The sequence below is a fragment of the Equus asinus genome, chromosome 24 (genome assembly GCF_041296235.1).
Source record: "Equus asinus isolate D_3611 breed Donkey chromosome 24, EquAss-T2T_v2, whole genome shotgun sequence".
NCBI classification, from domain to species: domain Eukaryota; kingdom Metazoa; phylum Chordata; class Mammalia; order Perissodactyla; family Equidae; genus Equus; species Equus asinus.
The window spans coordinates 24,202,553-24,274,641 of record NC_091813.1 but is presented as its reverse complement, the minus strand read 5'-3'; the positions used below and the strand labels follow the sequence as shown (position 1 = coordinate 24,274,641).

The 72,089-nt window shown below is 42.3% G+C and overlaps 1 protein-coding gene across 3 annotated transcripts; it reads left to right on the top strand.

Annotated features, from left to right (window-relative positions):
- Positions 1-34,014: 34,014 nt before the first annotated feature.
- TBX18 (T-box transcription factor 18) lies at positions 34,015-62,947 on the top strand. 3 transcript variants are annotated; one of them, XM_014838075.3, is made up of 8 exons: positions 34,015-34,726; positions 35,931-36,135; positions 38,288-38,389; positions 41,468-41,639; positions 48,809-48,976; positions 52,282-52,346; positions 58,040-58,134; positions 59,955-62,947. In XM_014838075.3, the coding sequence occupies exons 1-8, from the start codon at positions 34,438-34,440 to the stop codon at positions 60,677-60,679; spliced, it is 1,821 nt and encodes a 606-aa protein (XP_014693561.1). In that variant the 5' UTR covers positions 34,015-34,437; the 3' UTR covers positions 60,680-62,947. The 3 variants fall into 3 exon arrangements, with proteins under 3 accessions (XP_014693561.1, XP_044613324.1, XP_044613325.1); XM_044757389.2 differs by lacking the exon at positions 34,015-34,726 and adding an exon at positions 34,795-35,102; XM_044757390.2 differs by lacking the exon at positions 34,015-34,726 and adding an exon at positions 34,797-35,051.
- Positions 62,948-72,089: the final 9,142 nt, after the last annotated feature.

Here is a 72,089-nt window from a genome sequence, read left to right as displayed (position 1 = left end):
ACTAAGTAGTGCATTGCCAAGACCGGCCACAGGGTCTGAAGAAAATGCAGCTGGTTGTCAGTCATGTGGGATGTCTCTAAAGACGCTGTTTGGAGCAACTGTCTCTCAGAACAGCCCTCAGGGGAAGCTGTGGCAATCAGTGGTATTATGAGATAAAGTGAAACAGCAGCAGCTGGGGCTTTATGACCGTGACTGCCCAGGCTAGGAATCGAGGTAACACCTGAGAGTTAGGGGACAGAAAATGTCAAACAAATAGGGACTGGTGCATTAACCGGTCTAGCACTGCCCACCCTTGCACCTCTCAGATCTTCTCTGACCCTTCTATGATAACCAGATCTCACACAAGAACAAGATGTCCTCACTTCCCTCCTGAGAGAACAGATGCAAGTCTCTTCCTTGAAAATAATGGCCACTTGCAATCTCCTAGAAAGACGACAATAGGGTTATCAATCTAAGCTATAATACTGAGGCTACAGCAGTTGCTCTTGGAACCATACCTGGTAGTTATCATCTCCCTCCTCTGCCTCGTCCTAGACTTCCCTCACTTTTGGTCAGCATTGTGCTGACTTAGCAGAATTAGACAGACTATCATTCCCAAGCGGTCTAAGCCTCAAATTGTCTTGCTATCTTTGATGGAGTTGTTCACTCACACTTATCACTGGCCACAGAAGCGCCAATAGACAATCCAGTGACTTCCTTGGGTAACCAACATAATTATTCTAGACCCTCAATTTTGTAGACCTAACCCAAGTTCCTCACGGTAATTAGGGTTAACTATCCCAGGCTTTGTTGGTTCACTGTTACACTTGATACAAAATGGCCAAGTGGCAATCGCAGCTTCCAGTTCAGTGGATCTTACTTTGTCTCCTATAGGAAGCACCCCACCATCTATGACCAAGGAACTTTAATTCAACAGAGCGTCAGGTTGGAGGAAGGAGAATCAGCAATTCCATAAATGGGTGACTGGGAATGATGTCAGATAGGATCAATCTTACTCCCACCTTATGTTAGTTTGGATCATCCAAGAAATGCCCCCTCCAAAATGGGATTATTTGTACAATTTATTTATTGGGGGCAAAGCCTGTGATGGATAGTGGGAAAAGGAACTGGAATAGGCAGTGAGAGTGAGTGCAATGCAGGTCTGATATCTATGAAAGGAGACAGGGAAGGCATGATGCTATCCTTGCTACATAAATGCAAATTGCTTTTGATTCTTCCTACGGCCGGGAATCAAAGGAAAGCATTCCCAAATTAACAGCTGCATTCCAAGTGTGAAAGTCATGTTGATGCTATGGCAGCTGAGAGAGAAGCCACCAATGCCCCCACCACTACTACACAGGCACGTTAAGTTTACAATAGACCACCTTCATGGACTGTGATCCATCTGGCTTTTGCAGAGGTCTGGTAGGTAAATTGAATGGAGACATAATGAGACCACACTTTGGCATCTTTTAAGTGATAGTGGTGCTAATTTCTTCAGTACCTCTTAGGATGTTGTAATGTTTGTGATATGTTTATCCTGGCCAAGGAGAGTCAGGGGTTGGTTACAGGAGCTTTCAATTGGTCCTTCTGTTCAAGAATTCTATCAGCTGCTAAGTATATAGTTGGAGTATAACTACAGGTTGGATCTGTGAGCCCACTGGACTCATGATGAAAACACTTGGGTTAAAAGTCCATATGTTATCTGACCTTCATAAATCCCCGCTCTAACCAGAGAACCAGCATGGTATTTCAGGTCTCCAAGTTTCAGCCCTTATATCTTACGGTACTCAAAATGTCTGGGTATTCCACAGAGCACAATTACCTTGAACACAGGGCCATTAAGGGAAGGACCAGTGTATATTTATCACATGTACTTGAGGCGGCATTTCAGGTTCTTTTTCAAGAGGACTGGCCTCTTGTTCAACAGCCTCTGGTTCTGTGAACTATCCTGGAACTATATCTGGAAACTGGGTAAGGTACCATAATTTTTCTGTTGCTACAAGTGACATCTGTATTCTACTTGCTGAGTATCAATTGTTTTTATTATACAAATCAAGTAACACTCCAGTCAACTTCCCCTCTGTCTTAGCGCTAAGAAATATGTAATCTATTAGCCATCATCATAGGTCTATGGGTCAAGGCTCACTGGTTGCCATTCTTGTCTTGCTGTCCATTACAATAATTATGTCCCCTTACCTCTGATAATTAGTGCTGTCACCAGCCTCTGTTATGAAATCCCATCATCCTCACTGACATCGAGGATCCAAGTTCCATGGCAGAATCTCTCATTGTCGCAGCCAAGCTCCTCAAAGATATTTGGGGTCCCCTTCACCAATGCATTTCTTATTGCTTTAGAGAAAGAATTGCTCTCTGTTGCTTTCAGGGAACACAGTGAGGTGCCCCACATAGTAAATCCATCCACTCTAAGATTTCCACCACATTGAGCCTTCTGACCATTTCTTTAATCCTCTGCCAAGAAAGTTCCAGAATCAATACCTCATTTACTATATGCCATTGCCATGCCCAAGCTTTAAGGAGCCATCTCAGTGAATTAAGGCCAGCTATAGACATACTTGGTAGAACACACAAGACTCAAAGAATCCTGAGTCATGTGTGAGATCTCCATGACAATGAATTTATATGTCCCCAAGACAATGAAGTGCACTTAGACACTGCAGCTTCCCCTAGTTCACCCCCTCAATATTTTCATGTATTCCCATGTATCTGCTTGCACATGTGCATGTCCCAGTTCTGCAATTCTTTTGGTATGTAACTGCTTCTTCTGGAATCAGCCTTGCACTTCTCTGCTCCTGGTGTATTGAGATCTGACCCAGGTTATTGTCTGGAGGCAATAAAATATGGTGCAGGGCAGACCATGATGACAGCAAGCATCATCTTCTGAGGTGCCTCCTTTAAGGTGAGGTCATACACACTCTCCAGGTAAGGGAGGCTCCTTGCCTCTGGCAAGGAGTAAGGACCTTACTTCTGATGGCTAGGGGATTCAGAGAAATTGGGGGTTCATGGTTCTCAAGCTCATTCACACAAATGTTCTTATCCTAGTTCTCAGGATCCCAGCTCTTTCCCTGTCAGAGTTCCGATTCAGACATATAAGAATGATTGAGGCAATATATTTAGTTTTCTTTGCAGATTTGTCTCCCTTATACTCAGATCAAAGGCCTGAATTTCAGCCTAGTCAGCCCCATAGCTGCAGGAGATGAAAGTTTTTCTAAAGCTGCCACAGGTCCTCTGGCTCTTACAACATGACAGAGGTTAAAAGTTGTCTTTAGCCTATAATTCTTTTTTTTGCAAGGCTTCTGATGATGTCAAAAGCAGCCACACAACAGCACAATCCTTATAATTATCATCATTCCCATAATGTTAAAGTGCAGGAGACACAACGTTCTAATGCTCTGTCATCCACCTGTACCTCAGCCCAATTAATAAGAGGTGAAAGCTTCAGTAAGTGCAAGGCCACAGCACACCAGGGGTGCTACCACAATGCCTCTCATATCAGTTTCTTTTTTTTTTTTTTAAGGATTGGCACCTGGGCTGAACAACCGTTGCCAATCTTTTTTTTTTTTTCTTTTCTGCTTTATCTCCCCAAACCTCCCCGTACACAGTTGTATATCTTAGTTGCAGGTCCTGCTAGTTGTGGGATGTAGGACACCGCCTCAGCGTGGCCTGACGAGTGGTGCCATGTCCGCACCCAGGATCTGAACCCTGGGCCACCACAGTGGAGCGCACGAACTTAACCACTCGGCCACGGAGCCGGCCCCCAGTTTCTTTATCCTGTGCTTTCTACAGCTTTTTGACTCAAAATCTGATCCATGGACCAGCAGTTGGCATCACTTGGGAGCTTGTTAGAAATGCAGAATCTGAGACCCCAACCCAAGAATATTGAAGAAGAATCTGCATTTTATTGAATTCTCTGGGCAATTCTTATGAATATTAACATGTGAGGAGTTTTGCTCTAGACTAAAAGAGATCCTGAAACGAAACTAATATGCTGCCACTTTTTTGGAGAGTACAACCTCAAGAGACACCAGAAAGGGGAGGAGGAAACAGGCAGGGGGAAAAAAAGGAAGCAAATGCCAGAAGGCGCATTGGCAATTCATCACAGCCTCTCAAGACAGCACAGGCTGGACACCTGGTCACATGGCTTCTCTCCAGAGAGTCTACATGGAACCATAACAGCTTGGAACTGTCTGTTTTGGGGAGGGAAGAGGAGGCAAAGTGAGCAATTGATTTGCTGGTTCATTTCTATTTTCAGTCTTCTGCTGGTCAAAGACTGACCCAAGAGGCGTTAACTGCCCAGCACTTCTGGATATAGTACCAGGCTCCTCCAAGCAGCTACCAGGAAAGCCAGAGCTTCTCCATGACACCATGTCTGTGTGCTGGAGCAATCAAGGACTCCAGACACACAGGAAAAGATTCTATTATGAAAAATGCTGTCTTAGTGTGCTCAGCCTGCCATAACAAAATACCATAGCCTGGGTGACTTAAAAAATAGAAATTTTTTCTCATAGTTCTGGAGGCTGGGAAGTCCAAGATCAGGGTGCTGGCCAGTTCAGTTCCTGGTGAGAGCTCTCTTCCCACTTTGCAGACAGCCACCTTCTGTGTCCTCACGTGGTAGACAGAGAAAGTGAACTCTCTGGTGTCTCCTGTTATAAGGACAGCAATCCTGTCGGATTAGGGCCCCACCCTTATGACCTCATTTAACTTTAATTATCTAATAGCCCTATCTCCAAATATAGTTGGGGGTTAAGACTTCAACACATGAATTTTAGGGGGACACAATTCAGTGCATAGCAGATGTAAATCCATGAAAAAAATCAGCATCTTAGAGGAAACAGTGTAGTCAGATGAAAACTTTCTAAAAAATCTGTTATTAATAGTCACAGAGAGGATAGCTATTATTACAATGAGATGAGAGATAGGAGATGACCGTGCATTCATAAAGTAAGACAGAATTATTTTTAAATGAAATATTTAGAGAAAATATAAAGAACTTGGCAATTAAGATATGATAGCAGAAATGAAAAAATTTATAGAAGAGATGGAGGATAACATTGAGGAAATTTCCAAGAAAGTCAAGCCTAAGGAGAAGTACATGAGGTAAAATAGGAGAGAAAAGGTAAAAACAATTAAAAGGTCAGTTCAGCAGCTTCAAAAGTCCAGCAAAAGGAATTTTAGAAAATGAGAAGAAAAGACATAAAGATAAGGGGAAGGTTCACAAAGCAACCCAAGAAAATTCTTCGTATCTGAAGGACTTGAGTTTCTAGATTGAAAGGGCCCATCCAATGTTCAACATAATAAATTAAAAAAGATCTACACCAAGGCACATCACCGTGAACACTGGGAACAAAGAAATTATAGAATTTCCAGTGGGAAAAGCAGCTTACATACAGAGGATCAAGGATCAGAAAACTGCATTTATCAACAGCAACATGGAAGAGAGAAGAAAATGAATATAATGTATATAATAAATTTCAAGGAAAATTTATTTTCACTCTGAAATATATTCAGCAAAACTATCAGTCAAATGAAGGAGTAAAGCAAATGCATTTCAAACATTCTCTGACAAATTTTACCCTGTATGTTGTTCTTTATCAGGAAGCTATGGAAGGAAGCGTTCCCCCAAATCAAGGCAGTACAGCAAGAAATAGGAAACATGGAGTCCAATCAATGCAAGATCCAGTAACAGAGACAGGAAAAGGGAATCTCCAGGATTCCTTTGATCCTAGAAGCAGAACTGCACATAGAGAGTAACCAGTACATATTGGAAGAGGTCACAAGGCTCAGGAATATAAATCTGGCGGAAAGTCCTTTTAATGTGTTAAAAGGAGGATTTGACATTTGAGTAACAGATAAGCTTACCTGTAATAGCATTTCTGTAATCATATTATAAATACTGAATACAAGTATAACTAAAATTATGATATAAGTATGTTCCAAGGAGCAGAGACAGGAAGTGGGCAAGTGAGTGGTGAGGGAGAGAAGGGAGAGGTGTGAGAGAGACCTAAGTTTTCATCTTTCATCTTGAAAGCCAATAGATAATGCCTTAATAATAAAAAAAATTAAGAATTAGCAGGATAAACATGAAATTTGGAGATATGAAGGCAAATCTGAAATAATCAGCAATAAAAATAGAAAATTATTTCCACTGGGAACTTAGAAATAGCAGAGACAGTGAACTCCTGTTTTCATAACGTCTTGTAGAACTATTGCATCTTTAAATCATGTGCTTCTATAACTTTTATAAAAATTAAAGCTAAATACAAAAACTGAAATCTGAAAAGCATGTAACGTAATAAGCTATGAACAAAGAGCTAACGAGTGAACAGTGAATAACTCTTGTGACGGGAGCGGGGCAGCAGTGACATTCATAGGAAACCAGCATTTGATATCAATATTTAAAGATAAATACAAGCCTGACAGGTAAAAAGTAAGTGGAGGGATATTTGAGTTAAAGGGAATAGCATGTGCGACAGAAACAGAGGCTGAAATGAGCCCAATCTTTCCGAGAATGTGTGAAGTTTGCGTGTGACAGCAATACAGGCACTTGTGAGGAAGTGATGAGGTATTTGCGTGGAGATGCAGGGAGGCTTGTAACACTGACATAGACCACAATTTGGACTTCATTCTGCAGACACCGGGAAGCCCCTACAGGATTGTCAGCATGTCGGGACGTGTCCTAACTGCACTGATCCAGGTGATCCGCGTATAATGAAATGGAAGAGGGACTGGAAGACACACTAAGAGGCAGGGAAGAGCCCACAAGGATCAGGTTTTTCCTCATCAACCCATTAGATGCTCCAGGCACCTTGACCCTTTGCCCATGCGAAGAACACACCATTCAAAATTCTCCTTACGCTACCCTTTCAATTTATCATGTCCAAGCTTATACCCAAACTTCCCTCATTGCTTCAAGACCAGAACCTCCAGAAGGTGCTAACCTCTTTGTTTACAACAAAAGAAGGCACAACTATCTTCCTTCCAAGGGTATTAGCTCTTACATGGCAGCAAAACCAAGCTCTGAGTCCAGTTTCTGTCCTCAAAGGAGAGATAGGGGACAGCAAATCTTTGCTTCAGAATCCAATTTCTAAGCCCTAAATATTCTAAGTTTCTAAGTTTGACCTGCAGGTTTACCAGGCTTTTCAACCTTGAAAAGCCTAAGGCTTTGGTCTTAGCACTCTGATTCCTGACCTCCTTGTTCTGATCCATCTCTATGTGCTGGATTGCTTGTTAATCCTTTCCTCCTCTGCTGGATATCTGACCTGCTGTCCTATCTGACCCAGTGTAACTGCTGGTCCTTGACGACTGTACCTGTTTTGACTGTTCCATCCCTACCAGGAATCCCTCCGACCAACTGTTATTGGCCCCCTCATCATAAAGCAAGGACTCTATTCTTCAACCAATACTTTTTAAAATATAAAGGAAGTAGTAATGAGGACAGATGACAAAATTCTAACAAGCAAAGTAAAAGTTAGAATTTACTATCATTAAAAAAATATCTTTCTGTTGTTGACTTCTAGTTCAATTCTGTACGGTCTGAGAATATACTTGGTCTAATTTCAATTTTATTACATTTCTTTAAGGTTTGATTTATGGTCCAGAATATAGACATTCTTGATAAACATTCTAAGAGTACTTGACTACGTATTTTTCTGACGTTGAGGGAGTGTTTTGTAAAAGTCAATTAGGTCAATTTAGTCTTCAGTATTGTTTGGATCTTCTATATTCTTACTGATTTTCTATCTACATCTTACACCAATTAATGAAAGAGGTGTCAATTCTTCAACTATACTTGTAAATCTGTTGATATCTTCTTTCAAGCAAAGTTTTTGCTTTATGGATTTTGAAGCTCTATTATTAAGTACACAAACGTTTATCATTATTATATCCTCTTAATGAATTGACCCCTTTATCATTAAGAAATGTTTCTCTTTATCACTGGTGATATTGTTCTTCAATCTGCTTTGATGTTAATATGGCTACTCCAGCTTTCTTTTGATTAGAGTTTGTGTGGTATATCTTTTTTCATTCTTTCAACCTGTCTATGTTTTCTGTTTAGAGGAGGATTCTTTTAGACTGCATAGAATTGAGTCTCACTTTTTATACAATCTGAGAATCCCTATATTTTAATTGGTATGATTAGATGACTTATATTTAATATAATCTTTGATATGGTTAAAGTCTGCCATGTTACCAGCTGCTTTTTATTTGTTCTATTTATTCTTTGCTGTTTCCTCTTTTTTTCTGTTCCTTTATATTAATTGAGCATTTTTTATTATTCTCTTTTATCTCCACTGTTATTATTTATACCCCCGTTTAAAATGCTTTAATGGTTTCCATAGGGTTTAAAATTTAGATACTTAGCTAATCAGAGTTCACTCTCAACTGGTATTATTAGTCTTGCACTCCTATACTTTGTGTTCTGTTTGTGATATGTTTTATTTTTATATAATACATTTACATAATACATTTTACACAGTACATTCTCACTGTTCTTGCTTATTTTTCTTTTTAATTTTGGGTGAGGAAGATTGGCCCTAAGCTAACACCTGTTGCCAATCTTCCTCTTTTTGCTTGAGGAAGATTGGCCCTGAGCTAACATCTGTGACAATCTTCCTTTATTTTGTATGTGGGACACCACTACAGCACAGCTTGATGGGTGGTATGTAGGTCTGCGCCCAGGAGCCAAACCCTTGAACGCCAGGGCGCTGAAGTGGAGCGTGCCAACTTGACCACTACGCCACTGGGCTCGCCCTCACTGTTCTGGCTTTAGACCATTATTTATCTCTTAGAGGAATTAAAATTGAGACAAAATGAATTATATTTTTCTCCCTTTAGTTTATTTCCAGCACTCTTCTTTTCTTTATGTATATTCAAATGTTGGTCTGGTGCCGCATTTCTTCTGCCTGCATAGCACTCCTCAGGATTCGTTGCAGCACAGATCTTCTGGCAATACATTTTCTTATTTTTTGCTTTTTGGAGTCATTACATCTTATTCATATCTGAAAGCTATTTTTGTGTGTATAGAATTCTGATAGGGTTTTTTTTCTTTTTTGCCATTTTAAAGGTGTGGCCCTTTTTTGTCTTCTTGTTTGCATTATTTCTGGTAAGAAATCTAGTGTTATTCTTTGATTCGTTCCTCTGTTAGTAATTTGTCTTTTGCTTCTCTGACTGCCTGAAAGATTTCCTCCTTGTCCCAGGTTTCCAGTAGTTTGAATATGTGTTTACATTTGGTTATTTTGTATGTTTGTTTTTATCCTGCTTGATATCCTCTGAGCTTCTTGGATCTGTCACTTGGAATCTTTGATTAATTTGGGAAAATTCTCACCCATTATTTCTTCAAACATTTTTCTGCCCCATTCACTCTCTTCACTTCTGGGATTCCAATTACATATGTGTTGTATATACATATGTTCCAATAACATATGTTAGACTTTTGATATCGTCCCACAGATCTTGAATCTTCTGTTCTGTTTCCCCTTCTCCTCCTTTTTCGGTTTGGGTGATTTTTATCAATCCATCTTCAAGTACACTGATTTTTCCCTTGGCTGGATTGACTCTATGGATGACTCAAGTAGGCATTAGAGTCATTCTTCATCTTTCTTTTGCTTTTTTGATTGGCACCTGAGCTAACAACTGTTGCCAATCTTCTTTTTTTTCTTTCTGCTTTTTCTCCCCAAACCGCACCGCCCCCCCCCCAGTACATAGTTGCATATTTTAGCTGTGGGTCCTTCTAGTTATGGCATGTGGGACGCCGCCTCAGCATGGCCTGATGAGTTGTGCCATGTCCACGCCCAGGATCTGAACTAGCGAAACCCTGGGCCACTGAAGCAGAGTGTGTGAACTTAACCACTAGGCCACGGGGCCGGCCCCCTCTTCATCTCTCCTAAAGTGATTTTTTCCTAATATTTCCATTTGATTCTTTCTTATACTTTCCATCTCTCTTCCGATATTATCCATCTAATCATGCATATTGTCCACCTTTTCCACTAGATTCTTTGACATAGTAATCATTTAAATTTCCTGTCTGATAGTTCCAACATCTGTGTTATGTCTGAGTCCAGTCTGTTGACTGCTTTGTCTCTTGAAATTGTGTTGTATTTGTTTTTGCTTCTTTGTATACCTTGTAATTTTTGTTGAAAGCTAGACATCTTATGCAATACCGTAGAGACCAAGATAAATAGATTTTATGCATGGAAATGGGCATACGTTTTCTTCTAGGCCTTTAGTATCGGGGGTTGAGTCAGTTTTGTCAGGAGTCTAAATGGGTATGGAGGATGTTGCTGCTAAGGTTACTCTCAGTGAACCATATGTTTCAAATTCCCATAGAACTACTTTGTGTTTAGGGTGGTGGCTGGTTTGCCAGAGGTTTTTCCTCAATATCTGTCCCATCCTCAGCTTTAGGTCTTTCCTTTGTTCCTTGCCTCAGATAGGTCTCTCTACACACCCTTGCCCCTCTGCAAGCAGTAGTCTGCTATTAGCTGTTGAAGATTCTTAGTCTGTGTTTTAGGGGAGTTGGGGAAATGCTTATTCTCTTGCTCTCATTACGCCTCAGTTTTAGGCAGGAACTGTGTCTTTGGGTTGTAGGGATGGGGTCTTCTTGGTAATCCTGCCCTGCCCCAGCTGTAGAACACCTCTAATGGTCTAGGACCAGAGTTCTTGCTCCTCCCTCAGAGGTAAGGATTTCTCTGTTCTCTTCCACCAGCTGCAATGGGTCTTCACCAATACCCCAAGTGCACCAAGGCTTGCTGCCCTTCCCTAGCAGCTTAAGGCCTTTGTTCCTTAGAAAAAAATATAGAAGGACCCAGGCAGGCCTTCCTGACCTTCCTACTGTGGCTGCTCTTCCCCTCCCCCAGATCCTAGGATGGCTTTCTCAGGACTCTAACCCTGCCCTCACTGTTTTTAGTGAGAGCTTCTTGAGGTCTGTGAAGCAGAGCCTGAAAGTGATGCCATCTCCCCTTTTGTCTACTGCTTTCAGGCATTCTGTATTGTCACGCTACCCCACACTTGGCCTTCAGCAATTTGTTGAAGTTTTTAGCAGACTTTTTCATATCAGCTTGTGCAGCGTCTGGTAAGATCAGCCCCAGGTAATCCTTAATTGCTCCTGTCCTTGGAGGTACCTTTGTTTCCTTAGATTTTGGATTAATTGGTGGTCCTGTGATCTCAGATTTCTGATGGCTTCATTTTTTGTGGCTGTTGTAAGTTGAGAGCGATGCTCTTTCCAGCATTCTACATACTAAGCAGCATGAAGATTTAAAAATCATCTCAGATGATTATGAAGCAGGATGTCTGCTTCTGGCTTTCTTGCACTTGCTCTTATTTCTGGGTTCACCCAACTTTGGCACTTTCAGTTTTACATCTCTCTGGTCCCATCTCCCAGCTTGATGAGCTCAGCATTCATGCACGGCTTTATCCACTTCAGTTTTTATGTTCCATCTTCCTCTCTTCTCATGCAGGAACTCCTCATTTCACATACAAGTGAGCTCATACAGTATTTTTCTTTCTCTGGCTTATTTCACTTAGCATATCACCCTCCAGTTACATTCATGTTGTCACAAATGGCAGGATTTTCTTCTCTTTTATGGCTAAATGATATTCCATTGTGTGTGTGTATCTATCTACACCACATTTTCTTTATCACTTCATCCCTTGATAGGCATTTATGTTGTTTCTATGTCTCAGCTATTGTGAGTAACACTGCAGTGAACATGGGAGTGCAAATATCTCTTTGAGATACTGATTTAAAAATGTGTGTAGCATTTTATTTGGCATGTTTTGGTAATCATCAACGTGATCACAGTCTCCTTTCAGACACATTTTCTGTATTCACGTTAGCTTCAAGCATGCTTTTAGTAATTAAATCCTTCAAATTAAATGCATTAGATACGTATTCAGTATTATGCTTTCCCTTATTAACATTTCTATTCGATTCATGCATACTGTGCACCTCAACACATGGAGGCATTATATTGTAGTGGTTATGTGGGGGGAAAGGGGGAGCTCTGGAGCTAGAGAGCCTGGGTTCTAACACTGGCTCCATTACTTACTAGTTATGTTACTTGGAACATTATTCACCTCACGAAGGCTTAATTCCCCTCATCTGTAAAAGGAGGCTAATGATATTCTCTACTACATGGTGATTAAACTAGACTAAGGTAGTAATGGCTTGACTATAACTTCAGACAAAAATAAGAATAGCTATTTTGTTTATTATTGCTATTATTATTATACTTACTCAGTTCCAAGTAATCTAAAGATTTTATGTATATTATTTAATTTTCAGAACAATTATATTAGATCAATATTATCACAGATAATATTTTACTTCTCTTAATATGCAGACACAATTTTAAAATGTTGTTATTATAGAACCATAAAAAACACATTCAGTAACTACGCCCTGCCTAAATATAATTACTGGATTAGAATATTTGTAAGATATATTTAAATTTTATTTCTCAAAATGCTGATTTGATTACTTAGTCTTGTAGATGCATTATTTAAACATAGAATAACTTAAAGGAAGACTTCATTTGTTTAATAAAGAATATTGACAGTGTTTGTTTTGGCTTCCAATTAAATTCTTTAGCTAACATTCACATTTTTTATTTTAATAGATTTTCGTAGTCTTTCCTCAAACACGTTCTAGTGATTTATATTCACTCATCACATTAATGAAATAAATGTTAAATGATTAACTTAAGTGTTTATTTTAAAAAGTTACCACAGGAAAATATTTCAGGAGACAAATTTTGGAATGGTACCTATTCAAAGAGAAAGAAGGAAAAAGCTTTGTGGTATGTAGTATTAAATTCCACTGTCCCTGAAAACAGTCATCAAGCCTTTTATATTTGCTCAATTTATAATATATAGATGTCACTGGAGTGCCAACTATAAAAACATATTTTGGAGGGCTGCTGGAAGTTCGTACAGGCAGTTTTTATTATTGCCGGATACATTAATTTACGTACAGGCTATTTGCCTTTGGATAAATAATATATATGCTCTGAGTCAATAATCATTTATTTGAGGACGAAACACTGAGGTGAATGCTGCTATACCATTGGTATGTTATTTCATTAACTCCTAAGAGCAATGCACAGAAGTTGGTTTTATTATTACTCCTATTTATACAGAACAGGAAACAGAAGTTCAAAGAGGTTGCATATCTTGACAAAAGCTCTTCAGCTTCAAATACTGAAGAAAAATCTGTTCTGTTGCTTCTGCATCAGGAGGTGATGAAGTCTTAACCAGTGAGTAGAGTGGTAGAGTGGGCCCTTTGTTGTTGTTGTTCTTTCCAGCAATTCTTCCTTTAGAAAACTCTCTCTCTTCCATCCCCAAATGATCCCACTGTCTTCTCTCTCTGATGTTCTATAGCAGTGGTTCTCCAAGTATGGTCCTGGACCAGCAACAATAGAATTACATGGGAACGTGTTAAAAATGCAAATATCCTACACCTCCTGAATTAGAATTGGGGCTGAGGCGGGTGTGGCCCAGAACTCTGTTTGACAAGCCCTCCAGAGGGTTCCGATGCACACTGAGGTTTGAGAATCACCACTCCACAGAAATTGCTCTCTAAATGATCACTGTCAGTCTTAATTCTAGATCCATTGACCTTAATCCTTGCGAAACTTTCCTCCTTGGTGGCATTTAATAGAATTTACCACTACCTCAATCTTAAAACTGTCTTATGTTGTTTTCTAGAACACATTATTATCTGATCATCCCTTTTGAGACATCCTCACCAGCTCTCCTCTTCATTCTTAAATAAGATTTTCTAAAGTTCCTACATCCTCTTTTCACCTCTGCACGTGCTTTTGACTGTTCGTTTCATCAACTCCCACAGCCGCAAGCACCACACAGCTAACTGCTGACTTGCGAATCCCCATCGCTTCCCTAGACCTTTCTATTAGTTGAATTATTTAGTCATTAACTCAACATATGTTTGTTACTGTGCAGCAGGCACCATCGAGTGTCATTTATTGAGGATACCCCAGGAAAAAAGATAAACATGGTCCCTGCCCTCAGGAGCAGATAAGTGAAATTTGTAAATGTCTGTAGAATATTAAACCTTGACGCTCTGAAGGCATTATCTCAAGATGCTCTGATTTAATAAAATCACCTTTCTCCCGCAAATTGATATTCCTTTTGAGTCAGATGTCAGTTAAAAGTATTATTACCCACATTGAAACTATCTGACTCCTCACTTTCCTTAATCCTAAATTTACAACCAATCCCCCCAAGTCTCCTTGCTTCTTTGAAAACATCTCTCACAAGCATCTCCGCCCCTCATGGCCAATGTCTTGCGTCCTGTTCTCATCTATACTGTAGGAGGTTGTGGTCTATACTGTACTGCAGTAGATTCTCACTTTTTTCTATTCTTTTTCCCATTCAATATACTTTTCACAGTGTGGTATATTTTCCTAAGATTAGAGATCTTGACATATCTTTGTGCTGCTTAGAAATTCACAAACAAACAACACACTCTAATGGCTCCTAACTAACTACAAAGACCAAACTCTTAACTAAAACATTTAAAGTCCTTCCAAATGTGGCTTCAACTTCCTTTTCCAGTCACGTGTGCCAGCCTCCCTGAGCTCCTTCCCCAATACACCACCCACTCTCTCTCCACTATGGCTCTCCTGAGCAAGGTCGCCATGTGGGGAGTGACCTTATCAACACTTTTTCTCTGGTGGTACCCCACATCAGGACCCAGCTCCAACGTCATCTTTTCCGTGAAATCTTTCCCACTTCTCCTAACAATCCTCCTCCAAAACCAGACAAATAATAGCTCCCTCTTTCACTCTCCTAGAATATTTTGTTGATGTCACTAACAATGCCCCACTGGATTTTAAACAACTCGAGAGCAAGGATTATACTGATTCATCTGTGTATGCCTGGTATCTTGGTCAGTGCTTGGCACATTAGTAGGTGTTTAATAATAGAGGGAGAATTGATCTAACTCAGCTTTCATATGTTTGATTTCCATGTTGCAGCCACCTGGAAGCAGAAGAATTTTAAAGGAAGACAGTTCTATCTTCTGGATGCAGGCACACTGAAAGTTGGAAGAGGTGGAGCTGACAAGGAAAACAGTCTTGTAAGCACAGTCCTCACAGGCAGGGAGTTGTGGTCTCCCAGATGACAGCACATATAATCATAGTGCTTTATGGGGACGCCTGTTAATCACAAAAATGTTAAATCACATTTTATATTTTCTGTTTAAAGAGTAGGGAAATCAGCTATGTTTTGTTAAATAAGTATTTCAATAAAAATATCAGGACTTTTAAATTGCACTTATATCACTTAGGATTGGGTTCAGCAAATAAATGAAATACCAAAATAATATTGGCTTTAAACTATGGAATCTCATTTCTTTCCCACATACCTGTTCTCATATTGCAGCCTGGCATGGCACACTGAGTCCACGGTGAAGTGGACTGAGGTTCGTCTGTCCTGTTGCTGGGCTTCTCAGGGCCTTCCCTCTCAAGGCAGCTAAGCATATCGATGATGGAGCCCCAGCAATTATGTCCATGTCCCAGTTCTTTCTCTTTCAGGCTTTCCAGAAGTTGTCACACCACCTCTGCTTACATTCTATTGACTACAAGTTAGCAAATGACCACACCCAGCTGCAAGGAGGCTGGGAAACGTTTCTATTTCAGGGTTCATGACTCCATCTAAAGCTTGTGGGTTCTAATACTAAGCAAGAAGGAGAAATGGTGGTTTGAAGACAACCAGCATCTTCTTAACCAGTACTTTAAGCTTCTATTTTCAGAAGCATTCCCCATTATGTAGTTTCACAATCTCATTCTCCAACAACCCACAAAGGAAGCATCACCTGTGAATGACTAGTGCCCCTCCCACATCTGCATTGATAAAGTGTCACGGTACAAAACAACTTTGAGAATATCTACTCCAGCGACAGTCTTTAAACTGTTTATTAATCTATAAAGAGGTAAGACCAAAAATTGAGAAAAAAACACTTAAAGATTCATAGTACTTTGACATTCTGTGACATGCAAGCCCATGATCGGTATACTCATCTCACTGAACTGAGTGTAGACCAGTTCAATTGTCATTTAATTCACTTCGTCAGTCACATGCGGCACAAGCTGAGTGATGTCACGTACACCAAGGCCACATGTCAGTCCAAAATGGATTAGAAATTTTAAAAAATACTCCTTCACAGAAAGTTTGAGAAGCACTGGTCTACACCAATTTAAGGGAAGTGCTGGGGCCAGAACCTGGGGTTCCTGACTTCTGGTCCAGCATCAGCTGCCTTGGTCCTTCTCTGCTTTCACATGCTGGCACTGATGCCATCATCCCACATCTCTGACCACCTAGCGAGCTCCGAGCCATTCCTAATCGGAGCTCTAAACCCACTGAGGGTGCTTCTGAAATCTGCTTGGCCTGTGTCTGGACTCCATTGTTTATGCGGTGGGCCCTGTGCAACTGGGTTCTCTGGGCCATTTCACCCCCAGCATTTGCCTTTACTCCCTCCTATCTTATCTTCAACGCCATTCTGGATCCTGCTCCAACCTGCATAAACCATAGAAAACTATGACCCTAATTCTAACTCTCACTCAGTGTTGAAAATGTTCATTACCTAAATGCCACCACTGCAGTGCTCCCCATTCCTCAAAACACACACACACAGACACAGATGGGAAAAACAGTTTAGACCCAACTCACTTTCATTTGAATCAATGGTCACCCTTTATTGGTCTGACCAAGTGGTTGAATTCTCTGAGTTTTTGTTGAATTTTCTCAAAAGTTTAGTTTTGGTGATTGTTCACATGAGTAGTTTTTACAGATGATTTGATAGGGCAGCTCGGTTATCAAGTTCCCACGGAATTCACATTTCAGAAGCTGAAGCAATTCTCCAGGACTCAACATTTAAGATGGGAATGGATGAGCTTTCCTTTAACACACTTTACAGCCTTCTCTACTTCTGCGGGTGTCTGCCCTGCCCCTGCCTCAACCTCTGCTGGTGAGCAGGCTCTCACAAACTCTCCTTGACCCGGTAAAAGATAAGTGCCTGATGGTTTCCTGCAAGTGCTAATTTGGCAAACACTTTTAGAGAACTGATCTAGAACCACCACCAAGTGCCACATCCTACTATAGTTAAATTATGTTTCCATCCACACAGTAAATGACTTTAGCAGCTGGAAGCAAACTTTGGCCAGGGGGTGGGGGGGTAGATCTCCACCAAAATTCCTGTTTTCACATATACTTATGGTGCCAAATAGCACACCAAAAAACATCACCTCCACACCACCTCCACCCAAAAGCCACCTCCACCCAAAAGAGTTGTTTCCTGTTGGATTCTTTCCTCCTGCTGCAGTGCAGAACCACGCAGTTCCTGTGTGGATGTGGGGTGGGGAGCAGATAAAGGAGAAAGCAGAGAGGAGAGAGTACAAAATCAGGGCCTCTCTGCCTTGACCATTATGTTATGTAGCACTTCAGCATTTTAAAGCACTTTCAAATATACTGTCTCATCGGATCCACACAATCAGTTAATGTATTTGCCAGGGTCTGCATTACTTTATTTTTCAGTTGAGGAAATGGAGCCTCATAAAAGTTAAAGAACTTCCCCAAAGTCACACAGTCGGGAAGTGAAAGGATCTGCACCAGAACAACCTCTCAGCTCCGACTCCTTTGCTTGGCCCTGACTCCTACTTGGACATTTTTTGACATTTCTGTCTAAAAGAATATCAGTCAAATATTTTTACCTACGTTTCCTTTGGGTATTATCCTTGGTTCGTCTCTGACCATGCTTTCCGTGCCCTGTTAATACAGCTAATTTATTTTTGATTTTTCACACAGTTCATTTGGCTATAAACACTGGAAGGTGTAGGCCGGGTCTTCTCCGTGGTCAGCACAGTTCACAGCATATGTCTCCTGGCACTCGGTGGATCCCCATGTAGTTCCCCTCTTTGGCTACAGGCCTCCTTGGGTGCTCTGAATGTGGCCAGTGAACATTAACCAATCAAACAGTTTCTAAGGGTCTGGCAGGCCTTCTACTCCCTCACAAGTTCAGGAATGAGAACAGTATGTCAGGCTATTTTCAACAATAAATTCAACTGTTCTAAGACCGGACAACACAAAGGTTTCTCTAGACTCTTTAGACTAGAAATGCAGATCAACATGCAGTGTCCATCATCTCTGCTGGAAATGGAAGATTTCGAGTTTTCTTCTCTTAACTATACTTCTCATCTGGAAAATTTGAGAGTACTGGTGTTGACCCAACTATCCTAAATGGTATTACAATATACTGTTCGGTGAGAAGGTAAAATGCAAGAGAGTGTTGGGAAAAGAACTTAACAAGAAGGCTGCAACCACTTTAGAAGTGTAAAATGCCATCCACAGGGGAGTTGGGACGCTAAAACTTCCATCAAAGCACATGAAAATGACATCAGCGGTCTGTTATCCCCTCATAAATGAACCAGACCTGGGCAAAGATGTTCGAGCAACGTCAGCCCTTGTCAAACCCATAACAAAGTCTGACATCTGTTAAATCATTAAAGATACAAATAAAATGTTAACCAAGACAGAGAAGGAAGGGAGAGTGCTGATAGCATGTATTAGGATTAAAAGTAAAAGGCCAGAAAAGACATGATTAATTCCTGGGTTCGGAAAAATCACTATAGCTTGTTGGCTAAACCTCCCGAAGTTCCAAGTCACTGGAAACTACTCTGGTAATAAAAACACTATGGAAATCTGTAATAGATGGATTTAGGGCTTTTAACACTTCTGTGGCTGTTTCCACAATAAGTGGATATCCTTCGGCTCTTCACATCCTCATCTTCCTCCAGACACCTCATTTCAATTCCACGGAATGTAATTCTCTCTGACCTCAGAGGGAACCTCGTCCTTGAACCAGCTCTGTAAGAGCAGAAACCGAATATTGGCCCACAGTACTCATGCTAGTTTTTATACCTGATTAAACAATGGATTCTAACTTCTCAGTCCTTTGAGTCTGGGGCATCCCAGCTTTGAAAGTTCCCCTGTACAGAAAGGAGAGGAGCTTCCCTTCAAAACTTGTGATGGAGAAAAAGCTAGGTAATCATTTAATTGTCTTATTTCCATTTTCCTGGGAAAAAAAGAAATACTACATTTCCCAGATTGCTCTGCAGCTATGTGGGGCTTTGGGATTGATTTCTGGGCAAGAGAATGTGAGCAGAAGTCACAAGTGTCACTTCCAGGCTGAGGAAATTAAGAACGGGTACACTCTCCCCATATGCTCTCTCCCTTCCACAGCAAACATGGAAGTCCAGATGGCACAGCTACAAGAAGGGGTCAGCCTGGGTTCCTGTGTCACCAATTGGAGGAAAGATGCCACCTGACCCACACAGGGTTCTCATTTAAGTGAGAAGTAAACTAGTACTGGGTTATTCCACTGTCATTCAGGGATTTGATCCTGCGATTAGTGTTAATTTCCATGACTAATAAATAACTTCTAGAATGTTAGAATTTTCTGAAATAAATAAGCCAGAGATTTATAAGATAAATGCACCATAAATGGATGGGGATGAATATGCATCCAACTGAGCTCAAGAAAATCTAACTGGCCTGAAGGGGAACGGAGACCAGCCTTCCTATGTGCGTGCATAGGGACTTCCTGCAGCTCTGAGAAAAGGTGCAAAGGAAGCGCCACTCCACACCCTTGGGCCTGCCAGTGAAGGAGGGGACCTTCAGAAGGGATGGCCAAAGTGCATTAGCTCACTAAAAGGGACTTTCCCTGCTATGTGGGGCTGGGGCTGGGGAAAGGAGAAGCAGGAGAGTGCACAGCAGGAGGAAAAGGCAAGTAATTTGGACCACCCTAGCCCAACTCCACACAGGCAAGAAGGGAGCACTTCAGCAGAGCCTCCAACATGCAAGACCCAAGCATGTACGCAAGCCCGGCATTGGGAAGTTGGGGTGACCATGGAGATAGTACCAGCAACCAAGGCAACAGGCAAGTTCAGCAACTTGGTGGCAGCCAGCAATAGCAGCTCCAGAAGCACTAGAAACTCCAGAGGCACCAGTCTTCCAGAGAAGGAGTGCAGGAATGCTGTGCCAGCTGGCCCAGACTGAGGCTCTGGCTGGGCCACAGCAAGAAGGGATGCTTGCGTGAGCTCCAGCTTAAGGTGAGCAGAGGGGACTGAGGGAGGGACAGGGCTGCAGACCCCGTAACCCAACTGGTAGAGGAAACAAGGAAATCCCTTTTTGTGAGAATTTACTGTATCTTTCTCCCACCAGGGCTATTCTAGAAAACAGTCTACTGGTTCTGCCTGTAGCCCTATTCTGGAACCCATTAAAGCCAAGAGAAGAATCCACATGCATACACTTTAATGAAGTATAGCTGTCTTCTCACTTTCCTCCTACCTCCTTTTCCCTGCAAGAGCTCCAGGGAGTTGGCAAACGTGGCCAAGAAAACCATGCCACAGGAACAGGCAGGCCTCTGTGAAGCCCTTTCCCAGGACGAGGTGGACCCCGTTGCTTGCTGCACACCACACTGCTCGACACCCACTATCTACTCTCATTAGGTGGGGAAAATTCCTTCACGAAAAGCCATCAGAAAGCCTGCTTCCCTTCTGCCATAGTTTGTGAATTTGCTAAGGAAAGGAGCTGGAAATTTGTTCTGGATCATTCGGCCTGTAGCCCACAACCAACAAGCACAAGCGTGACTGTGTGCACCCTGGCTGACATGGAGACACAGCAGGACTTGACAGAGAGGGGGGCCCATGTGCACCAGTCCCCCAAAAGTTTAGTGGCCTCTGCCACACAATGGAAGAGTGTTAGCCTGCACTATTTTTACATCAAATTAGTGGATGCTACAAATAAAGGGTCAAATTTTATTTGCTCAAAAATGTTCATTGGATACAGTGGTGCAGAACACTGGGCTAGCTCTTTTAGGAACGCTGTTGTAGATAATGTTCCTGCACTCACGGGGCTTATGATCTAATAGAGGAAATAAGAAATACTTTTCAACAATTTTAATGTGAGGTAGGATGTGTTACATGCCTAAATGACAGAAAAAGAAAATGCCATGGGGGCTAATTCAGAGCAGGATGCGATTACTCTCAGCTGGCAAGTGGGCTCGGGACCATAAAATGTTGGTGCAACATGGCAACATTGGGATCATCTCATCTAAATGCGTCAGGTAGAAGCCAAAGGTTATAGACCAAGTCTCCAAGTCTTTGCCCACCCTGTATGTCATGCTGCTTCTCGGCAGCTTAAGCATAGAGCTGCCTCAACCTGAAACACACTGTCTGCTTTCTAAATTCAGTCAATCAATGCATAAACATCATGAAGACTATGACCTTGGGAAGCTTACAATCTAGTAGAACAGGTCAAACATGCACATACACATCTCCATACCCTTCTAAGATACAACTAACATTGGAAAATATAATATAGACACTTAGATACACTAGACTGATATTTAACCCATGATCAACCTGCAAGATTTAGCAGGAGAAGGGTGAAAGTTTAATGGGTACTGAACAGGTAAAAGAGGGAAGAAGGAAGAGAGACAAAAAGAGAAGACCTCGGGGAGGCCAATCGCCCAACAGTCTTAGGCGGCGGATCCAGGACAGAGAACTCGTCTCCACAAAACCTAGAACCACTGCTGGGTCCTCAGCAAGTACTCAGTTTAAACGCTCTACACAGGGAGAGGGATGACAGGGGCAGGAGAGTGTCACCTTGTATTTAGCTCTTGCCCCAAACCCTCAATATTTAGGAGAATACTGACTCTCTGTAGTGACCTGCCAAACTGGAGTGCTCCAGTCCCCTCCAAAATAACCCTCAGAGATTTGTCCACCTCCTCTGGAGCTCATTCATGCTGTAACTCATCCCGTATCAGGGGGATCCAGACAGCTGCCATCCCCTCAGGTGACTAGGAGTGGGCTGCTGTACAGACCCATTGGGGACCTGTAGCCTCAGGGACCAACCCACTCATACCCTTGCTGGTTCAAGGCAAGGCCCATCTCACCAACACTCTCTTCTCTCTCCAGAAATTTAACCACTACGGGCAAGCAGGGAGGGTAAGGGAGCTCAGAGACCTTGCTCGCCTAACTGTACAGACAGGTCTTCAAGTCCGAACTTTCACCTTCTCATTTGCTCTGAGGTCCAAAAGTAGAAGGGCCCTTGAATGCTGTGTAGCTGAGGAAAGAGAGAAAGGAAACTAACGTCTGTGTCATGTTAATGACAATAAAAACAGCAATAACAGCCTAACACTTATAAAAAGTTTCTTGGTGTCAGGCTCTGGAATATCCTCTCTTAAGCCTATGGGATAGATCGTCTCCATTTTATAAAGAAAACTGGGTCTCACAGAGAACGATAAAGTGCCTTGCCAAGGGTTATAGCAGAATACTTAGTGCAGAAGCCAGCACTGAATTCATCTCTCTCTGATTCCAAAGTTCTTTCCAGACCAAATTGCCTCTCCGTAGAGAAGCAGCTTTAGTCTAATTGTAACAAAGAAAAACAGCCCAAGAAGAGTGTCTGAGTGTGTTGCGGCTTGGGGCAAGGGGACAGCTGGTCTCCCAAATGGAGCAGCATGTAAAAAAAACGTACCATTGTTGCTGCTCCTAATATCATCTCCACCATCACTATCACTTTAGGGCATGTATTACTTACTGTAAGGAACTGATACGATTTCCCTTTGTGCTCAGTGAAGATCATGTTTTGGTTTTTACCCCTGCTGCTAGGAAGCTCAGAGACAAATCTAAAGCTTCTCTTTAATTACTGTCTAGTACTCCACATGCATATCAGAGTTCTTATTTTCTTCTCATCTTGACCTTGGATTGTGATTTCTATTTTACCTGGTTCTAATCTTTTACTCGCCATTTGCATATTTATTTATTATATGTATTCTCACGAGACTCCTCAAAACTTTAGTGGAATAAGGTAAGGTATGCATGACATTAATTTAAAAAATAATTTACCTGGGTAGAGCTTTCATCTGTAGCATCACACAGATTCTTTAGTCCTTTGAATTCTATTGCTAAAAAATCTGAGGAAAAAATCAAGACACCATCTGGCTGCTTTTGGAAAGACAGAGGTAATCAAGTCTTTGATCTGCTCTGCACATGGACCGGGAGAGGGAGAGAGGACCAAATCTCCCTGACACAGACTACATTTGCTTTATTAAACAAGTGTCTTGTATTACACAGAGAGTAGTGCATTATGTGGATGCACAAGAAAAAATATGATGAAAAGGAGATACTGAGCATACTGAGGACTTCGGGTTTTGAAACATTAACATCCCAGCTGTTTCTAATAATTTTTCTCTAACTGCAAGCTTATTTCCACAACATGTACTAATGTAACTGTAACTGCCCCAAAATGGTTTTCATTTTTTTAAATGAAGTCCTAGAAATAACTAAGCAACTGAGAGCCCATAGCCATCTTAGATCACTACCTCATACACAGGTTATTTCATATTCATTTTTTTTTTGGTCTGATTTAAGATGGGAATAGTTTGCAACAGTCGACCTACTTACAAATTTGTGAAATGTTGCTTTCAAAACAGCAACAAACCAAACCAAACACCACCACCAAAAACTAAAGAGAACCTCACTAATGAGAAAAGTCGAGATGGTTAATCGGTGGAGTGCCTAGGGGTTTTAAATGGGAATGGCAATGGCGGAGAAGCTCATTCCTCGCCCACTGTCTGGGGCAATGATAATGGTAATAGGTTGTGGGAATTGGGAAAATAGCCACTAGTAGGCCCAGGGCTTGGGGAAATTTGTCTTTTTTGAGGATTAGTTGGTTTATATCATTAAAAAAACTCTGGGGTTAACCTGCACTCAAGTGCAAAGAAAATGTATATTAAGATTCCTTGCAGGTTCCTCTTTCTAATTACCTATTATTTTCAATTGTTTCCCCCCATCCACGTGGATGCTTCCTTTCCTAGGTGGTTTTACATCTTTGTAAAGAGTCGGGAGACTTCTTCCTTTAGAGACCATTTCCGCGGAGGTTTGACAGTCAGAGGCCAAGGCTTGCTCTCTGGAGCTGCTCAGAGTCGCCTCCATCGCGTCCGCACATCAGGACAACCTGCAGGGCTTCCCTTTCAGCCTGGGTCCCGTCGGCGCTCCATCCTGCTCCGGCCGGGCTTCCGGAGTCTCCCGCGGCTGCTGCCCGCGGCCAGCTGGCCTGGTCGGCGCGGTGCCTGAGCCTGCGGCACGTGCGGGGCGAGACTGCTGCGCCACGGGCCGGGCTCGGGGCAGTGCGGCCGACGGGCCCCAGGGGCGCCCTGTGCCCAGCCCGGCCCGGGCCACGCCCCGCGGCCGGGAGGATGGCGGGCTCCGCGGACCCTAAAGAACTATGAGCCCCCTTCCTCCCGGAGGTCGCAGGCCGGGGCCTGAACGACCCCAAACCTCCGCCCCGAATCTGGGCGGGCTGTGAACAGCTACACCGCGGGAGGGTTGACAGTCTCCTGCCAACCCCCCTGATGCGCCCCCCCCCCCGCCGCCACGAAGATATTATGCCACCACCCGTCCGGCGAGCAGGATCACGACACAAATGATGGGCGGCGCGGCGTCGCGAGCGGAGGGCAGTCGGCCTCCCCCGCTCCGAATCCTCCGGAGCGGGCGGGCCGCGGGCCAGGGCGCATTCGGGTGGACGCCCTCGGGGGAGGAAGCGGTGGGCGGTGCGGCTGCCAAGGTCAGGAAGCGCCCGAGTCCGCCGGGACCAGCGCGAGAAGGGCCTGCGCCGCGGAGTTCCGGAGCCCCAGCGTAGCCCGGGCTCCCCCGGGGCGCGGCCGCCCGACCGCCGCAGAAGAGCGGGGCCCGCGCCGCCGGGAACCAGAGCGCCCCGTGGGCGGGAGTGGCACTCACTTTGCTCTGTAACCCACTGTTAAAAGAAAAGTCTTAATTGCAAGGCACGGAAGACAGTAAGAGCCGCCCCTCCGCCACTCTACGCCCTGCTGGATCTCCGGCGGGAACAGAGGCGAATCCGCACACGCACGCACACGGGCCGCGCACGCTGTGGCTGGGGTCAGGGTCGCCCTCAGGGCTGGCCGGTCAGGGTGCTGCGGTCTGATGGGCCTGGGGATGTTTCTGAGGGTCTTGATGCTCCTTCTTACAGTTCTCCTCCGAGGAGCCAGGCGCCACGCCCGGAGAGTGGCGCCCGGGGGCCGGGCTGCGCGCCCTCCTCGGCCGGCGGGGGCAGGCGCAGGCGCGGCGCGGGCGCCCGTGCTAATCAATAAGGCTCGGCGGGCTCTGGACGGCAGGGGGCTGAGAGGCCTTTTCAAGACAGACGCCCCGAGAGAAGATGTATTTATTCTTCGCACTTACTGTGCACTTAGCACCGAGAGGGCTGTTCTTTGCACTTATCAACAGGAACCCGCGGCTCCGCGGCCCTGACACCCTGGGGCCTCTGAGCGCGAGTCCGCCAGTTGCCGCGCGCAGCCGCCGCCGGCGCGGGTCCCTGGCTTCACCTTTCCAACAGGTGGCGAGGCGCCCCCGCCCTGCTTGACCCACGTGTCCCGGGGGTGCCGCGGCCGGCCACCTCGCTCCGAGGCTTGGGGTGCGGACTCGGCGGGAGCCGGCGTTCCGGAATGGGGCGTGGGCACCGGGAAGTGAAAATGCAGTCGGGCTCCAGACTCGAAGCGGCTAGAGCGCCGCCGCAGAGAGCTCCCCAGGGCGCCTGCCTTGATTTCCCGTAAAAAGGGTTTTGTCGTTAATAGCTGAGACAAATCTCCCTTTCAAGTGACTTAAGCAATCAGAGAAACTCCTCTAGGATCCAAAGACGGTCGGAGATTGTTACTCCCTGCTCAATTCCCCCTTCCCCGCCAAGTGTGCCTCTCTAGTCCCCCTTGATTTCACTCACACACACCCCACTGGAGAATTCTCAGTGATGAATGAGGGGGTCGCTCAGGCGTGGCCATGCCTTTCTCCCCCAACATACTCCTTTTTCGGATAACTTTGAATCCGGGTCCGAGTCCGATCCCCGCTGGGACCTCCGCGGCCGAGCCCCACTCTCCCGGGCCAGGCGAGCCCAGCGGCTGCTGAGAGTCGCGGCGGCAGCGGGCGCGCGGCTCCGAGCGCGCTGCTTCCCGAAGCTGCCGCGACCCTGATTTATGCGCCTGCCGCTCGCGAGCACCCCAACGCCTTGGCTGGGTTAATTTTTGTCGATTGTTCCTCATCACGTTGAGATAGTTTGTAGCTTGGGGAGGGTTTTATTTATCACCCTGCACATTTGAAATACAGTCAGACATAAAAATAACTGACTCCGGGACTCTGGCGCAATATTGGAGCCGTCGGGGAATAATTTGGCAAACTGACTTGGAAGTTTCACCTTCTAAACAGAAATGCAACTCTCAGTCAAACTGTAAATCAGATTGTCTTCGGCAATGAAAAAAAAGGCACCAAACCCAGAAGGGAACGGAAACAGAATGAAAGAAAACGCAGATATTGACCAAAGCAAAAAGAGCTTCAGAAACCTAAACTGGGTTTTAATTTTAGACGCAGAGCCTTGTCGAGAAGGTGAATTCCTAAATGTTTTACCCGCCCGATCCGCCCCAGAGATTCTAGGTTGCCCCCGGAAACTGGACTGATTTTTTAACTTCTTTTTACTGTTATCGCTGTTTTGTTATTAAATAATAATGAATAATAAATGCTATTTTGGGGGTCCCCTTGAAGAGCTCTAATTATAAATGCTGACGAGGGGGCGCAGAAGGGCCTGGGCGGGATAGGGTGGGAGCTCAGGGAAGCGACCTGAAACTTGGAAAGGAAAGAAATCAGAAATTTCCCTGGCACTTTCCTTGTTCCAAATTTCTGTGAATAGATGGAAAAGAACCGGAAAGTCTTTTCTGCGCCCCAGGGATTTCTCTCCCCCATCTATCTGGAAGCCCTCGATAATGAAAGCTCAATTTCTTACCTGTCCACATAGACCGAGTAGTCAAAAGCCCGGCCAGAACTAGCCTTCAGTAAGGCAGGAACTATAAAAGAAAAGAAAACCCATAGAGGCGACCACGCAGCAACTGATCACGAAGGGGAACTCAAAACACGACCAAATAAAACTTCTGCCCTAGAAGGGAGCGTCTGCTATTATTTTGCTTCATTTCTCCCCTCAAGTAAATTTCACTCTAGCTCAGCAAAGCGGGGATCAGCCCCGTGGGTTTCCCTATGCTTCCACAACCGAGATCTGAGGATGGTTATCTTGACGCGAACCCACAGCGACCTTACCTGTAGGTACCTGCCCATCCTTAGGGTATTTAAACAGGTATATGTTTGTTTAAACTTCTTTTTGAACAAGACCATTCACATAACTTGCTTCTAACATTTCTCCAAATAAACTGGAACGAGAGAACTGTGACTCTTAAAATCCACAAATTAAAATTGAATTTAAAGATACCACAGGAAGCTTCAGGTAGGAAATTGGAGGGATTACTTTAAAATAACTTTGAAGGTTTAAGGAAAAATACTTTGGTAGTTTATAATACTTGGTATCCATTGATAATATGGAATATATAATATTAAATTATGATTGCAGTCAAAACATGTGGTTTCAAAGGCGTTAAATGAAATAAGATTAGATCTAATGTTTTGATAGAAAAATGATCAGCAAGTAATTGGAAATTTTTCTCAATAGCAAATTGAATTGGTGGAATTTTGACATTTGCATGATCCAATTCTTAATCTGGTGGCTTTTATATCGGCCCCAAGCTGGCTTTGCTCAGGTTGACATCTCTGCTTCTTCGGAGTGGAACTCAGCAACTGCAGCCTGTTCTGCTGACGGACAGCTCCTGTGTTGTGAGTAATCCCTTGCCAATGGAGGGTCTGCTGTCCGTTTCAGTATAACCAACTGGGAAATTAAAAGAAAAATGTTTGCCTCTCTACATATTTATTTTTATTTGTTATTGCTTTTCTTTATTTCTAACACATCAAGATGAGTTTTTTCTCTTAGAATCCCAAGCCACAAGTATCTCCAAAAAAATGTATATTTCAAAAATTAAATCTACAGATGTAATACATACTGTGAACCCTATAAAATGCGTTTACAATGCTGACTTAAAGAAAGAAATTTATAACTTTCATATGTACCTTCCTTGTGCAATAGGCAACTGCCATATGTTTCCGACTTCCATAATTCAGTTTTTCCTGGACATCTGTAGCAGGTAGTGAGTGCTTCTTAAAGTACATTTTATGTAATTTGAGAAGGAACCCGCACCAAAGACTAAAGGTTAACATAAAAAAGCACAAGGCTTTCTAGAAATGCTAGTTATTCTAAATTTACATCACCTATTATGCATGGCCTCAGATAGCTTTTTTCCTCCCCCTCTATTCAGGAGACTGCATTTGGAAATGCAGTAATTCAGAAATGCAGTATTGCATATGCTCAGTATTCTTTACAGGCAACATTTCCAAAACATCTAAATGTTTTTGTAGTGTTCCTCTTTATTATTCTTTAGCCTTTTGCTTGGAGATTCCCATTTGGCTCTTTCTGAAAACCCAGGTTGGAAGTATATTACAGTAAGACTATTTTATTTGAGATGAAGTTTAATATTTTTACATTGAAAAGGGGAATAAACACCCTAAGTTCTTCTATTTTCCACCTATCTTAATTGTTCATGATACTCTTCTTAAAGGATGGGAGAGTTCACACAATTAAAGGTGAAAACAAAACAAAACCAAAAGTCAAGTAGAAAAGTCATAGTTTGTTGTCAAAATTTTGCACATGTGTTTAAATGTAGGGTTCATTACCAATGCTAATAGTATTTTTCAATAACGAACTTCTTTTTGTGCAGTTCTCAGTGCTGGCTTTAAATGTCTGTTAAAAGTCCTTTCATTCAGCTGAAACAGAAACACCTCATCTGTCAGTACAAAAATATGAATAAATTCCAGGCACATTCTTCATTGTTTGTACTTTCAGCAGATTATATAAATGTGCACAAAATTTCCACAGTTTAAGAATTGTCGCTATCTACAGATGTGAAATATGAGAACAGGGCCCAATTTACAGCCAATTAGAGAGGGCAATAATTTTTATGAAAAGCTAAACATCATATCTAGTGATTCTTAAACAGAGTCTAAACAGGGATGCTTAGTTCCATTTTCAATTCATTTTAGTAAACCAGCAGACTCAAGATCATCTTTGAATGTAGGAGAAAATAGCATTACTTATTTAATTAAAGAAATATGAAGCTGCATATTTTAAACATCGTTTTATATAGCATAAGGTATTAAAATGCCCATTAACTATTTAAAGAATGTTATTTAATTTCCTCATTCATTGTCTCCGTTAGATTTATGTCAGAACCAACCTGTTGCAATTTTGATATCAACAACGTCCAGCTACCCAGCTTTGGGTATTCATTTACATCCGGATGTTAATTTCGTTGCCTCCTTCAGGCCGTCTTGTATTTGGATCAGGTATTAGTGACAGAGACAAATGTGCCCTTCTTGGCCATTTCTCTTGCTAACCCCTCACTGTAGGGTTGTAGGAGTAGTGAGGGTCATTGAATGAGAAAGTGAAGGCGGCAGTTTTTCACGCACAGGGTGAGAAATTATTGCGGTATCACCCGGAGGCAGAGCAGATACTGCTGGAGATTGGCCACGAATGGGGAAGCTCACAGCCCCAGCCTAGTGAGATTTCGTGGGATCGCTTCACAGGTTCATTGCTTCCTCACCGCTCCCTTGTCTTGGTCAGTCAGAGACCCCTTCTCTCCCTTCCTTTCCCATTTCCCAATCTGGAGAACTTGGAGGTGAGAGGGAGGGAGGAGTGAAGACAAGCTTACCCTCAGAGCACATTCTCCTTTAGCTCTCCCCAAACCTCGCACCTCTCCTATGCCCCAGCGACAGATGAGAATTGATTGAAAACCCCACAGTAGGAGAGAATCTCTCCGGGCCCGAACTGAGTTTGGGCGCTGCGGAGTCCCGCTGAGCTCTTCGCTGGGCTGCGCGAGGAGTTTTTTTGTAGGGGACTGGTTCTCAGTGGATCCGAATCGAGATGAGACTGATTGTTGGAAGAGAAGAATGATGAACAGTCGCCAACACGTGGGGGAGGGGCTGTCTGTGTGCGCAAATCCGAGGCAGAAGGAGCAGCGGGCAACTGCGGTTCTGGATCGCTTTCTCCACGGGGCCTGGGTTTGCGGCTGCAGCCGGAGACGCGGCGGGAGGAGGCCCGGAGAGCGCAGCGGGCCCGGCCCCGGCCGCCTGAATTTACCGCGCAGCCTTTGTAAACTTACGCAGGTTGTAACTTATTATTTTTATTAACCAGATCAGAGGCAGAGGCGAGAAGAAGAGTGTGTGCAAAGAGAAGGAGGAGAGTGGGAAAGGAAGGGCAGAGAGAGGGAGCCCCAGCCGGCGTGTGTGGCGCTGCCTTGTGACTGCGGGCGGCTTCTGATGTCCATTGCCCCCAATTAGGATCTGGCTCCTTCCCAGATTAAGTTACAAATTAAGGCAGCCAAATAAGTAGCCCCCTTGGTTGGACTGTGCCCTTGCTCGCCCCTACTCTTTCCTCTATTTCTGTATTTCTCCCCAGGTTAATCTTTCAGCTAATAAACATTTTCTTTTATGCGTGGGAAGGAAGTCAGGATCCTGCCTGTTTGGGAATTCGGGGACCACCTGATGCGCCTCGAGTTCAACGGCCAAGAACAAACGCTCCTGTATGCCAGGGCTCACCTCCCCGAGTCAGGTCTTACGTCTGGGAAATCTAAACGTAAGGGTTAGAAATTCTTATGGCAATTGCTAAGCGTAAAAGAAAAACAGGAAAAAAAAGTCTATCTAGTGAATGAAATCCTGACGCTTAGGATTTTTACATTTAGAATTTTAAAAATAAGCAATTGTTTATAATACAAGTAGCTTATGTCAGGTAAGATGAAATAGCAAGCTCTCTCTAAACATGTATATATGGTTTACAGTATAAATAGTGTAAACAGACTCTAGGCTGAGAAGGCACAGCAGGAGCCGACAGAGAAAATGCGCTTTTTTAAAAAAGAATCTTTTGGAACTGTCCAATTTTAAACTGCACCAAGAAAAATAAGAGGAACCGGATATGCTTTTTAAACGTCCGCCACTCCTTGTTAGTTTTGCTATCTGGCTTGACACAGATTCCACTGGGTACCGCTCTCCCAGACCTGGAGACTCAAGGCTCTTCTGTCTTCCTCCTCCCCTCAAGTCCCTGAGACAGACCCACTCTGAGAACGTTCTTCCCTGGGTGACTTTTATTTGAAATAGAGCTGGGCTAATCCTGCCAGAGGCCTGACAGTTTAATTCAGTTTTAATCGTTTCCTTAACGTAGCTCATACTGGGAAAAGACATTTTCTCTCTCCAAGTGACGAGAGGCAAACACTCCCGGTACATACGCCCCCACCCAAGTGTACACGCGCGCAGGTGCACAGACGCGCACAGACACGTGTACACGCGCACAAGCACGGCACCCCGCAGAGCTTTTCTCCCTCCAATTCGAACCCAGTCCCCCTTTCCTTTGCTCTCTTGACTATCAAAATGCAAGGCCCTGGCTCGACCCTGGCGCGCGCATGCCACGCTTTTAAGAAAACACCTTGTAAGGGTGATGGCTTCACCACCACTCCGCAGGCCGTGACTCCGCCTGCCTGCCCCTTTCCGCCTTCCTTTCCTCTCGCGCCCGGGAGAGGTTCGGCGCCTCCTCCCCCAGAGCGAAGGTCAGGGTGTGCTGGGGTCTTCGTCTCTCTGCTTCACGGGGTCCGGGGCAGCTGGTTCTGCCGGGACCCGGGGCCTGAGCCGGATCCCACGCGAGCCCAAGGCGGCGAGCCGCGATGGGGCTCTATCGCTGTGGTTCCCAAGCCCGGCCTGGACCTGGACTAAAGGGACCAGCGCCTTCGTCCCGCCCCCGGCGTCCAGCGCACATCTGGATTATTTCTAAGGGCCACGTTCCATCTGACATTGTGGGTGTCTGTGAGGCCTGGCTTTCCAGCTAGTCGTCCACGTGAACACAAGTCCCCGGGTGTCCGCTCGTTGCCAGGTCTGCGCCGCTCGCTGCCCCGGGTAAAGGCGGAAGAAGGGGCAGAGGGATGCAGGAGGCCCTGGGCTGTGCAATCCTGAGAGCGCCCTGCAGGCCCGTGTACTCGCTTCTAACTCAGTTTGAGCTGCGAGGCATAGAAATGGACAAGAACGCGTCCACAAAGCCGGCTTCGCGACTGGAAAGCCGCCTTCTTCCTTGGCGGCCTCGGGTTTCTCCGGACGAGCAGCTCCTCCTTCCCCTGACGCGGGACCCGAGCTGGCCTGAGGGCCCGGGCGACTCCCCCCGCCCCCAACCTCAGCGCCTCCAAGTCTCCAAAGCCGCCAGGGCTCCTCGAAGGAGCCCTGGGGCACTCCTCCTTAGGGTCCCCGAGCGCTGGGCCTGGAGCTGGGCTCTCCGTCCTCGCAGGCTGCTCAGGCTGCCTTCAGACGCCCTCGCTGCGCGGAGCTCCGGGCGCGGCCTCCTGCCACGTCTGCACTCCCCTCATCCCAGTCCCATTCCTGGCCCAAGCCCTCCAGGCTGCTCTTTGCTCTCCCAGGCCCGCGCGGCCCGCGGCTAGGCTTCAGAAACCGGGTTTGCGCTTACTTTGTAGGCTATGCTACCCGCCCAGGGCGCCTGCGGAGCTTGGAGGCCCTCCGGGGTCCGGACAGCTCCCGACCCTTAGCTAAGCCTCCTTTTACAAGTGCAAAACAGCTCCTCCCTGTTGAATCGGCTTCTCAAACGTTTAAAAGCGGCCTCCTCCGCAAGGGTGTTACCCAGTCGTTTTTGACCCTGAGGCTGCGGGGCCCGCCCGGCGGCGAGTACGTGGATGCCTCCGGGCATCGCCCGCTCAGGTTCCCGCTCTTCTGGTCGCCTCCGGGGCACTGCGCGTTCCCCGAGCTACAGTAAAAAGATCGCAGTGGCAAAGCTACTCTCTGAATCACTCTACCGAAAGCTTCTAGAGAAGTCAGAGGTACTAGGGCACCCAACAGTCGTGGAGGTTGAAATGAGCGAGGGACAGAAGAAAACAATCCCTTGTCGTGTGTTTTATATCAAAGATTTAAGAGTAATATGCATCATGAATTTTATTCTACAAGATTTGCTCTATTTAGAGATTTGCTTCAAAACCATCTTTTTAAAAATCCTGACAAAAAGTCGAATTGAAACTGTAAAACAAACTGTACGATTACATGGTTAGTGTTATTCAATCAAAAAGCGTTGTTCTTTTTAAATTAGTTTTAAGGAAACATGTCTCTTGAAAAGCCTGAGAAAAGAAATGGCAAATTGTCAAAAGCAGGGCAAATATGAAGTATGTCAAATCACAGATACATTTTTAAAAACTGCAATGGAAATTTTATTGCATCTTAAAACATTTCACTTTGCGAAATTTTTAGGGGTTTAAAAGCTAGTCCGTATTATTAAAGACATACAGAATTAAAAATCCCACGATCTACGTTTTAAATTAAGTATCATGCTTTGAAAGAAAAGGGAGGCACCGGAAAGGACGTGCTTTGTCTGACTGGTTCACATGAAGAACTGAGCGATAATGTAAAATTTTGCTCTCCTAAATTTAAAGGATTTAAATGCATCTTGAATTCCTTCTCCCTCCCCAAGAAAAATCCATGGAGTGAAACAAACAAATAAATAAACAAATAAGTCTAATGCCATGCCAGGCGCAAGAATGTTTAAATGAGAAAAGACCGGCCTGGTGGCTGTGAATTCTCTCCACTTCTCAAAATGTTCTGAGTTGTAGCAGTATTAAGTGACAAAAGGGTAGGACGGTAATTTAAGGTTTCTTGAAAGATTCTTGATATTCTAACTTGATGATCATCTCGGTTTAAAGCCAGGAGCCTCAGCCTTTCCAGGTCCTGGACTGGAGCTGGACTGGGCTGTGGAAGGCAGGGAGACTGACCAGGTTCAGCGCCGGGGGCTGGCACTTCCAAGCCAGATGGCGGCGCTTTTCACTCTTGGTTTTTTGCAACCTTGTAAGGAAGTGGGCGCGGGCTGCGCGGTGTCAGCGCCTCCTAATTGGCCGGCCGTCTCGGTGATTGACAGGGCCCCGGTCTCCGCCCCCGCCGCTTTATTGACACTAATGAGCAAGTTCTTCCCACCGCTCTCCTGCCTGGAAGTGCTGACAGATCAAGGCAACAAATTTCAATTACAATCCCTAATTTGTGTCCGCAGAGTGTTTTTTACCCATGTTAGTCCTCTCTGGCGCATCAGTCGAGGCAGATCTTGGAGCAGCAGGAGGAGGTGGAGGGGGTGGGAGCGAAGGAGTGCATCAGTGAGAAAGCGCGCGCGAGAGACCGAGGAAAGGAAACTTGGCGGGCGCGTCGCTGGTTCCTCGGATCCCAACCCAAGCGAGAAAGAGGAAACGCCAAATTTGTGTTTGCCCGCGGCGGGAAAGGGGTCAGATCTCGGCCTGCGGGAGGCCCCTAGAGTCGTTCACATTTTGGTGGGGGCAGGAAAGCGAGTGTGTGCGTGTGCCCGCGTGAGTGTATATGAGTGAGGGGCGGGCGGGCGCCGGCGGCGGGGATGGCCGAGAAGCGGAGAGGCTCGCCGTGCAGCATGCTAAGCCTTAAGGCGCATGCCTTCTCCGTGGAGGCGCTGATCGGCGCCGAGAAGCAGCAACAGCTTCAGAAGAAGCGGCGAAAGCTGGGCACGGAGGAGACGGCCGAAGCCATAGATGATGGAGGCAGCAGCCGCGGCGGCGGCGCGGGCGAGAAGGGCTCCTCTGAGGGAGACGAAGGCGCTGGGGCGGCGTCCGGGCCCCCCCGGAGCTGCGCAGACCTGGAGCGGAGCTGCGGCTCCCGCGGAGCCGCGGGTGAGTCGACCCCTTCCTGCCTAACTTCTTCCCGGCGTGTCCTCTCCCGGGTCGCGCCAGCCCGCACGGCCCCGAGAACCTGAACTTCTGCGAGTTGTGGGCGTGCGCGCGCGCGCGATGTCCCTAAGTGCCGGAGGCAACTCGCCGCACGCGCACTGGCCATGGGTGTCAAGGCACAAAGCTCGCCACCGCCCTGGCCGCTCTCGCTGTGCAACTCGGGTCACCCTGCCTTGGTTAAAATGCCGCTTCCAGCCTCGCTTCTGGGGCTGCCGCCGCCTACTCGGCGACCCGCGGGCTCAGCCGCTGCTGTTTGCGGCGCTCGGAGGTGCCGAGCTGTGCTTTCCGTATCTGCCTCCCTTGGGGTTCCAGCCAATGGGTGCTCTTTTTTCTTTCCTAACTTTTAAAAGCATGGGGGTGGGGGGAACGACGGCATAACCCCCCCGAAACCGGAACGAATGTCCTAAACCGTTAGGGCAAACCAGGAAGAGGGCGGCGTATCTGCAAACGTGGTTTCCCGAGGGGTAGCTGAGCGGTTCCCTTCCCTTCCCCTCCCGGTTCCCCCTGCCAAGGCCGACGGCGACCGTGGGCTTGCTTTCTGCGCTCCTCTGGCCCCTTTGCTGCTTGGCTGAGAAACACAGGGAGGCCGGGCCGGGGAGGTCGGCAGGAGCGGAGTCTGAAGAACTTTCTAGGGGATGCCTCCGGTCGGGCCCAAAGCGAGGCGCCTCGGACGCCTATCGCGAAGGGAGGCCCAGGCGCTTCGGGCCGGGCGCGGGGTCGCCAGGCGCTTTCGCTGCGTGCGCTCCGGGCCGCCGCGGGTGTCGGGCTCTGCACTGGGGATCTGGATTCAGGAACCCATTTCAGGCTCCGTAGGGCACGCATCCCAGACCCCAGCGGCAGCCCGAAACTTATTTTGGGGCCTTGACAGGGCGGACGCGGGGAGGGTGGAGTGGACGCGGCCCGCAGGCCTCTTTAGGACTCCGGACTTGGAGGCCAAAGGGGACCCACTTGAGCATCGAGTGTACCTTTGGCTGGCAGAGCGGGTGTTTACCCCTGAGCCTGTTTGATAGAAGGACCCGATGGCAGGAAAGCTGCCCGTTTGCTCCTGGTCCTTTTCTTCTCCCAGCCGCCCTCGGGGATCTGTCTCCCGTCAGGCTTCCCCTCTGGAGTCCTCACCGGGTACCCCTCTCTGCCCTTTGCTGCCCAGGCGGCTGTGAGGACGGCTTCCTGCAGGGCGCTGCTCCCCTGGCGTCCCCGGGAGGCTCCCCGAAGGGGTCCCCGGCGCCCACCCTGGCCCGGCCCGGGACCCCGCTGCCCTCGCCGCAGGCCCCGCGGGTGGATCTGCAGGGAGCTGAGCTCTGGAAGCGCTTTCACGAGATCGGCACGGAGATGATCATCACCAAGGCGGGCAGGTAAAGGGCGAGCTGGCGCGAACGGCCCGGCCCTGGGTTAGGAAGAAGGGCCTGCAGCACGGTGGGGGCTCTGGGTAGCATTTTCGTACAAACAGGACAAGGCCCCAGGTAGTGGTTCACTTTTGAGACTAGCTTTGCCTCCCTACCCCAGAGTCCAGGCGGTGAGGGGCTCTGCCCCGCCGCCCTCCTGCTGGATGCTGGGGAGAAAGAAATCACCGTCGTTGCCGCAGCGGTACCGTTTCGGTTGATATTCCGCGTGCAGGGTAGCTACGGATTGGTGGTCATATTTATGTCTGTCCAGGGGTTTATTTAGGCTCTAGTTAGCGTTTCTGAAACTATGGGAGAGATCATTCCACAGTTCTTAAAAAAAAGCAGTTTACTCTTTAGCAAACTATGATTTACTTTTTCAGATTCAGAATTTCCAGGTTGATTCTTTATCGAAATATTTCCTGGCAATGTGAGAACGTACTGTGTTGTGCTATTTTGATGTTAGACTAGGATAAAAAGTTACTGGAATCATCGGTAATACATGCTTAATCCCTGCAGAAATAATTACCCTGATTTTTACAAACCATTTTTGTAGATCCACAGTTATACATTTTTTTTCCTAAATGACATCCAACACATTAGCCTAAATTTGCTGAAGAATACAAAAAAAATTTGTAAGAAGTTATATCAGTTTTTTGCAAGTGTGAAATTTGCACATCCATTAGGTAATAAAATAAATGGATTTGTTTACCAAATCATATTAATTTGAGGAAGGTACAGGAATATTTGCATTTTAAAGTTTTCAATTTATTTAGTGCAGTGAAATTATGAATAACATCTTCCTTAAAAGGAAGTTAAAAAAGCACACACCACTCTTTCATGGAGTGCACATGGCAGAAACCTGGATAGCATAAAAGTATCCAAACTTATTAGAAATTACAAAAACATATTTTATTGAATCCATATGCTACCTTCTACATTTTCACAGAGCTTTTATTAATGATCCAAATTCAGTCTTCAACAACACAAAGCAACAGTTGTCTTATAAAGGATGTAGTTAAAGGCCTCTACTCTTTATCTTACAGGTGCACTGAAATAACACTAAAACAGCCATCATATTAAACTGTTCTCATGCCTAGTTAGGAATAATGGACTTTCTTTTCTCTGGAAGTGGTCTTTAACAGCATTATTGTTATAGAAAAAAATTGGTAAATAACAGTGCTAAAATTTGTGTTATAAGGTTAAATTAGCAAAAATTAGATTAACTGGAAGGGTCCTAGACATAAATCATTAGATGAAAGTTAAAAAAAAGAAAAAAAAAAAGAAAGAAAGAACTGCTCTATTTGTTTTTCCTATACAATAATTTGCAGTTATATTCCTTGCTACTCTGCTCTTTTAAAAAGTTAGGTGCATTTACTTTAGCATCTCCTTTGATATGCATCTCTGGAAAGCCAAGAGAAATGTGGATTTTCATTTGTTTTAATTAGCGAAGTTTTGAGGAAATGTGGTTAAATAAGAAAGTATTTTCAGGGTTTGGTGGGGAAAGGAATGATTTGGTAAATATACATTGTATTTAGTTTCTGCTTTCAATAAAGAAGTTTTACTATACCTTTCAAATTTAGAGCAACTTTTACACTTCACCTTTACCACACTGCAGACAGGAAGTCCTGTCTCAATAAAGAACATATTGTTTGGTTACAGCATGGCACATTGGCTCCTTGTGGTTTTTTATAACCCTTTTAAAATTTCACGTTATAATATATTTTATCACTTTTAGAAATTCAAATTTTCTATTCCTCCCATTTGGAACATTTTATTATCTGTGTTTTTAAAGCAAATATGCTTACTGATTTTTATTTAAAAAATAAAATACTTTCTTTAAGTGCTATTGTTCCTTCAGTGTACAATTCTTTTGCTTTTAGCTATGCTGACATTTAGGTAAACATGGAACACACGTACAGGGTACAAGAAATTACTTTAAAAGCCTTAGTTTTGATATGTCCTGTGTTCTGAGTCTTTGAATTATATTACCAAAGTGAATACTATAAATTCATACACATGAAAAATAGAGATTTGAGAGGTTTCTTTGCGTTTTCATTCTCCATGTGTAATCGCAAGCAAAAACAAAACCCAAACCGTCTTTCCTCCCTTCCCTTGTACATAGGCGCATGTTTCCAGCAATGAGAGTGAAGATCTCAGGATTAGATCCTCACCAGCAATATTACATTGCCATGGATATTGTGCCAGTGGACAACAAAAGATACAGGTACAGCCATCAGATGGATACAGGAGGATAAGGAAACGCTAGGATTTTACAGGCTGTGCCTGTTTGATCTGCTACGACTGTGATGTTTATTTCCAGAAGCCTGCAGAATTCCCAGATCCACACTCCAACCCCTGTCAGTTCCAGTAGCCCAGATGATGCCTTCTCTCGCAGGAAATGTGAAAACTTAATTTTTGTTTTTCTTTTAATAGATACAGAAATGTCTTTAAGTATTGAAGACTTTTAATAGGGGCCAGTTTAGTGTTGCTAAACTAAATGTATCCTTTATATTTATTCATATTTTGATTAGAATTGAGAGGAAATACTAAGTTTGCAGATATACATAATACAAAATGAAATGTTTCATTTTCTTCATGATTTTTTGATCTTTAAATAAATTCTCTTTAACTTGTTACATTCAAAATCTTAACTGCAGGCTTTTTTCCTTTAATTTGAGAAAATTATTTAATATTTTTTACAATTAACAAAAATAAAGTACCATATTCATTACAATATTAAGGCATCCTTAAACTAGCAATGAGTTTGGCACCTTACCATTGTTTTTTGGTTGTTAGTTACAGTAACTTTTTTTAAAAAACCTTCTGTAATATTTGGAGTTTGAAAGAGAATATATTTATCTAGTTAGGATAAAGTTGGAGAAGTTATACATTCTTCAGTTTCAAACCTACCTCTGCTCTATTTCTTCTGTAAGTAAGCAAATAAGCTATTTTCAATGACAATGCTTTTTACTTTCCTAAAGAGTTAAAAATGCTAACGTTTAAAAAAGGAAATTTTGAGTGGAAGATCAGAAGAAGCTGCTTTAAATTTTGGTCCTCTTTGTTTCTATTTTTTAAAAAACAGCTAGAGCATTTAGTAAGTTTTCAAATGGAATCAGATTTGGTTTTTCCCACTTTTTAACACTTAGGGAGTTGCTCTTTTGAGATGGGTTTATGGTGTCAAAAGTATACAGATTTAATTAGTACAGGCATATATGGAATACTAAAAAAAAGTGGGTCATAAAAAGGACAGTTTTATTTGTGTTTTGTGTATAAGTTGTATTACTTATTTTAACTAAATAACTCATTAGGGAGTTTTCTAAAATTATCTACTGTGTGACAGAAACTAGAAGGCATTGAAGTTTATTCTTTAAATAGACTTGGCTTAAAATCCGTATTCTAATTTGGGTTTGATGCTAAGGAAAATAATGTAATTCTTAATGAGCTTAGAAGTTATTCCTTTGTCTTCGAAGTTTGTCTCCTATTTCTTTCTCAAAATTTCCTCCATGTATTTTGGGTGGTTTATTTTACTTAACTGATTCCTATTGTTCTCACATAAAGCAAGAAGAATTTCAAGTGTTAGTGTTAAAATGCCAGATTTTAAAAGATCAAATTGTAATTGTAAAACATAAATTTGCTTTCACTTACCTTACTTTTGAAGAAGAAATTTGTTTTTTGCATTTGTATTTAGGATGTTTCACACAGAATATATAACACGTAGCATTTATTCTCTTAGTGGATGTGGATTTTTGAGCTATTCAATATGCATACCTTTTGAAGATTTTAATGGGGCATATTACTCTATTTTGGTAATATCTATATCCATAGTGCCATTTTGTTCTTGCTTTTCTAAGATTTGCATTTTATTTTCCAATTTTTTTCAGCAATAGTAGAAAACTTTTTTTGGCTCATTCTTTGCTGTCAAAGAGTGGCATTTGGTCAAGTTAAAAATGAGCGTGATTTATTAGAATATCAAATTAATAGTCACAAAAGCACATGCACTTAGGAACTTGCTTATTGAAATTACATTTTATCAATTAAGTTGTTAAAATTAGTCTTAATTTTGTGATTATGTATTTTTTCCTAAGAAAAGAAATTAAACAAGACGTACAGAGCTCAAAAGAGAATGAAATACGTGCCTGTAGTTGAAACAAAGGGCTTCACCAGAGATGTTATGAAAATATTTGTTGCTATTTTAAAAAGCAATTTTCATACTCTACAGGTAGAATTTTCTAAGACTGTTTACAACTTGTTGCTTTAAATTGTATGCCGTATTTTAAAACACAATGGAAGAAAAATGCCTAAGTATAAAATTTCATTTTATACTCTTTTCTAAGTGATTCATCGATATACTAGTTTCTAGTTTTTGAATTAGTGTATTTTAAATTAACATTAATAAATGATAATTTGAATATAGGATTAAATATTATGATATTTTTTACTTGAAATATTGTTATTTAAATATATTACTCTTATTTAGTCAATACTTTTGACATATATAAGCAAACAGAATGGGATGTTTTGTCTCTTAATTAGAGAAGTAGTACTAATTAGATATGCCATCATTTTCAAAGTTTGATTTGTATTTTAACTAGTGCTATGTGAAAACTAAAGAATTTTATTACAAAGGTCAAGAAAGAGAAATACAAGAGATAAAGACCTGCATTTTATGATTATACAGAATTTAAAAATTGAACTGAATACTTTATCCTTAATTTATAGTGTAATAGAATTAGAAAAAAGTTATAAATTATATTGGATAAAACTTTTTTCCTATGAAAATAAGAGTTATTGGAGCTTCTGACAATTTCCCCTTGCCTTTCTACCATCTATCCCATCAGCCTGTATGTAAGCCTAAAATGGGAAGTGATCCTAAAGGAAATGGGACACTTTAAGATAAAATTCTCAAGTATTTTTGAGATTTACTTAAAGGTGAGCTTGACAACTTAATAGTTCCTTTATGTCAACTGACTATCCAGCTGAAAACAAAATATCTTAATACAGACAGAATGTCTAATGTGAATAAGTGTAATTCATAAGAATTAAAATACTTACATTTATGGTGGTGATAGCGTGTATATCTCACTAATCCTTAACATACACTTACTCCGAGTGGTCAGTAGGCCACTGCTGCCTTACAGAGTTTATGAAAAGTGCTTGAAATCTTATTTTATATGAATTGGATATAAAGAGCAAATCATTGTATTTTAGACTTTGAAAAAGATGGTGCACATTTTGTCTGATTCTACTGAGTTACAAATTCCAAGAAAGCAATAGTCCACATACTGGTGTCACTGCCTTCTAGGTATGTTTACCACAGCTCTAAGTGGATGGTGGCGGGGAACGCTGACTCCCCGGTGCCACCTCGGGTGTACATTCATCCAGACTCGCCTGCCTCCGGGGAGACTTGGATGAGACAAGTGATCAGCTTCGACAAGCTGAAGCTCACCAACAATGAACTGGATGACCAGGGCCACGTGAGTAGATTGCCTCCCTAACACGCCACCGTTGGAGGGTGCAGCCCTATCTACACTGTGCCCAACTGAAGGAAATGAACTTTTTAAAGATTATGATATTCCTCTCCTGGTAAATCAGCATGTGCATAATCTGTGCAAAATCAAGGTTATATTTGCATCAGAGACTATGCCCGGGGCCCAAGTATTCTGTGAAGCATTTAATAGGTTAAAACTAGATACAGCATTTGTACCGGAATGAAAGAACCCCTGGCAGACTTTTTTAGCCAACATTTGTTTGAAATCCTGTGAAGTAAGTGCTAATTATTATACTCTGAATATGAATACTTGGGAATTGGGTTAACAGGGATAATGATTTATTGTGTACTGCAGATCCAGCTCTTTTCCCAGCTGAAGCTCATTGCCTCTCAGTAATGGTCCAGGCTTATGCTGTTTGTGCGTTCCATCTGCAAGCTCCCAGTTGTTTCATAATGACATCTAATGTGTCAAAATATGCTACAATAATAATTCTTTTTAGTTCTAAAACTGCTAAATCATGATACGTAAGTCAAAGTCAGCCATTCCAATAATAACGTCATTTTTAACACTTTATTAATTTTTATGCAGTATTGCTCCTAAGCAAAACTTTAATAAATAAATGACTCTGGATACATGATGATTTCCATTCAAAGCTAGCATTTCTGTTAGCTATTTCTATTACTCGACAGGGTTTTGGTTGAGGCAGGATTGAAATGCCTTTTGAAGAGCACATCTTATGTGAAATGAATATCAACTAGTTCATTTCTCAAAGGGGTGACAGTAAGATAGCATATTTATGAGCAAATCTTTTAAAATGAAAATGTTAACTGTCACAAGTTAGTAAGACAGTGATGACAGGATATTATTTGCAAATTGCTAGACAATATCTTACTCAATTGACCTTAATGAAAACATTTCCGTACGAATTTCATTGTGGTACAAATGCGGAATGTAGATTTTTAAAATGTATCTCTCTCACATTGCCAGTGCTTTTGTCTTTTTGTTGCCTTTTATGATTTAAACAGAATCAGAAAAGTAACATAGTAGATTTCATTTCTGAATCCAACTTCGCGCCCTATATTTTAGTGCAAGACTTCGTTTCCTTTCTTTTCATTCTGTATTTATACAGTCAAGTTGTAACAATTATTTTTTATTTGACTTCGGTGAAAGAGCAGTAGTTTCTGTCTCACTGAAGGAGCTGACTGTGAAATGTTGCCAGCATGTCCTTTGAGAGGTTCTTTATTTTCTTGGAGTAGAAAATTTAAAAATAAATGTCAAAAGCTTAAATATACTATACTTTTCTGAGTTCTACAGTTTGTGAATATATTTTTTAAAGAGATAATTGAGTCTAAAGAGTCTACACTGTCATATATAAAGTAAAACTTCTTTTAATAATTTAAATCAATATAGTCATTTTATAATTCTAATTCTTTCAAAACAAATTTCTGGCTTTATATCTAACATATCTTTAATATTAGATATAGATCTAGCAATTTATCTATTTCATGTTAACTTTGTAATTTTGCTAGACTTTATTTAAAACTGTATTCTCCAGAGAAACAGAACCAATAGGTTATGTATATATATATATAGAGATTTATTTTAAAGAAATGGCTCTCATAAGTATGAGGCCTGGTAGGTTTGAAATCTGCAGGGCATGTTAGGAGAGTGACAACCCAGGGAAGGTGTGACGTGCGCTGACTCTGAAGGCAGTCTGGAGGCAGAATTCCCTCTTCCTCAGGGACCTCAGTCTTTTTTCTTAAGGCCTTCAACTGATTGGACAAAGCCCACCCATTATAGAGGAGGATAATCTGCTTTACTCAAAGTCTACTAATTTAAATGTTAATCTCATAAAAAAAAAATACCTTCACAGCAACATCCAGCCTGGTGTTTGACCAAATATCTAGGTACTATGGCCTAGCCAAGTTTACATATGCACTTAATTATCATGCAGCATTGTTTAAAACACAAAAGAATAGATTCAAATTGAAACTCAATTGTTTATGCCTAAATAATTATAATATTTCACTATTAAGAAAAAAAAATAGCAGAAAACAGGCAAAATCTAGAGAAGTGTGTCATCTACCAGTGAAATTCTTCTTTTAAGGTTGTGGCAGGATATAATATTTTAATGTTGTTGTTAGTACTGTTGAGTCGATTTCAACTCCTAGCACCCCTGTGGACAGCAGGGTAGAACCCTGCCCGGTCTTTTTGCACCATCTTCTCCCCTTCTGGCACTCTATCAGACGGTGCTCCACTGGTGTTCATAGGGTTTTCATGGCCAATTTTCTTCAGAAGTGGGTGGCCAGGCCCTTCTTCCTAGTCTGTGTTAGTCTAGAAGCTCTGCTGAAACCTGTCCACCATGGGTGACCCTGCTGGTATTTGAAATACTGATGTCATAGCTTTCAGCATCCTAGCAACATGGAGCTGCCACAGTGTGACAACCAACAGACAGACGAGTGATGTGGTTCCCTGACTGGGAAATGAACTCAGGCTGTGGTGGTGAGAACGCTGAATCTTAACCACTAGACCACCAGGGCTGGCTAATACTTTCATAGGGGGAGGTAGTAATGTGTGTGGGGAACAGGAAGAGAAAGATATGTACCTGTGCATTTTAGAAGCAAGGAAATTGCCTTTGCAAGTGGGAAAAATGTACGTATCAGATACTAGAGGGGAATGTAGGATGGAAAATGCTCTTTTCTGTTATTTATTTTAAAAACTTACTTTCGAAGACTTTGTGAAATGTAGTAAAAGATAAGAAGCTAGTCTCTGCCTTCAGGAACCTTCCAGCCTAGATGGGGAGAGAAGACATGCACACGGATAACTATGCTGTCAGCTCAGAGAAGGACAGACACCATAATCCTCCAGCCAGGAGAGACTGGCAAGGCTTTGTGCAGAAGGTGTCTGTGGTGTTTGTTTACTCAGTTTGATGAACCCAAATAAGGCTAGTGATTAGGCATTTGTTTCTTATTCTATTATTGATGTGACTCGGGGTCTAAGAAGACAGTAGGACCACTGGGTGGGAGTTTCTAATTCTTTCCTGATGCAGAGATCTCGCAGGGACTCACCCCTCTGTACTTATATGGTTGACGCCACTCCCTCCCAACCCAGTTCTAAAAGCAGTGGCGCTAATCCCTAACTAATCAAGCTCTAGACTCAAACGAAATGAGAGGTGATTTGCTAACTTGCTTTCTAAATTGTTTTCTTACTTTTTTTGGTCCTCTCAGTTCCCGGTTTTACTTTCCTAAAGATGCATAAACGTTCAACATAGTGACTTGAGATCTCCATGTAGACCTGGGACTTTTATTAAACACAGAGTGATTGCATGACTCAAATCCTCACAGGCTGTGACAGGGCATGAGACATGAGATCATGTGCCATTGAAGTTTTCTCCAAAGTGACTTTTCATCTTCTCAAAGACCAGGGATTATTTAGAGAGGAACATTGGTGAGAATCTAGAGTGGAAATGTCCCACTGCTCTGCAGCTAAACTTTGAATATTGTGAAAACTTTATAATCCTTACTTGCTTCTTAGGGAATCTGTAGCCAGATTTATGTTGGATTGTACACAAACCAAGACTGGTCCTTGGGCTGCCCATGAGCAGATGCTTAGCATGTGTGGGTAGGGTATTTCCTCCTCATCATGTGCGTAATTCCCTATTCATCTGGAATTTTCCATCTGGAGGGAAATATTTACATGAGTATTTTTCCAAAGAATTAGAAGACATTTAACAGGTAACAGTGCACCTTAAGCCTAGGCAGGACTTGTACCCACAGTGCTGTGGTGCTTTGGAAGGAAGCACGGCCAGGTGGCCACAGCCAGGGGACCTGTGGGATGGCCTGTACTCCCAGGGACTGCTGAGGAGTCAATAACATAGAGTCACTCTAGCTCTGGTTTGTCCTCACCCTCTTCTCATTTATGCTCGAGAGTCAGGGAGGGAGAAAAGATATTACACAGGAGATTGCTCAGATCTCCCTGCTGGAAGGAACTTGCAACAGCTTAGCGGGCCAACACATTCATGTTGGAGGGCAAGTCAGTTCCACTCTCTGAGGCTTGGCTTTCTCATGAGTTACATTGGAACCAGAGGATTTTGAGTGAGTCAAATGAGCTGAGGAACTTGAAAGTACACATTTGAAAGGAGGGCTTTATATATAGCGTCACGTCTGAAACAAAAACAAGGTCACCTTGCTGTGGAGCTTGCAACCAGGTGTTACTGCCTTGACCTCTGCCATTTAAAGTGAGTCAGGATCTGGTATCACCAAAGTGCAGGGAGCCAGGTTTTTGTTATTTGCTCCTCCTTGATCCTTTGCTTGACTTGTTCCAATGCTGGCATTTAGGTCATCTAGAAAATTTCCAGAGTCAGCAGGTAGTGTTTCCCTATTGAGCTGTTTTGTAAGACTGGACGCAGCTGGCATGTCTGTCAAACAGCAGACACTTTAGCCCCGTCAGATCAGAAATAAGTAATATCCTGCTTCTTTCAACACAAACCTAGGTCTTTAAAGCAGAAAAAACACGTGTTAACCTTCACATGGGAAAGCACCCGGTGTTTATGGACATAGATCCATGTGACTATTTGTGCCAATAGGTAATGCCAAAAAGAAAAAAATATCCTCCATCTAAATAGAACAGAGAACATGGAGCATGCAGATCAGATATAATGATCTGAGTTTGGGTAATGGGCATTATTATTGTGGTTTCCTTGTTTATAAGGCCAGTGGCTCTCCTGGTTCTACTCGTTGTATTAAATAAGCAAAATTTTATTGACCACTGGTCATTGTACGTTTGATAGTTCATTAAAAAGCAAATAATGCTATTTTATAAAGAACTTAGGCTTGTTTAGCATTCCCTAAAAACGGGGATGTACTAAATTCTTATACATAATATTGAAAGTATATTATTTTGCTTGAATCATCTTCAGGTTTCTATGGGCAGTTGCCCTTTAATGTGGAAACATAGGCATACATTGGCTATTTCTGTACCCTGCCCCAATATAATCTACTTTAAGTCATTTTAAAAACCCAGAAGGATATAAACAAGCAAATACAATTAAAATTTGTGTAGCTATGGAGAAATCTGCTTGACGCAACAAAGACTTCATAAAACAAGAACCTACTTTTCATTGACTAGTAAATAGAAACTCAAATCACATTTTGTTTCCTTCATTCCAAGTCAGTTCATTCTCATCTTCTGAAATTGGCTATGAACTCATTTTTATTTGTTTAATGTAAAGTAGCTTTCTCCAATTTTTCTTCTGCTCTGGGATTTGCTGATCATTAGGGTTATTAGAATTAAATTTTCCTTCTGTGTTTTTAAACTTTTTATCTGACTCACAGCAACATATACGTTTTATGTCATGACCTCGTGCACACACACATATACACGCAAAAGTAACAAGGTTTTGGCAATACAGTACTTATCCTTACTATAAGCAGCACACTCTATTTTTCTACTTTATTTTATAACTTTATTTCTTTAAAAAAATGCCTGGTGGCAACCCTTCAAGTTGATTTCATGAGCCACTAATGGCTTACTGGAGTTCTATCCTTTTTTAGACATGGAAAGAAGCTTTTCCAGAGTTGCAGATTTGTGTGTGTCCGCAGGTGGGGATGAGAGCTATCATCCCCACTCACTTTTTCTTCATATTCAAGCTGCATCCCCATCAAGCAAGTCTGGTGGGCACGATCATTAGATTTGCTGTCCAGGCATTTCTGCCACTGATAGAAAGAAAATGTTAGGGTAGGAAAAGAAAAAAGAAAAAAGAACCCTGACCACAGCACTGGTTACTACCAGAGGGTAAAGACATCCTCTTCTGGCAGCAAACATACTCTCCAGGTAGCGGGCTGTTTGTGTTTCGGCTGATTAAATGTTCTGAATTTGGCTTATTTAAACTGCCTGCATTCTGAAAAACTTGAGGTGGGTCAAACAGTGTGTTTTTCCAAGACTTTTAAAAGTACTTCTCCTCCAAACTCCTAATACCCCAAAACCTGAATTCAGATCTAATAGCTCAGGAAAGACATAGGTTTGCTAACTAAATTCGTTACTGAATACCTGAATATGGAAGACCAGAGCAAATAGAAAATCCCACTGGATGAGGCTATTTCTTGACCCCACTGCCTCCGCCTCAAAAGGAAAGAACATATAAAGAAAAATTCACCCACAACCCCATCTTCTAGAAACGATCACTGTTAATATCTTTGTATGGGTCCTTTTTACTATCTATTTTTATGTAATTGTGACAGTTTGGATCCTTTTTTACCATTTAAGATTTAAAAAGTTGCATTTCATTATGTGGTTAAAAATGTCGTGAACAGGATTAGTAATGGCTGAATAATACCGTATCCCACTGCGTGAACTTTCATTTACCTAACCAGCCTACTCAAGTAAGTAGTTTATAGTTTTTCCAATGTTATAAAGGGTGTGATGCAAATCTTTCTTCACGAAATGCTTTTCTGGATTTGGAATATTTCCTTAAGAGAAATTCTCAGAAGTGGAATCATCGGGTAGAAGATGGTTGAACCGTATTACCAGATTCCCTTAGCAGAGTCTGAGGGAGCCAGCTTTTCTATCCCCGGGCATCTGGGTTTTGGAGGCCTTGTTGTGACGGAGGCATGGACACTGGGCTCTCCAGGCAAACCAGAGACTTTGTGAGCCGCACGCAAGGCAGACCCAGAAGTATCCTTAAAATCCTGTTTGTCCTTGAATAGACATACTGTGTCACTAATAGAGGAAAAATGTTCTCTAGAAAACCTTGGTGTGCAAATACTTATTTTTAGGGGATGGGTGTGGTGGAATTTAAATAATCATTTCAATCACATTTTTAGTTTTATTGGTTTGGACTCTAAGTTCCATTCGGCTCATTACAAATAAAATGCTTATGAATTTATCCTCGTATTTTCAGCAATAGACAATTTGATGTTAAGTTCACGTGGTTGTAAACAGGGTTCCACCAAAATAATGATTTTCTTTTGTATTTTTATGCACAACTTCCCAGTCCTCCCTTTCCCAAAATAATAGACTTTATTAAATTGACACTTCTGTGTCCTTGGAAATTTTCGCTTCCAACTGGGATTTATTTGGCATGTTAAATATTTAGTCGTGGTGTTGAGATTGGGCAGAAGTTCCTGATAAATTTGGCTTTTCTTTCCTTGACATAGATTATTCTTCATTCTATGCACAAATACCAACCTCGAGTCCACGTCATCCGTAAAGACTGTGGAGATGATCTTTCTCCCATCAAGCCTGTTCCATCTGGGGAGGGAGTGAAGGCATTCTCCTTCCCAGAAACTGTCTTCACGACCGTCACCGCTTATCAGAATCAGCAGGTATTGTTCTCAGAATTGGTATCTTTCTAGACTTTTCATTTCAGGTGTAAATAGAAAGCTTTTCTATTATATATATATAATCCTTTATATATACAATATCTAAGCTTTTCTATTGTATATATTATATATATATATAATCCTTTCACTGTATCCAAATGTTATGAATTGTCACAAAGCAGTTGCCCTATATGACGTCCAGAGTATACAGATTCTAATAACAATTCTTTATCCATAACTCCTCAAGTAGTCTACTCCAGTGAGGATTTCTTTAGACAAGAATGTGTCTCATGACTGATGGTGTAAGTTTACTTTCCATTTTGAGATGTTGTGTCATGATGCCGTAATTAACATTGGAAAAGCTGAGCATTGCCTAGGAAATAGACATGTAAAATACGAAACGTGATTTGTAAAGCAGAGCGTGGGATTCGGTAGCTCAGTTTATTTTAAAACTACAGTTCATGTATTATGAAAAATATTTCAGAAGCATTTATATATATAGTCATTTTGGTATAGTTACAAAAAGGGCGATTTCTTTCAAGATATGCTTTCGTTGTGCTAGAGGGTGCTGGGCAAGCTTATAGTCTGAGAGATCAGCGATGGTGGAGTAGTCCTTTCAGAAAATTATAAATAATTTGAGAAGTGACATATGTCTTTTTATATGTGTAAGCATGAACATTTCTTTGAGGCTGTGTCAAGTAGGTAGAGAATTGAATGGAGGCAATTATCTAATCCATGCAATTCTGGCCAGTTTTCATAAGGAATAGCAATGTAGTTGACACTGATGTGGTCGGTGGTAGATTTTCTTTTTTAATTTCAGTGGTCAGCAGAATCATGTTAGGTCCCCACTTCTCCTCACATTTACATTCATCGCAGTTAAAATTTTAAGGCTTTATAATCCCTCTGTTGTGGTTTCTGTTGTTTTGAAGCTTCGAAGAAGATTCTGACCCCATCCCGCGTGTCCTCCTTCAGGGCTGAGCGGCTTGTGGCTCTCGCCCCCACGGAGACACCAGCCCCACAGCCGAAGCTGTCTGTCCTCACGCTCACATTGCCATGCATCTATAGAGGCTGTTAGGAAGAGACATGAAGTCTACCTTTAGGAGGGCTGGAGATAAGGAGGAAGATATTCTTAAAATGTGTTAGGTGCAGAAAATGATTTCTTTTTAAGGAAAAAGTAATGCATGAGGAGTAAAGAAGAGAAGCATTTAGTACCTTTTTAACAACCCCAGTGCATCTTCTTTCGCTGTCTCTGTCTCTCTCACATATACACATATAAACAGTGTTATATGTGTGTTTTCTCCCATCTTCTGTGATACAGTAAACAGAGGCAGTGGGCTGTTGTTACGTGCTGGTGACTAACACCGATTAGCAAATGTTGATAAGTCAATTAGGAGGGTGGAAAAATCAGAAGGTGGCAAATTGATAATGATAAAATGCAATCATGTTCATTTTTTAACTTCCCACTACTCTTTTGAAGAACTTAAGGAAAATTGGTAAGCCTGGTGGTTAACAGCATGGGCTCTCAAGCCTGGGGTCCCAGCCTAGTCCTACTGCCTAGTAACTTATGATTGTAGGAAACTTAAACCTCAGTTTAAAAGAAAACATAAAGTTGGGATAATAGCTACACGTAAGTTGTCATGAAAATTGAATGAAATAATATGCGTAAAACTCCTAGTATAGCATACATGGTATGCACTCAATAGATGCTATGTTAATAATAAAAATAATGATAATTGTGATATATCTCTATTTAGACAATTCACCATTATATAAATCTGTACTCTTTAAAAATTCTATTTTAAGTAAACATTTAAATTATTTAATGTTACTGAACATTTAAATGAACAGAGAATCGCGCTATAATGATTCATAATGAATTCCTTCAATGCCATTGTCAGACATGGTGGATTAATTAGCAAACCCTTACATTATATCATTTATAATGTAGTTTTATCCACATGCGAAGACAATACCACATGGAGCACATGTATCTTAGGTGCTGCACAGATGAATGGAGGATGGCTGAGCACACACAGGACCATATGGGGGATTGCAGATGACTTTCCAAAGATGCCTTTCTTGCCTTAGTGTTACCCAACAGTGTTCATCCTTAGCCAAGTGGTGCAATCAGAAGTATGTTCATTAACTTTGTGCATTCCACTCAACCAAGGAACGTAGAAACAAAACATGATGTGCCTCTTAGAAAATGGGCTGTCAGTCCCTTTGGGCAAAGTGACGGTCTGGTAAGAAATGGATGGGATGTTATTTATTAGTGTCAATTTTAAGATGGTGTAGCTGGAAACAAGTCGCTTTTAATGAAGACACTTAGACCACTTGTAAAAGTTTGCCCCCAAATCTTGAGGTCTTAGTGTGCAAAAAGCTGGTCAATAAATTAGAACTGTAGCTAAAGTTATCTTTTGGAGCTGGCCCCGTGGTGTAGTGGTTAAGTTCAGCACACTATGTTGGCAGCCTGGGTTTGCAGGTTCAGATCTTTGGTGCAGACCTACAGCACTTGTTAGCCATGCTGTGGTGGTGACCCACATACAAAATAGAGGAAGATTGGCACACATGTTAGCTCAGGGCGAATCTTCCTCAGCAAGAAAAAAATAATCTTTTATTTCTACTACAAGTATAAGATTTAATCCCACTAGAACCTTCACATAGTGGTTACCTCTGGTTAGACATTCACTGTAATGTGCTGACTAGGTCAGGACTCCACAGATAAAAGAAGAGAGAGTAAAACTTTCAGATGAGAGTCACAAAGACGATTCAAGGAGAGACAAAGAAAAATATGGAGGCAGGAAATTTAAAGGAGTTATTTAATTCTGAAGAAGACAAGGCTTCGTAGGAGCCTGACAACATTCAAGTGTATAAATGGCTGTTAAATAGTGGTTGGAGATTAGCTGTTCCCTGTCACCACTGTTGCAAGAGAAACAGGATTAAATCATATCACAGAATTAAAGGGAAGAACTCTAGTTCAGAGGGATTGTCGCACAGGGCAAAGTGTCCACAGATGATTCAGAATCTCCTTCTCTAACGATGTGAAAAGCAAAACAAACTTTTTTCTATTTGGAGCTTGAATAGGGGTGGGAGTGTGTCTTTTTCATAGATGTTCTAGATGATTTCTGAAATTTTCTTCTAGCTTTGTTGCTAAGATAATAAAATACCTGGGAAATAGGGGAGAGAAACACAATAGAATCCTCTGACAGTTAGTTTTGGAATTACTTGTAGCTCTTCCATCATTTCCATTTATAATCACCTTGGCATTTGTAATAAGATTTGATGTGATCTTTTTTTCTACTCTGCAGATCACTCGCCTGAAGATAGATAGGAATCCATTTGCCAAAGGCTTTCGGGACTCTGGACGGAACAGGTAGCATTCTGGTGGTGATAAATATATCTGATTTTTTAATTGTGAATTTTCCATTACAAAGCAACCAGTTAAATTTGCTGACATGGTTTTGCAATCATTTCTGATGAGGTTAAATTCGTTAACACTATCGGGTGTTGGATGTAACTTATTTAGGGTGTAGAGTTGTGACCCGCATGTTCCTAATGGGAACTTTGATGTGCAATGCTGGGGTGAAAATGGAAGCTCTTGGGGTACAGAGTGTGAGCTGCCTCTGAAGGGTCCATGGGGAGCCTGCCTTACGGGCCAGGGGCTTCAGTATCCCGTCAATATCTTCTCTGCATCTGCTCTGGGTTTAGAATTAGCGATGTTACAACCATCTTTTGATTCTGCCTTCAGAGTATGATGAAGTCTCTTGTTCCCTCAGACTTCTAACTAGAATATGAAACCGCTCCCCATTGCCAAGAGAGCTGATGTTCTTTAGTTTCCAAATTTGTCTTGGCTCGGCTGACAGCCACACACTTGTTTATTTTTTCTGTGTCGTGTTTTATGGTGTTTGTACTAAGTGGGAGAGCTACAACAATGAATTCCACTCTATTAATTTTATCAAAAAGCAGATCACCCTAGTCTGTGTGCCAAGAGTTTTTTTGAATTTATTGATATGCTTCTCTTCCAATATAGTTTGGTGCAACATTTTCTAAAATAACTGTTGATTGTAATAGACAATAATAGACAAACGTTCTCCAAATGCCTTTTCAGGGTAAGGCTTTGACGTAAATGTTTTTAAGAGCATTTTGTTTTTAAAAAGACCTGTGTGTGTGATTTTTATTACTTTATTCCAGAAATTATTCTAATACTCCATGAAAACTTGATATTGATAAGCTGTGTCTACATGAAGTCAAATCCCCTATTATCTTATTTTAGGGACAAGTTCATTTAAAGTTTTAGAGAGAAAGCAAGCTGGTGGTAGTCCAGATTTTTAGTTCTTTCAGCTGATTAATTGGAGTAGGTCGGTGTAGACACAGACCGTTTCTCAGAATACATTCAAGTGCTTGCAGAATCCCGATTTCATCTTCATATAGGCATTGTTTAAACACCGTGCAATGTCAGGACTAACATGCGACTAAAATGCATCGACAGCAGAGCAGCCTTTAGCTCAGTGCAGATAGATCGACAAGACTCACTACTCACAGGGCTTCCCTCTGAAGTTCCCCGCTCTGAAGGGAGAGTGGCAGGTAGTGCTGAAACGCGGTGTCTGCTGTATGGAAAGTATTCTGTCTTTTTACATGTCTGTTTCAAGGGGGAGAAGAACTTTGCTTGGCTTTTGTTATCTTACATTAGCTCCTGGTTGACTTTGCTTTTCAGAGGAGTTTCTGAAAATCGAACAATTTAGTAACTGAGATGGTCACTGGTGAGGTGACTGAAGGGAGCTTTGGGATGACTCCTTTTCCATTGTGACAAATACTTTGATGGAATCTTCTTGTGGTTTTGGTTATAGAAGAATAGTATTTATTGCTTGCAGTTCATTTTTCTTAAGCAGAGAATAAATATATTAAAACTCGCTGAAAGTCCAGGAGGGCGGCACTGCAGCTTGGAGAGACAGCCGGGAGCTCTGTCCGAGACCTCCTGGAGGGCAGCTCTGGCAGAGGCCCCACTGCTGTTCACACTGCTTGTACCCTATTTGCTCATTTTGAAGCAACAAATTCAAACGTATTTTTAAAGGTATATTTTTGGTAGGTAATAATAATGAATAACCCTTCTACAAGGAGAAGCGTGATGATAAGATGCATATGACAAGTTTTCGGGAAGAATCCTAGATTTGTCAGCATAATGAAAAGATATTTGGTTTTCAAAATTTGGTCAGTGAAAAACATGACTGGCATTGGTGAAAATGAATTCAGTCCCTTGTTTGGTATGGTAAGGTCAAAATGCTAAGTTTGATATGAATTTTTTCCTTCCTTTTGGCTGTTTCAGGAGTATATTAGCGTGGCATCATGGTGCTTGCTACTATTTCTTTCCTGACTCTAAAACTTTTAAAGTTTTTTAATGGACATACAGAAAACAATGAATTATATATTAACACTTTTAAAATTTTGTTAAAATTTAAGATTTTTATTTTGCTCCAGATGTTTAAACAATATCTCAGTACAGGGAAAACATGTTGAGTCTATTCTTAGCTTTCTTGTTAGTGAAATGAGTAGTTTTACCTTTTTTCTCATTAAAATTACTTGTCCTGCTTATCACAGATAAGCTCATCAGTGCTCACTTTGGAATGCTAAATATCTATAAATCAAGATTGACCATGTAAAAAAATCTGATTTTAACACTTTCCATTGATAAATGCAAAAGACACTTACATGGAGAAGAGAGAATTTGGTCAGCTTTAAATATTTCTAACTTATGTATTATTTTCCTTAAGAAAAAACAGAGTCTGAATTAGATGTAAGCCTTGGAAGGTGCTTGGTGTTGAGGGCTTGGGGAGAGGGCGTGTTTTTTCCTGTATTAATAGAGAAGAAAGCCCGTGAGAAGAAATTCAATACATTTCTTAATGATTCCTGGTTCTGTTGTGTTGTTGTTATTGCTTTTTAAAATAGATTCTATTTAAATTTTTCCCCATACATGAAATAAACAAATTGAGCAGGACCAGAAATAAACATGGTCTTGTGACTTTTTTAAACTTTATAAAACAATTGCTTTAATTAAAAATTATCCCTTCCTGGCTGTTTATGGTTCTACAGCCTATTTTATAGGAATCAGTAGCTTCAGCCCTTAAAAGCTCTCCGGCAAGACATTCGCTACGTGAAAGAGAATTTATGTGCTGAGAATAGCTTCATTCTTCAGTTAGGCCTTAGGTTTGACCCTATAAAATTTTTTACTCAGGAAGGTACAAAAATTTCTTCTCTTTAAATACTTCAGGAAAAACAACCATTTTACTAAATAAACTTGGCCATTTGATAGCATAAATTAGGGTGGTGATAAAAAGTGGAAATTGTTCAAAGGCATCTTGTATAAATTATCGCCTTCGCTACACTCCTGCAGGAGGTGCCTTTTATCTTTTCTTTAACTGGCCAGGAAAAGTCTCCATTACTGGAGAAAATGAAGGCTTTTTTTAAAAAAGTCCAGATTCAGCTAATAAATATTTTATAACTATTTCCTGCAAAATAGCCTGAAATCCTTTCTGGAACTTGCAGTGTGAAATAGCAGCCTCAAGAAAAACATGAATAACTTCAAATCAAAGCATTTGTAGATATGTCACCTAAGAGCATCTCTTTAAAGCTTAGGGTTCTATGCTTGTGATGATCAATAACTTCTCCCTAAGAATTTGGTCCACAGATTTGTATTTGAAGCATAACGAAGTTTGCGCTGCTAAAGCAAATAATGCAGTAATGCTCATCTCTATAGTTAGTAAATTTCTAAGTCCAGTGGATACTCATTACTTACCTCTTAGTCAACTCCCCTTGAAACCACTCCATGACCACTTTGGTATCCTTAATATTTAAAACTATGATTACTAAAACTCATCTATGTGATAATTAAAAAGCAGTTTTATATAAAACTGTGTTCTAACATTCTTTTGCATTTAAAGAAGCTTATTTCTGGAAAGTCATAAAAATTTAGTATTAGCACAAGCTAAATATAATCAGCTAAACAGCACCCAGCATTCATTAGTCAAGTATTACATGCAACCTGCAGGCTGCATGGGGTTTGGGGACTGACCAGGCTGCCAAACTGCCCTCAAATCAATACTTGAATATCTATGAAATAGTACTGAGTGGCGTGATCTTGGATTTGGCTGGAAGTCACCTACAGAAATGATGTCTGGTTTGGGAAAAGTCACTTTGTAGCAAAGAACGTTAGAGCTAGGAGAGGATGCAGAGCTTCTGTATTCTGATCCTCACTTCCTGTGAAACTGAAGCCCAGGGAGGTTAAAACATTTGCTCAAGGTCACACAGTGGGTTTTAATGAGTTGCAGTCACGGCCCAGTTCTCCGGAACCCCAATCCAGTGTCCTTTCCACTAAATAGTCCTGTGGCTGTGGCACACTGATTACATGCACAGCCAGACTCTGCCCCTCCCTCTCAGAGCAGCCCACGTGGGGCACGTGTAGGTCCACTCTGTGCCCTGCTCTCCCCTTGGCAGCCCAGCACAAACACCTGTGTGGGGATGCTGACGGCTCTTTGAAGCGTTCCCAGCACAGCACCCCCCTGAACTTGTGACTTCAGAGATGACTCAGCTCCATGTGTGGACTCACGTGAGGATGGTTCATGCATGCAAGCCTGTGCATGCACACACGCCACCCATCCACACACACAGCTGTCTCCTTCTATCACTAAGATGGGATAGTCATGCGCCTCATGCAGTCATGACAGAAATCAACAAATTAATGGAGACTATACTCCAAACATTCTAAGGAAGCAAATTTCATGTGTAAAACCTTGGAACAGAAGGGCAGCTGACATGGTTTAATCTGCACAGTCACTTGCCATGGGTGTTTAGAGAGCTTTCACCATGTTGCGTAGGTGGCACGACTCTGTGGGGCAGCTTCCTTTAGTCTTAGTTCATAGTCATGACTTGGGGATGCAGGAAATCCAGAGGAGGGAACATGTTGAGCCTAGGCTATTAAAGATAGGTTCTCTCTTTAATATTTGCATTAAATACAGATTGTCTGTATTAAATAAAACTGTATCTAACAAGCACAAGAGATGTCTGAGTATTGTTTGACACTCAGGAAGCAGACATTCCCCACAATGGAGCTGTTTCTTGAAAAGCACAATGTTGTCTAGATTAACAAATTGCTTAGGACTGAGGTGGTCAAGTGAGGTCTGGAGAATGGGTTATGGAGTGAAGGGCCTCATTTCCAGAACCCAGAGAACTCAGTTATCTGATATAAAGAGGGGAAGACTCTGAATCACGTATGGTAGGAGACTTATGTATCTAGTTAGTGTAGTTGTCCTTGTTTTAAAATATGCATATATCATGTAAGTAGTCCATGACCCACTTATCCTGTCTCTTTAGGTATCCATTCACGAAGTGTATGTAGGGGCCTTAACATCATGTCTGATACTGATCCTAGCTGTATATCCCAGATTGCCCTGTGAGATCTCCTTTCTGCCATCCTCCCACACACGGGACTGCGAGGCCAGTCCTGCTCACCCTGGACCTTCTGTTGCTGGAGGGAGAGCCCACCCTCACTGCCCTGGGTGTGGAAGAGATCGTGCCCCGAGAGAGAAGTCCGTTTCCTTTGGATGAGTGCTCTTTTAAGCTGGCTGCCGAGGTACCAAAAGATGGCATAAGTGCCTCTCAGACAAGAGGTGGCTTTCCAGGGACATGCTTTTGTGGTAGAGCTTTCCTCATCAGATGGAGAAGTAATGTAAGTTCCAGAGTACAGCAGAGCCTTGGACTCATCAGCTAGGATGGAAGCTCTTCACCTCAGCTCCTTAGCCCAAGGAGACAGCTTTTTAACCCCCGAGGTTGGCTTAGTTTTCTGAGAACATTAGCAGGACATCTTGTTGGTTTCCATTCTCTAGTGCTCCTGGTGGCAGAATAGTAGCCCATCTCTGAAGCATTTCTTTCTGCTTGTGCCCAGCTCCTAACCTGCCAATGTGGGGGCCTCGTCAACACCAGTGGTGTGTTCTGAGCTACTTATTACTGGTGAAAGCTCCAACTGCTCCTAACTAGGCTTCTTTTGTCCATCCCCATCCTGACTCTTCCATTTAGAATGGGTTTGGAAGCCCTTGTGGAGTCCTATGCATTCTGGAGACCTTCATTGCGGACTCTCACCTTTGAAGATATCCCTGGAATTCCCAAGCAAGGTAAATCACAACGTCTCCTGGGTCACATACACAGCCAGTTCCTGCCAAGAAGCTCAGGCACTGAAAAACGCACAAGTCACTATTTACATGTACAATGGCGACCCCGGCACTAACATTGTCCTGTTACAGGATCCATCTCTCTTCTGTGTGGTATGGAGATGAACCACGAGAAACGGCTGTTGTGGTTGTAGGTTAAGTCTCGGACGTTTTAGGCTATCTATATATTTCATGACCTTTACCTCACGCTTAAATCTCCTATTAAAATTAGAAGTGGACTAGTGGGCTCTGGTGCCAGGTGCACCTCATGAGAAATCGCCAATGCCCGTCCCAGTTCACCCTGTCTTGCCAGCTTCTTTCTTCTCTTCCTTCAGCAGAATCCCCTCTAGGCAGGGTTATTTTGTTGGGTTTATGATGAGAAGTTCAGGCCCACTCAGGCAGACTTCCTTGGGCTCACCTCTGAGTATTTCCCACAAGTCAGGGCTGGTGTTTCCTCAGAGGGAGCTGCTGCAAAGGGATGACACTTCCTTCTCTGCTCAGTACGTAGGACTCTGGCCCACCCCTGCCCTCATGCTCTTTACAAGGATCCTGCCCAGCACCCCGGTGAGAATTTCACATGCTGGGTTTTAGGTAATTATCATTGGTTGAATTGGGCTTTTAGATTATTTTCAGAAGCTATATAAAACACTGTCGCTAGAGCAATGAAGGTTTTACAACCTGTCCAGCCCCTTGGAATTCTCCTCCCCGCCTAAGTTCTGTCAGGTTTGCAAACATCAATCTGCCAGCAGATCCAGAGACAGGGAGCCAGCCCCACCACCATTATTGATTGGAGGAAGGTTAACCACCCTCTGTAAGTTTCACAGGGCTGTTTCTTTGCTGAACTTCTGCTCTTGTGTTAATATGTGATTCACCAACCTGTTTTCTGGTTGGAAATGAAATTTTTCAAGTTCTAGACTATTGCCTATTGCAATAGCCAAGCCCTGCATGCTATAGTCACTGACCACTGACATGCACAAGCTTGCAGTGGGCAGCTGCAGAGATGTTTGAGGCTGGATGTGCCTTTGACCAGTTTTGGCTCTTTCCTTTGAGTTTCTTCTTTTTTCTTGCAAGAAAATATATTGATCCAGAGCAAGCTCTGCTAAAAGAAAGGGTAAAAGGTGGTTAGAAGAGAGGCAATGGGTACACTTTTGGAACAAGATGCAGAATAAGATGAAATTTTTTTTCTGTAAAGTTGCTTGGAAAGTCAGTATTTGTAATATTTATTAAAGTAAATGAGCTAATTGAAAAAGCTAATTGAGGGGGGCTGGCCCCGTGGCCGAGTAGTTAAGTTCACGCGCTCCGCTGCAGGCAGCCCAGTGTTTCGTTGGTTCGAATCCTGGGCGCGGACATGACACTGCTCATCAAACCACGCTGAGGCGGCGTCCCACATACCACAACTAGAAGGACCCACAACGAAGAATATACAACTATGTACCGGGGGGGCTTTGGGGAGAAAAAGGAAAAAATAAAATCTTTAAAAAAAAAAAGAAAAAGCTAATTGAGGGAGAAAATTCTATGTGGTAGTGTCCTAACACTTCTGCAATAATAATATAAAACACCCATCAGTCCCTGGGGAGATAATTTGCCTTGAAAATATTGAGAGGATCTGTGTTTAAAATATTTCAGTCTGAATTCACTTCAGTAATTCCTTGAGAGCCGAGACTATCTCCATTTCATCTTTTTAGCTTCCCTTGTCACCAGCCGTGCCTAGCTCGTGTTTACAAAATTGAAAGCAAAAGACTGCTGTGGAGTCAGTGCTCTTTACGTGTCACCTTGTTTTGCAGGAAACACAAGTTCCTCCACCTTACTCCAAGGTTCCGGGAATGGCGTTCCTGCCACTCACCCTCATCTTTTGTCCGGCTCCCCTTGCTCCTCGCCTGCCTTCCATCTGGGGCCCAACACCAGCCAGCTGTGTAGTCTGGCCCCGGCTGACTACTCCGCCTGTGCCCGCTCGGGGCTCGCCCTCAACCGATACAGCACATCCTTGGCCGAGACCTACAACAGGCTCACCAACCAGACCAGCGAGACCTTCGCCCCGCCCAGGACTCCTTCCTACGTGGGCGTGAGCAGCGGCGCCTCGGTGAACATGTCCATGGGCGGCGCTGACGGGGACACCTTCAGCTGCCCACAGACCAGCTTGTCCATGCAGATTTCGGGGATGTCCCCTCAGCTCCAGTACATCATGCCTTCACCCTCCAGCAACGCCTTTGCTACTAACCAGACCCATCAGGGTTCCTATAACACTTTCAGGTTACACAGTCCCTGTGCCTTGTATGGATATAACTTCTCTACATCCCCCAAACTGGCTGCCAGTCCTGAGAAAATTGTTTCTTCCCAAGGAAGTTTCTTGGGGTCCTCACCAAGTGGGACCATGACCGATCGGCAGATGTTGCCCCCTGTGGAAGGAGTACACCTGCTTAGCAGTGGGGGTCAGCAGAGTTTCTTTGACTCTAGGACTCTAGGAAGCTTAACTCTGTCATCGTCTCAAGTATCTGCACATATGGTCTGATGAAGCCATTAAGTTAACCGACATTCGAATCTAATGTATTTTCTTTCTTCCTTTCCTTTTTATTTTTTATTTTTTGAAAGCAATAGGAGAAGAAACTATCAGTAGCTTGTAAAATGTACATATAATAGAAAATGAAGGCTCACTGACTTGTTTGACTTTCTCATGGTGAGACTGTAATTATCTATGGTATAGATGTATACTGTATATAGCATGTGGAGTTTTGTGGCCAGCAAAACCACATCCTCCATTTTTTCTCCTCGTTCATCCAGTTGCATAGAGTATTGGCATAAATATGGTATTTTTAACCAGAGTTCTCAGATTCTTTCAAAAACCAAATGGCAAATGTAAAACTTGGCATTGATACCAGCCATACTAAGACTTACAACTTAATTTATCAGAAGGATGCTCTACACAGTTTCATACTTGAGCGTTGATAACCAGCAATAACCAGCACACAGAGACTAGTGATTTCTGCTTTTCTTGGGTGCATGTGGGAACCTACTGCAAAAGCCAGTTGAAGTCTTAGTATTGGTTCTGAGGTCTTTGTGATTATGAAGGATTAACTTTTGTCTTCCTGCTTGTTCTTATTTATCACAGATATTAGGTGACCTTGGGTCTATAAGAATCCATAACCCGTAGTAATTGTTTTCTTAAGGAAGATGGAGAAGAGGCTTGTGTTTTTTTTTCACTTTTCATTGGGCCTATAGAGGTATTTCTTCATCTGCAGAGAATAAATTTCCAGTATTTTGGATTTTTTGCTTATTTTATTAGTTTAAGTAGACAATTAAAGAATGTTCTATACACATTTTTAATTTCAAATTTTCACCAGGGAAGGAATATGTGGTATGAGTGGAATGGCAAAAAGAAAATAGATCCACCTCAAATTCTGGGATGCCAGTGAGAAATGTCTGTCTTTTTAAATCAAGAGGAATAATATCATCAGGTAGTCTTTGGACTTTGTAGTGCGTTTTCCCATTCAGGATGTTTTTCCATCTTGCTTTGAGATTCCTGACCCATGGTCTATCAGTAAGGAAAAAGACATTTCTGCTACTTATGTCTCGAAACTCCTACAAATTCAGACCTCACCCTTCCTTAACCTTGTCCCTCTGTCTGAGTCTTTCCCAAAACAGATCGATTCTGGGCCTTTACGGTGTTAAATAACGCTGTAAGGAATTTCAGGGGGTTATCTCCAGCAATCTGTCTTTTGGGGGTTGTAGTGCAAAGGCCGAGGCCCATTCCTATAAAAGCCTCTTGGAGGACTGGGGAGGAAGATACTAATTATGATAAAGGAGCTATAAAACTTTTAACCTCAACAGCATTTTTAACCTTGAAACTGGAGCAATGAAAACACCATTTTTTTTTTAAATCCCTAAAATAGTGTGTACATGGTTTAAGTTTTCAAAACAAGTAACTTTGATAGCACATTGTGAAATGAATAGGAAAGGCTAAGAATGCATGATGAGGAGCGTTACCTATGTCTGTTGAGAAACTGATACAATGTGTCTGTCCGTTGACTCATTGCATTTCACATATTTGCCGAGCTAAAACTGTGATTTCCTTTTGGTGCTAAACAGAATTGCTTTAACTCATCCCTAGTTTAGATGGGGAAAGTGTGTGGCTCCTGGTTTGCCTCTTTACTTTAAAACAGCACTGCTGTTAGGTATTTAGGGGGATTACTCTTTGAACAGTATTTGCACAGGAAATGATCTGTTTATAGGTAATGACAAATTTCCTCACAGATCCTGTAACAATTCGTCAAATTAGGATTAATTTTTAGATTTAAGGTTAGCATGAAGGGACATGAAATATTTCCAAAGGCAGGTCTGTAGAAGATTTTGTGTATGGCATGAATACCTTGACCAAGATTTGGGAAAAGTCCTCATGAGAACATTCCAGCCTCAGTGCTTGGTATAATTCAAGGAGAACAAGAAAGTTTTCCATCTTGAGAAAACACAGAAAGTAATGATCTATACCCATATGTATTAATAAGGAGAGCATTTTCCTTTTTGCTGTTGGTGATTTAAGTTGACACCATAATATGAGTAGAGTTTTTTATTAATCTTTTTTTTTGGTAAAATTTAGCAATATTGTACAAATGCTATTTCCTTTAGGTTTTACTGTAAATATTAATCACCATGTCACTTCAAAGACTAGTCTTTTATCCTTATATTAAATGCCATACATGCATTGATAATTATAATTATATATCTGTATTTTATTAAAAAAGTGCCTAAGAAATTATATATTAAAGTGTGTTACTAAACCCTTTTATGACTTTGGAGGGTAATCATTTAAAATGTCTGTAAGTGTTGTTCCAAGAATAAGCACACACCCCAAACACAAACTCTAGCTTTCAATTACAGGGCATGGAGAAATGGGCCTGGTGTTCATTTCTCACGTGTTAAATATAATTTCTTACCCTGACCATGTCATTGAAGGTGAAGCCCTGACAAATGTTGAACACATGAAAATTCAAATGTGAGAAGAGGAGGGCAGAGTGGGATGTTTTGTTTCGGGTCCAGGGGAGAAGGGCAAGGATACAAGAATGAGCTGCTTGTACCACTGACCAGTGATGACAGATCACTTCTAAGCCCCTTGACTGGAAAACATTCCAAGGGACATTGTGATGAGGTGAGGTTGCGGCTATCACAACCAGTCACATTTTGAAAATTAACACTTGCTTCCATACAAGCTCCCTCCCAGGGGTCAACATCTTTTCACGAGCGGGGCACCCAGTTGCTGACCCCAGATTTCTGGAATGTAGGGGGTCAGGAGACTTTGGTGGCCCCCAGAGGAGGCTGGGGCACAGTGTTGCTGATATAGCAAAGGATCACACTCACTCTTTACATTCATTAGTGAAATTTTGAGCAAAAGGAATCTCACTTTTAAAATGTGAATACCTTAGTCATCGTCCACCATACTTAAACCTATCAGCAGCTTACACCATAGTGTGAATTTGATAAGCAGAAGCTTTGGAGATAGCTGGAGGTTTTATTAGGTGAGAAAAGTAATTTTTGGAATAAGGCAATTCTGGGAAGATTTCAATAGGGAGGAGAAGGTGCAAGAAGAGGCATCTCAAACCAAAGCTGTCATGGAACCATTAAAAATAGTCGTTTCATGAGCTTCTTTCAGGAGTCATGACAGAGTTCATGGATGCTACGCCAATGCTCTCTCTGATTAGACATGTTTGTGAAGAAAATTTTATCTCAAAGTGTAACAAGTGCTGGGTTTCCTCATGAAGAATGCATTGACTCATCTACATAAAGCTTTTCCTAAGCCTTCCATTGGAAATGAAATAATCTTATTAAGTTATTACCATGCTGTGTTTTACTTTCATTGATCACATTCTTAAAAATAGCTGCTCAGATAAGTTGACAGTGAAGTTGAATATGTGGACAGTTAAGCAGACATACAAGATTGCAGCCTTCCAGGAGGTCAAAGCTTAGAAACATTATCAGTGATGGAAGTGAACCAAAAATACATATTCAAGTAGAGAAAGATCCAACAGATATAATAACTTGGTATCCCTCTACATGCTGATAGATTTTCAAATAATGTTTGCTTTCTTTCAAGTTTTGGTGTGATGAGAACATCATTTCCTTGAGCTTTAGGGAACTTGGTTTCAAACTATGGGTTCCCAATTATGATTTTGAGCAAAAACTTAACCACTTTAGGTCTCAGTTTTCTTATGTGTGAAAGGAGCAGCTGGGATGAGAATTTTTAATGTTCCTTCCAGTTTCAAATTCATATGATCGGGGCCGGCCCAGTTGCGCAGCAGTTAAGTTCGCACGTTCCGCTTCCGCCGCCCAGGGTCCTCCGGTTCGGATCCCGGGTGCGGACATGGCACTGCTTGGCAAGCCATGCTGTGGCAGGCGTCCCACGTATAAAGTAGAGGAAGATGGGCACAGATGTTAGCTCAGGGCCAGTCTTCCTTAGCAAAAAGAGGAGGATTGACAGCCGATGTTAGCTCAGGGCTAATCTTCCTAAAAAAAAAAAAATTCATATGATCCTAGTGTATAAATAATATTCAGTTTAATATTAGGAAAATACTTTTATAAAACTATTATATCTTTTGGAATATATATTTATATTTTTGGACACATATCTATATCTCTACAAAGAACATAATACCACCAGGATTATTTAAAATTTATTGTCTTATTTAGAACTTACTGTTTAAATGGAACTGTGCATTATTTAGTTATAATATGTAGGACATATTTTAGTATTTTAATATTTGAAGGAAACTGTACTTAATGTATTTGCTACTTTATAGTGAACAGAAAAAGATACTAATAAAATTTCCTTTTCATGATGCTTTAATTGCATGGCATAAAATTAACTCACTTTGGAATAAGTATGGCATCTAGTAAAATATCTAGACATCATTCCAAGTCCATTTAAAATACATTTCAATCCTCATGGAGAAAACACTTGAACTTGTCTTTTTGAAGAGTTTTATTCATGCTGAGACTCAGATACAATAATATGAAACAGTTGATTGCTCTGCAATTCATTGACTTTATACAAGGCTGGATCAACATACACATCCTATGTCCATGTTTTAAATTATATTAATTAGGTCACTAGAATAACTTAATTATAAGCCCAAGACAATTTTTCTAAATAACAGCCTTATTGAGATGTAATTCATAAACCATACAATTCACCTACTGAAAGTGAAAAATTCAATGGTTTTTAGTATATTCAGAGTTGTGCAACCATCACCACAATCAATTTTAGAACATTTTCATCATCCTGCAAAAAACTTCATGCCCATTAACTGTTGCCTCCATTTTCTCCCACCCCTTCATAACCCCAAAGTCTTAGGCAACCACTAATCTACATTCTGCCCATAGATTTGCCTATTCTGACATCTCATATAACGGAATCGTACAATATGTGGTTCTTTGTGACTGGCTCCTTTCACTTAGCATAATGTTTTCAAGGTTCGTTCATGTTGTAGCATGTATCAGTATTTCATTTCTTTTTATTGCTGAATAATATTCCATCGTAGGTATATACCACATTTCTGTTATCCATTCATCAGTTGATGGACATTTGAGTTGTTTCCATTTTTTAGCTGTTATGAATAATACTGCTAAGAACATTGGTGTACAAGTTTTTGCGTGGACATATATTTTCATTTCTCTTGGGTATATGCCTAGAAATGGAATTGCTACATCCTGCTGTACCGTTTTGAGGAACTTTCAGACTGTTTTCCAAAGTGGTTGCTCTATTCTGTGTCCTTACAAGCAATGTGTAAGGATTCTGATTTCTTTATATCTTTACTAATAGTTGTTATTATCAACCTTTTTTTTTTCTTTGATGAGGAAGATTCACTCTGAGCTAACATCTGTCGCCTATCTTTCTCTTTTCTTGCTTGAGGAAGATTAGCCCTGAGCTAACATCTGTGCCAGTCTTCCTCTATTTTGTATGTGGGTCACCACCACAGCATGGCTTGATGAGGGGTGTAGGTCCATGCCTGGGATCTGAACCCATGAACTAGGGCTGCTGAAAAGGAGTGCACTGGACTTAACCACTATGCCATGGGGCCAGCCTCCTCAACCTTTTTTCTTGGTGAGGAAGATAGTCCCTGAGCTAACACCTGTTACCAATCTTCCTCTTTTTGCTGAGGAAGATTGTCCCTGAGCTAACATCTGTGCCAATATTCCTCTATTTTGTATGTGGGATGCAGCCACAGCATGGCTTGATGAGTGATGTGTAGGTCTGCACCCAGGATCCAAACCCATGAACCCCAGGCTACCAAAGTGGATCATGAGAACTTAACAATTATGCCACCGGGCTGACCACCCCCCCCCCCCACAACCTTTTTGATTATTGCCATCCTGGTGGGTGTGAAGTGGTATCTCATCATGGTTTTCATTTGTATTTGCCTGATTACTGATGATGTTGAGAATCTTTTCATGTGCTTTATTGACCATTGTGCATCTTCTTTAGGGAAATGTTTACTCAGATCCTTTGCCCATTTTTAATTGTGTTCTCTTTTAATTATTGAGGTTTAAGAGTTCTTTATATATTCTAGTTACAAGTCTCATCAGCTTTATGATTTGGAAATATTTTCTCCCATTCTGTGGGCTGCCTTTTACCTTTACTGATGATGTCCTTTGAATCACAAACATCATTAATTTTGAAAAGATCTAATGTAGATATCTCTTTCTTTTGTTGCTTGTGCTTTTGGTGTGAGAGCCCAGATACTGTGATGAACTCTTTTTTTTTTTTTGAGGAAGTTTAGCCCTGAGCTAACTGCTGCCAATCCTCCTCTTTTGGCTGAAGAAGGCTGGCCCTGAGCTAACATCTGTGCCCATCTTCCTCTGCTTTATATGTGGGATGCCTGCCACAGCATGGCTTGCCAAGCGGCACCATGTCCGTACCCAGGATCCAAACCGGCGGACCCTGGGCCACCGAAGCGGAACGTGTGCACTTAACCACTGCGCCACCAGGCTGGCCCCTGATGAACTCTTTTTTTTTTTTTTTTAAAGATTTTATTTTTTTCCTTTTTCTCCCCAAAGCCCCCCGGTACATAGTTGTGTATTCTTCGTTGTGGGTTCCTCTAGTTGTGGCATGTGGGACACTGCCTCAGCGTGGTCTGATGAGCAGTGCCATGTCCGCGCCCAGGACTCGAACCAACGAAACACTGGGCCGCCTGCTGCGGAGCGCGCGAACTTAACCACTCGGCCACGGGGCCAGCCCCCTGATGAACTCTTTTAATCTGCCTTTTCACTTTCTTAGTAGTGGTAGTGGTAACAGAAGAGCATTTTTAAAGTGATTTGGGATGCATAAATTTAATAGTACTTGATAAATTACCCCTTATCCCAACATACCTGAAATGTTGTTTTTGGGGGAATAGTTATACATCCTTCATTATCTTAAAGAGAAGGTAAACGGGATCCCAAAGCATCATGAAATTCTTACTACCATAGGTAAAGTTTGGCACTTTCAATATTTATTCAATTATTAAATATTTATTGAGTATCTATGTTTACTTGGCATTGTTTTAGACATTTGGGGTAAGAAAACTGAAAAAAAACTTTTAGTGTCTTTAAATGCATTGTAAAAGTTGAAATGCTGTTTCCTGGAAAGACTCTTCATACTGCAGTATATCACAGTTGGCAGGAAAAAAAGTGTTGCTTCGTGGCTTCTCTGGGAGTTGGTGCCCTCACACTTATTGCAATGTTCCTATCACAGATGGTCACTGCAAAATACTTGCTCGTGCGCCAAGGTACAACAGGGTTGCATTATCGCCTTCGCTCTGAGTTTGTTTTGTGGTTTTCTTTGGAAACCCTAACATCATTTAAATGTAATTTTTTCAATTTAGCCCTGTTTACAGAACTGTAATAAGATATTTCTCTATTAATAGCAGGAAGGGAAGACCTTGCTTGTTTAGGGTTTTGAAAAACTCCTGCACTTTTTTCTTAAAGGTATTTAGTGAAATGGATTGCAGAGATTTGCAGATGCCTTTTTCTTAATTTGCCTAAATGATTTTCAAGGGAAAATTAGTTGAACCGTATGTTTTTCAAACAAAATAGAAGCTCTCACTCAGCAACAATAAAGAAACTCCTAAAAGGCACTTCTATCAAGGAATGTTAACAAAGTTCCAGCAGTTCCTTGCCTTGGGGAAGGTTGGCTCAGAATAGTGAACATCATGGCGGCTCCCTTGTAGTGTCTGCTGTTTTGTTTTTTCTGAGTACGATGACCCCCGTGTGCAGGGAAGAGAGGAACTAGAAATTGCATGTGTTTCAATGTCTGCTGTGTACTGTTTTACCTTGAGCATTCTGAGAGGGTGGGGAGACAAATACAAAAATTTAGAGATGGTCCTCAGAGATCAAGTAGGAGAGTGATGTATGGAGAAGCAAGTGACCTTCAGAGGTAACAATTTTGACCCATCTACAAGCTTCAGACAAGATTTTCAGCAAATTGAGTGATAGTCTCCACCAATGACATCAAGCGTTTTCAAGCTTTCTGGTCTTTCCTCATGTTTTTCCCTCAGTCTTGAGTGTCTTTTGCACTTACATTCTCATTTTTTAAGGACTTACTCAAATATTTTCTCAGTGAAGCTTTCCCTTTTCCATCCTTCAATCTTCCTTTCCCCAGGAGAATTACACTTTCTCTCTAAAATGTTGTCACAGCACTCTGTGTGTATACTTCGCTTAAAAGAATATACCCCATTATATGCTTTTCATGTAGGCCAACCAGCCCAACTATAAAGGGAGAGCCACAAGCAAGGGAGCTGTTTCGTGTTTATTTTTTGCCACAGCATCTGGTAAAGATCAAAAGTGATTAATGAAGGGCTGGATACATGAATAAATGTGAGAATAAATGAATTGAAAAATGAATGAATTTTGTAGACCTGGAATGGATTCTCAAATTTGGTAGTCTGGAGATTTTGATTGCTGAGCTGCCAGTTTGCCCTTCTGAGTAGAGACACAGAGGGCTGCAGCTTCCTCACACGGAGACAGGAAAGGAAGGGCTTCTTTCTTTCTTTCCGTTTTTTTGTTTTAGTCTGCTTGAGCTGAATCTTATGAACAGAGAATTGCGACTGACAACTAAATAGATGTTACTCTCAAAACTGTAGGCAGTTTATCATCAATATCGTCCACAGCTATTAGGACATTATGTAAATTCGAAGGGGAAATACCCCTAAGGCAGGAAAGTGTTACATGCACTGGGAGATGGTTCACTCCAGGAGGCCTCAGCAGGCTCAGCTGTAGCTTCAGGCAGTGACTGTTGCAGTCCCTAGAGTCTAGTCTAGGGACGACAGAGGAAAGTGAGGTTTCCCACATCCTAGGACGTGCAGCTAGCCACAGATGTCTTGTTGATTGCAGTGCGAGACATCAGTGGGGTGCTGGGAAGCCCAGGCTTCTCAAGACAGGGCCATACTGTATCCTGGTACTTATGGGCCCATGGCTCTAAAGGGAATGCTGTGTTAGGTTAGGAAGATGGTTACTTCTAGGTTATAGTTGCACATCCCTGCAAGTGAGTTGATAGTGCAATAATTATCATTTCATCTAGAAAAAATGCTTGTTTTTTAACAGAAAAAATAAAATTACACAAGAGTACCTACAGATCTCTCCTATTCCCATAGACTACAGGTGCTCTGTCAAGAAGAAAATGTGTCCTTTCTTGGTGGAGACTCAAGACACTTTGGAGAAACCCCTCTTTCCTATGAGAAAAACCATAGCGATGGCTGCTGACCCAGCAGCTGGTGCCGTCTTAGGGATGGGCGGCTTCCACAAGCGAGGCACTGCGTTTGGGGGCTCACATGCTCCTTCTTGCTATCTGTCCATTCCTTTCTCTATGGACTACAGGAGAGCACTTTGTCTCGGTTTTCCCTCAAATCTAGTGGTAAGATCCACCTGAGAGGTTGGGGGTGAAATAGGCAGAGGCCGGGGGAAGGGCACATACAGAAAGCAGGAGGCCACAGAGACTTCACAGAATATCTTGCCATAACTCTGCTTTGGTGGTACGAGGTGTCTGCCCAGATTCACAAAACTATATTTTGCTTCTGTTTTTTCTATTTTCCACATGTGTGTGATGAATCTGTCAGAATCCCTGGGAAGGGTATGATGACACCCTGAGGAACTAAGGCAGGCGTTGGCTTATGTACACGAAGCTCAGTCATTCACTCATCCTTGCATTTAGCATTTGTTGAGCTCTCGCCAAATGCAGTCCTGACATAATGGAATAAATGTTAAAACAGAGGTAGTACCAGGAGCTGTGGGGACTTTGGAGGATGTGACTACGGTTATATGAGGGAGAGGAAAGGGATCAAGGAAGCTGTAAAGATGAGAGGCTGTTTGCTAACAGCCCGGGAGAGGTGGTGGGAGTAGGAGATGAGTATTCTAGAACAGAATAGTCCAATGATCCAATAGAATTTCCCGTAACAATGTAAACATTCTCTATCTGCGCTGTCCAATACAGTAGCCACGTGTGGCTATTGAGCACTTCAAATGAGGCTAGTTTGATTGAGGGACTGAATTTTTAATTTTATTTAATATTAATTCTTTCAAGTTTAAATTTAAATAGCCACATGTGGCTAGTGGCTACCAAGTTGGACAGTGAAGCTCTGGAAAATTCTGCAGAGCAGAAAGTAATATGTGTCCTGAGAGAATTATAGATAATGGGTAATGGGGAGAAGAGCTTCCTCAATACCCAGTTCACTCACTGTGTGGATGATGCTTCTGGAGGATTATTACCAGCAGGCGGTGACTCTATAGTCACTGAAAACTGACTGATGCTGTGTGACTCTGCCAGGCAACTCATTTATGACATATAAGGTTATGTGCAGCTACACACTTCTCCTTCTGTCCTCCCCACAGGAGGACACACAGTTGGTCTTGTCACACAATCATCCTGCGATGACCCAGGCCTTATGTAATTTCCCTTCTATCAGGCAAAGGCCAAAAGATGACTTTTGGGGAGTTTGCACATTATAATTCCCTTTGACAATGTTTGTTTGGGGAGGAGCAGTTATTAACTCTGAAACGGGGATGATGTTTATGGTATCAGTGGCTACCTTCCTGGCTGAGGAGATGCTGATGCCCTGGCCCCTTTCTCCTTGCCCGACTCCTCACTCTTTCCCTGAAGTACCTGCTGTTGAACCTCTGGACGAAAGGCTGTCTGGTGTCGCCTCATTCTCTTCCCAGGTCAAACCAGACTAATGCCCAGATAATTCCTGGTGAATGTGATTCTTCCTTTTATCTTATCCCCATTAAATGAATTCAGAAGACAATTCTTCCCAGGGAGAGATGGGGGGAAATTAAGGCAAAATTTTCCTCATATGAAGTATAAAAAAGCAGCTAGAGTTTGTGCAGCATTTGATAGTACACACTGCGCATTCATATCCATTATTTTATTTAGTCTTTACAACGATCCTGATGCTTGCAGAAGTTAAAGAACTGCCCACCATCACCCAGCCATCAAGTGACAAGCTGGGGCTCAGCCTAAGGCTTCTGAAGCCTAAAAGGTGTCCGACAGCATGGAAGGAAGGGGACTGGGGCAATAATAGAATGATTGGGGAAAAAGTCCTGACTAGGAGGTGAGGGAGAGGGAAAAGAAGGGAAGGGAAGAGAAAGGGGAAAGAAGGTTCTTCTTGCTGGTTTTGTGGAACTAAAACACGAAGCTCCTAGCAGGGAAAGCAATTGGTTGGGAGGAAAAATCGCCAAAACATAGCTTTCAGCACAACTTCTCTTCCTGTTGCCACCTGCTTCCCGTGAAGAGCGCCTACCATGAGGAATTCACGGTGGGGCGAAGCCAGTGGGAAAGCCTTGGTTATAGTAAGAGTTCACCGTTAGGGACTGGAAAGACGAGAAATGAGCCTGTCAGCTTTCCCTCTTACGATCTCCTTGGAGATATGTGTACAAAACTTCAAAGTGCTGGGGGAAATTAT

Bases quoted from the DNA above. Each gene is read 5' to 3' on its own strand.
- TBX18 (XM_014838075.3), top strand. From the start codon at position 34,438: ATGGCCGAGAAGCGGAGAGGCTCGCCGTGCAGCATGCTAAGCCTTAAG. The intron at 38,390-41,467 runs GTACAGCCATCA...ACTGCCTTCTAG, and splicing joins GTGGACAACAAAAGATACAG to GTATGTTTACCACAGCTCTA. The intron at 52,347-58,039 runs GTAGCATTCTGG...TCTTCCATTTAG, and splicing joins CGGGACTCTGGACGGAACAG to AATGGGTTTGGAAGCCCTTG.